The sequence below is a fragment of the Anoplophora glabripennis genome, unplaced genomic scaffold (assembly GCF_000390285.2).
Source record: "Anoplophora glabripennis isolate ALB-LARVAE unplaced genomic scaffold, Agla_2.0 scaffold200, whole genome shotgun sequence".
In the NCBI taxonomy this organism is placed as follows: Eukaryota; Metazoa; Arthropoda; class Insecta; order Coleoptera; family Cerambycidae; genus Anoplophora; species Anoplophora glabripennis.
This window is the reverse complement of record NW_019426072.1, coordinates 757,843-829,931: the sequence shown is the minus strand read 5'-3', so window position 1 is coordinate 829,931 and position 72,089 is coordinate 757,843. Positions and strand designations below refer to the sequence as shown.

Here is a 72,089-nt window from a genome sequence, read left to right as displayed (position 1 = left end):
CCTTCACCGTATCGCAGCGGCATTAGAACTGATGTAAGCCGATAGCGGTACCTGTATTTATAGAAAGTAGCTTGATGAACGGCTTCAAACCATGAAGGTAGTTCAACAAAAGCGGACGCTACCAATAGAAAACTTGGACGATTTAACCGAAAATCCTGCTATTGTATGCAGGCATGGTTCGTTGTTACCAAATTCATTTAGATATGTCGTATGCGGACCTTGCGGTTGCGGGAAGACCAACGTAATATTGTCACTTCTATTTCATCCGAATGGCGCCAATTTTGAAAACGTATACGTCTACTCAAAGTCTCTACATCAACCTAAATATCAGCTGTTGCGAGACGTGCTGAGTAAAGTGAAGGAAATTGGATACTTCCCATATGGGGCTAGTAATGAAATTATTAGTCCAACGGATGCTCGATATAATTCCATATTCATATTCGACGATGTGGCGTGCGATAAACAGGAAAAGATACGTGAATATTACTCCATGTGTAGACATAAGAATATCGATGCGGCGTACCTATGCCAGACATATTCCAAGATACCGAAGCAACTTATTCGGGATAATTGCAACTTAATAGTTCTTTTCAAACAAGATGAAATAAACCTTAAACATGTTTATGATGAACATGTGTCCCCCGACATTACTTTTGACATGACTTAAGAACTGGTGCTCAGAATGTTGGAGTGATAAATATGGAACCATGGTTATTGCAAAGGATTTTAACCTACAAGACGGTCGATATCGTAAAGGATTCGATAAATATATAAGGATGTAACTATATTCAACTTTATCATTAATCACAATGAATCCAACGGCTGAAGACGTCATCATCAAGACGACGCGAAAGAAAAAAATCAACGAGCTCGCAAAATAAATCAAGCGAAAGTACTTGGCTTTAAAGCTAGGTAAAACGGAGGAAGATGAGGCGTTACAAAAACTCTTTAAACCCATTGCGATGCCGTTACAATAAATAGCAAGCACATCACACAAGTTGAATGAAAAAATTACCAAGTTTCCTATCATTAAGAAAGAGGAGAAAAAGGAAAAGGTTGAAGAAGACGAAGAAAAGTCTACATTCAACCAAACGACCTTTTTATCGCTAGAAGACGTAGCATCGACATCTAGGGATGATGATGATGATGTGGATAGAACATTTGAACAGGAGCAAGAAACTCGATCGGATATAACTCAAGATTCTCTTGAAGAATATTTAGATCAATACCCGGTCATATCTCAAAAGTACGTTAGCGAACATTTGGAAAACAGCGATGTAATTGATAAGAATTATGGGCCAGTATACGATTCCTCAACGTCAACGTGGTTACTAGGCCGAAAACGCATCGATTTTGACATTCGTACCGGTAATATAGTAATCGATGGTAGGCAATTTAAGGGAGCACCGGGATTGTACCAATTAATTTTCTATCATGACCCGTCTTTCAATCAAGAGGATAAACAATCTTATAAAAGTATTCTTCAAATGACTGGAGCTCACAAAGACGTGGTAGGACGCTTAAAAGGCTCCAGTTCGTTAAAATATAGAGAAGTTATTAGACCGCTATTTATTAAGCCGACACAACGTAAAACCACTGGCAGAGGTTTATTATCTCGCACCAACAAGTTAACTTACAATACAAAGCCGATGGAGTATATTTACTGGGATGATCCCAACGAACTTGTCGATCGTCTAAGGTTACTGGTAGCATCTAAGCAATTATCGAGGAACTGAAGGAGGCTCGAATAATATCTCGTTTACGTCACGTTTACGTCACGTTTACGTCACGTTTTACGTCACGTTTACGTCAAGTTTTACGTCACGTTTACGTCACGTTTTACGTCACGCGTATCATCCTTAGATCAAATACTATAAAGTTGCTTACCAAACGATTTTTTCATCATTCTACACGATGAGTCTCGATAAATTCGGACGTAGCTCTCATCACCATCGTGGTTTCAATGAACCTCATCTACCTAGTGCAATTGGATTTTCATTTACTACCGATGGAAATATCGATGTTGGTAATGTGAGAATATGTAATGTGGGTTCGCCTCTTGAAGATAATGATGTCGTTAATAAAAGAACATTATAAAAAAACGTTAATGATGAGGTGCTGAATCTACGCATAGAAATAATTAAAATATTTGAAGATAGATTAAATGTGGCAAGTAATTATTTAAAAAATGAAGTCGACAACGTGGAGAAAAAATTTATAAGGAATCGAACACTGTCTAGCACTGTTGCTGTAAAATTACAAAAAGATGTTAAAAAATCGGAAAAAGACGTCCGAGCTGAACTTACCAAACATAGGGCCGGTACTTTCAGTCTAGATTAAATACACCGTTAACTAATCGATCTATAAATTAATCCCAGTAAACTAACTGAAGTTTAAAGGATATTGGGTACTTTATGGTTTTTTCAAACACTAGGTTAGGCAAACTGAGTTTGAATTAGAATAGTACGAAAGACGTACGTCGCGTCGTACACAAATTTTAAATTTTATGTTATGATGCATGTCATGTGTCATACATTCCTTGTCAAATCTACGATTTTTTAATTACTTTTGCGGTGTGTGTTGAGCTATAAAATGGATAACAAGAAAAAAAGGAGAGCTGAAAACAATTGAGAACAAAAAAACTGATGGTGCAACCCTTAAAGAAAAGAATAATGCATGGTTAAGAGTAAGTCCATTATCATGTTATTGCTATCAGATACTACCTGTACATTAACGGAGAAGTTCTTTCTGTTCCGAAAAAACTCTGCATTATCTCCCCCTGAAATAAAATAAAAGTACAATTAAAATATAACTTAGGATATGTATATATATATATATCGAAATTACCTGGAGATTGTATTCTTATATGGGTACAATCAATTGCACCTACTACTCGAGGAAAACGTGCCAATTGATAAAAACCTTGCTTCTTTATTCTCATTTCGTCCTCATTTCGTGGAAATTTTATATAATTAGGGCGTAAAGATACCAGTGCTTCTGTAACTCTTCTGATTATTCTACCTGCAGTTGTCTTGTAAACTCCTACAAAATCCCCTACAGTTATATAGAAGCTGCCAGTAGCATAGTATCTCAGAGTAAGTAAAAGCTGGTCCATAGCATCGATTTCATGATACCTACAATTGAAATAAAACATAAAAGGTGAAGATATAATATTGTAATAATACATACTGCAATATATTGCCACGGTTCAACATACGTTCTATTGCTGGAAGCAAGATTGTCCTAACAGTGTTTTTGGAAAACCGAAATCTATTAAAAAATTGTTCTTCTGTACACTTTTCAAAATGGTTTATGCGTGTTTTTACTTCATATGTACGCAAATTATTCACGTAGTTTATCATTTCTTCATCGTTATCATCGAATAGCTCCTCCAATTCATTCAAATCCATTATTTTTAAAAACGTCAGTTATGTCAAAAGTATCAAAACCACGTTAATCAGGCGGTAATCGCGGATAGATGCTCCGATTAAATTTAACTACGGACACGCCCACTTTAACTCCTGGTTAATGGTTGACAGTGTTTGAAAGTAACCGAAACGAACGGTTAAAGTTTAACCGAGGTTTATATTTATTTAATCTAGACTGAAAGTACCGGCCCATAAAGATCACATTATGAATGAATGAAAAAATAGCGAGAAGAGATATAAGGTTCTGGAAGAACGTATACATTTATGGAGAACCAGATGACCCTTTCACATGGGAAACTTATCGTCGCGTCACATCAAGGATCCTCCTTAAATAACCCATAAATGATGCAGACTCTTAGTGCTAATCGATTAGTAGAGACATGAAGAGGAAAAGGTTCAACTTGTTAACGAATTACATAAACCTATGACGAAAAACTATGCTCGCAGACGTACGATTATCAAGGGACTTGATGACTTGTGGCAAATGGACTTGGCAGATATGCGCCAGTATGCACACTATAACAAAAATTTTAAAATGATTATGGTTGTCATAGACTGCTTCTCAACGTTCATGTGGACTAGACCTTTAAAAACAACGACTGACGAAGAGATAACGACTTTAACGACATTTTAGCTTGCGGTAGAATCTGTGTAAATCTACAAACGGATCAAAGTACGGAATTCTTCAACCAGAAATTCCAGCACTTTCTCAAGAAGCATTAAATTAATCATTACAATAGGTACAGCGTGAAGAAATCGGCCATTGCCGAACGTGCGATAAGAAGAAATCAAAGCTGTACAAGTACTTTAGCCTAAACGGTATATAAATGGATAGACGTTTTACCGGAAATTACAAAATCCTTCAACGAAACCCGACATCGCACCACGGGATACAAACCGACTCAAGTAAATAAGACTAACGAAGAGAGAATTTTAAAGTCTGCTTACAATCATATTGAGATAAGCGGTTTGCAAAAATTTAAAGTGTGTGACGTGCACATCAAAATAAACACGTTTTCGGGGTATACACCTAATTGGACGACCGAACTATTTAAAATTACGTCGGTTAAAATAACGAATCCAACGATATACCTCTTGGAAGATATGCAGGGAAATCCTATAAGAGGCGCCTTCTACACCGTGGAGCTACAGAAAACCGCCAATCCCGACATCTATCTCGTAGAAAAGGTACTAAGGAGAATAGGAGGGAAAGTTTTCGTAAAGTGGTTGGGGCTTGATAAGAAACATAACAGCTGGATCGAGAACACCAACGTTAGTTTCAGCTAGTTCGTCGAGCGAGCAGGTTGTGTGCAAAAATGAGTGAAGTTTCCGCTAATTTAAGTGATGAGGAAAATTACGATTATAATAAGGCCCTAGATGATATTCTGGGTAAATATGAAGAAGTTGCACGGTGGGAATATATTTACTTGCTATGTAATATTTTTCCACTAATATCCAACGTCAACATTCAAGTACCGTGCGGATTGAGTCCAGCTAGATCCTTCAGATCCGCAATAATGATAAAAAATGGTAATGGTAATAAATTATCATTTTCTACCTATGAATGGCAAACTCTCTTGGAGCTACTGGAACGTCTGAAAAAAGATTTCTTCCAAACACCCCTGCAAGGTTGGCCTGATGAGTATGAACCTGTGACTCATCGCTGTGGAGATTACACGACAGTTACCCTAGTGATCTATGAAAATATGAAAATGCTACAGATCATCAAATACGACATGCACATCGATCTTTTCCATCAAGATGTGGAGGAGCTGTTAAAACTAGATACTTGTGTACTGTCGTATATAAGAATAAGAATAAGGATGCTATATTCGTTAGATTTTTGTATGTACTACTTTAATGTTTTAGATATCATAAGTGATTGGATAAAGTCGAAAAAAAATTCTCTAAATGTAAGTGAAATTATAAGTGCTTTTTGTGATGTATCTAATGCTAGTATGTTAAGTAATGCTCTTCGTGAATATCTTTACTTTTATCAAAATAATGTACTGTCTGATATATGTAATAAATTAAAATGCTAAATATATTCTATTATATTTTCCTTGTATCCCAGTTTCAATAATATAAAAAAAATTAACTTTCAAATGTCAAATGTAATGGAATTCTTAACGACATTACTTTTAACGCCTTTAGACTTTTTTATACAAGATTTACCATCTACTAAGATGTTGTACATTTTGGAACGGAGCCCTACAAAATGAGTCATTATAGAACCATTATTTTCATCTTTCATTAAACCAGGCACTTTTTTGTTAACTAAAGATATATTATATTTATTATTAGGATCATAATCTGAAGTATCAAATTTATCTAAATTTTACTTCAAAAGATCGTAAACGTTATCGAAAGTTATTTCATAAATTAAGCTATCAGTATCGGTATATAGTCCAACCAAATTACACTTAGAGAAAAAAAAATTGTTACCTGGACTTTTATAAGTGGAAATGGTAAAGGGGCTTATAATAAACGTAAAAAAAATAAATGCGTGAGCAGGGGCGGCGGAGGGTTGATTTGGGGGGTTGAAGAGGGGTGAAAAATGGTATCATTGAGATTTCTGGCGAAAGTTGATGTCAAACAAAAAAGTATCCAATACAAAAGTTATAGATCATGAAAAAATCTACAACTCTTGTAGAGGGCACTTTTGAAGATAACCTCAAAATTTCCGAGAAAAATGCGAAAAACAGGTTTTTTTCTTTTTTTTCGTTTTTTATTTCTCATTTCCGCAAAAATAATTTAATTTTGACGAAACTTGGTGAAAGTATACTTTCCTGTGTCTTAAATAACCACAATTTTTTTTAGATAAAAAAATCAAGAAGTTTCCGAGATATTCATATTTTCCGGTCTGAAACACTTTTTTTTCAAAGAAAAATTCTACTTAAAAAAATCATCGTACAGAGTTCTGCCGGTAATCATTTTTTTCGTTTTGACATATACTTTTTGGTGAAATAAAAAAAATTGGAATCGCAGTTCAAAAACATGCTCAAAAATGCAAAAAAGAAAAATGACTCTTGCAGAAATGAGTTTTTCAGTAATTATTGTTGATAGTTTGTTTAAATTTAAAGAAAATTCAAAAACTGATTACACCATTCGATTGTACGGAAAAAATACAAAAGAAACTGTGTCTCATTGTTTGACCCGAAATTTTATTTTTGTACAGTATTGCTATAAACATAATATTTTTTTTCGTAGGATCGATTAATGTACTTATTTTTTTTAACTTTGAATTGAATTCATAGATGTATAAGCGACTCTTTAATTAAATTATGTAAAATTCAGATTTTTGCTTTCAAAATTTAAAAAATATTTACAAAGGATATTTACAGTTAATAATACTAGGCGAATCTTGGTCTTTTTGGCAGCCTTTTAACTTGAACTTCATCGTCCGATCCTTCATTAGAACCCAGTCTTCCTGTTCTTCAAACGTTTCTTTGATATCACTTAATTCTTCGTTTAATTGATCTTCCGGGTTCAAGCAAAGACTGGGCTTCTCAATTTCATGTGAAATGTCTTCGGAATCACTGAAATTTTCCGAAATTTTGTCAACGTTCAAACAATTGTCCGAACCATGACATTTTGTACATAAATCTGTACATCGCACTCCATGTTTTCGACACCCGCATCTATTACCGTTGGTAAAACCTTTTTATGAGACTAATGCAGAATCAAAAGTCATTGTTCGAAATGGTTGTAAATTAATTTCGTCTATTTACAAATGCACAAATGATAAATTATCTCTGGATGATTTGAGATTTCAGCAATACAAAGTATTAACTGCAAAGTCTACTTTTAAATTAGAAAAATTACCACCAACTGTCGGAGCAGCTACACAACACTCCTATAGAGCATACTTTCAGCTTCAGACGTGGCTTGGAAACAAAATAACTGCAACCAAGTGGGGCTGGAAAGAAGTAATTGCGAATAATTCCAAAATACTCATGCCTCGCTTTACAGAAGTTTCAGTCGTTCCTGAAGATTTAATAAAAACAATCTCTTGCAGCTGCGAAACCAGTTGTGACGGTAATAGATGCGGGTGTCGAAAACATGGACTGCGATGTACAGATTTATGTACAAAATGTCATGGTTCGGACAATTGTTTGAACCTTGACAAAATTTCAGAAAATTTCAGTGATTCCGAAGACATTTCAAATGAAATCGAGCAGCCCAGTCTTTGCTTGAACCCGGAAGATCAATTAACCGAAGAATTAAGTGATATCGAAGAAACGTTTGAAGATCAGGAAGAAACCCAGTTTAATGAAGGATAGGACGATGAAGATCAATTTAAAAAGTTGCCAAAAAGACCAAGATTCGCCTAGTATTATTAACTGTAAATATCCTTTGTAAATATTTTTTAAATTTTGAAAGCAAAAATCTGAATTTTACATAATTTAATTAAAGAGTCGCTTATACATCTATGAATTCAATTCAAAGTTAAAAAAAATAAGTACATTAATCGATCCTACGAAAAAAAAATATTATGTTTATAGCAATACTGTACAAAAATAAAATTTCGGGTCAAACAATGAGACACAGTTTCTTTTGTATTTTTTCCGTACAATCGAATGGTGTAATCAGTTTTTGAATTTTCTTTAAATTTAAACAAACTATCAACAATAATTACTGAAAAATTCATTTCTGCAAGAGTCATTTTTCTTTTTTGCATTTTTGAGCATGTTTTTGAACTGCGATTCCAATTTTTTTTATTTCACCAAAAAGTATATGTCAAAACGAAAAAAATGATTACCGGCAGAACTCTGTACGATGATTTTTTTAAGTAGAATTTTTCTTCGAAAAAAAAGTGTTTCGGACCGGAAAATATGAATATCTCGGAAACTTCTTGATTTTTTTATCTAAAAAAAATTGTGGTTATTTAAGACACAGGAAAGTATACTTTCACCAAGTTTCGTCAAAATTAAATTATTTTTGCGGAAATGAGAAATAAAAAACGAAAAAATAGAAAAAAACCTGTTTTTCGCATTTTTCTCGGAAATTTTGAGGTTATCTTCAAAAGTGCCCTCTACAAGAGTTGTAGATTTTTTCATGATATATAACTTTTGTATTGGATACTTTTTTGTTTGATATCAACTTTCGCCAGAAATCTCAATCATACCAATTTTCACCCCTTTTCAACCCCCCAAATCAACCCTCCGCCGCCCCTGCTCACGCATTTATTTTTTTTACGTTTATTATAAGCCCCTTTACCATTTCCACTTATAAAAGTCCAGGTAACAATTTTTTTTTATTTCTCCTATAAATGAGTTATTTCGATCGGTCTAATATAGCAATTTACAGTCATCATGTAATTTTTCCAACATGAAATTGTAGTGGAAGTCGTACACACAAGTCTTTGAAATATCCAAAATTGCCATGCCAACATACAAGGACTTGTTGAAGCAAATTTCCGATTTATTTAATTCAATTGCTATTAGGTCTTCAGCAAAAATTTTACTGCTGTGGAAATTTGGACTCGCGATATAATGCTTCGCGCCCCAGTGACCGTTTCAATGAGTCTTTAACTTTATATTACGATGCTTGCGGATATTGGTTGTCATAAGTTTCGGTAATTTTGATCCGGGAGGCGTGAGGTGCTCAGGACATAGAGGTAAATCTTTATGCGCATCGTGAATATGTTCAGGATATTCCAAATCTACTTCTAGGACGTACCCTTCAGGTGAAGTATCAGATACGTTGGTGACGTCGATATTTGTGTCGGTCCACTCGAACCCACCATATGGAAGGTATTGAGACATAGCCCAACCGTAAAGGTTATTTACATCAAAGAACATTAATTACTTTGATGGCTTTGAGTAGTCATAAGAAGACATAAACATGTTGTTTGCTTCAGCATAGCGGTTGCAGCATTGGCTAACGCCTCCGCGAATACCCCTATCCATAAATAACATGTTTATGTCTTTTAAGTAATCTAGCTCAATTTTGGTATATTTTAGCATGCAATCCCAGATATAACCTGGGAGTGTGTAGTAATGACCTGGGTTCAGTTGATAAATATTCAAACATTTTTGTCTAAAATTTTCAGACATCAGCTAACAACATAATGTCAGTTTTTAAATATAAATCTGAATATTCGCCTAAAGTTGTTATATTAAATTTAGCCCATACCATTTTATCATGTTCATAATCATCACTGGATATGTTACTATCGTTTAATTTGTTATAAAACATCAATGCCTGGTAGTTCTGTTTCGTTTAATTTCTCCTCACAGTCTATATAGTCATATGGAAATACTCCTTTTCTCGTTAGTAAAGTAAATGTTTCCACATCTAGCCCACTGAATTCCTTATGTAAATTTTGAAGGTCGTTTGACTTTAAATATGAAGCAAGAGTATCTAGTGAGGACGCCATAAACCTAAAGGAGTCAATAAAGCGAAACTTTACTGGCGAATCCGATGTCGACTTTGTAAAAGAAATGTATGTTTCCTTATTGATTGAAAGTAATGTTTCCGGTTTTTGCTAAATCTCTAATCAAAAAATGTGAATCATATCCGGTTAGATTATGAAATACAAACGAATTTTTGTTATTTAAGTTGCAGCTTTCGTGTGCTGCTCCGCGATAGGTTCCAGTAAAATGACAGTGGTCTCTAACCTTTTTGGTACCTGTTTCAAAAGGTTTTTGCAAATGTGACAGTGTGTAGCAGAAAGAAATTGAAATGATTGTTCCTGCGAAATATTCATGGGTACTACGGTTTTCAGTTTATCCTCGATAACTTTCAATATGTTTTCCAGCTCCCAAGTAAACCATTCGATGCAACCGAGGCTCCTATTGCTCGCGTAAAACGATAGAGAGTCATCATAGGAACACTTAAAATAGAAACCTGCACTAATCGCGGTATGCTTTTGATATTTTTTGGTTGACGTATGTCGTTGTCGTTGTTGATCAGTAAAAGGTTCTAACATGGACTCAAAATCACAGTATAAAATGAAAGGTACCTTTTCTTTATACCTATAGTTTTTGAATGATAAAGATTTCTCCTCCGGGAAGGTAAATTTTACATTTATTAATTTTAGAGCAATCTTCAGTGTGACTATCTAATGCAGTTTTAGTACTAAAATAATTTAAGCAAATATCACAAATATATTTAGCATTCTTGTATTTACTTAATTGACTCGAAACTAGCCGCGATAAATTTTTAATCAAACAAAAATTATATTTAATTTCTACATCTTCGCTGCTACTTTCCTCCTTACGTTCATCGAAATAAATATCTTGAATAATTAATTGATTAACATGTCTCTCAAGTTTATTGTTGGTTAAACGAGCAGGTTCAACGTTATATTTATTCTTCCCGGTTAATTTTAATTGATAAACGTTAACCGAAATGTTTTTAAGTTTCTCAAATTTAGTAATCTGCGAAATTTGTATTGGAAAATCAATTCAGTCTAAATTCAAAACAGTTGAAGGATGAGGGTATGATGATGTTCTATCTACATGGTTATCAACTGGATAAAGTGCCGAAACAATAGACAAAGCGAAGCAAGCATCATCGTCATAATTTTTAACGTTAACACAAGCGTGCTTTTTAGCAATTACCTCGGGGAGCCTGATAAAGGAAGAGACCCCATGACCCATTACAAATTTGTTAATGTTAATTTCTAAACTAATAATTTTACGTAACGCCCAACCACTGTCCCTTTCCTGGAACTCTTTTACCTTGTTTAAAATTTTATCCGTAACATTTTCAAAAAACCAAACAGATCTGTACCCAAATCTATTACAGCATTTTTTGTGTTAAAATATTTAAAATCTGAAATTGTTTCGTTTGAATTAGGCCTGGCTTTAATAAATTCTCCACAAAAAGCAGCATTAACTTTTATGGTTGGATAAACCTTAAGAATTGTAGATATTCTATATATTCTATTTTTAAATAGGAAAAATGCGTCATCTAAGAAAGCTTTAATGTCAATATGTCGCTTATTTATTATTATCCCTGAACGAATACGTACAGCGAATATCGACTGAAGGTCTTGCCACATAACCCGACGACTGCGGTTATCTCTATGTCCCGCCCCTTCATGTTCCGAATTTTAATTTAGCATAATTTTGATTCGTTTTAAATGCCCGATATTTGTTTCTAATTTTCTTCTAGTCCCAATTGAACTAAAACTTTTAAGAGCCTGAATCAGCAGCCTTAATTGTCGATTTATTAATTCTATAAAATTTTGTACATTGTGTGTATGGCTTCCAGATTGTACAACTTCTAAAACCTGGGTTAGTTTAGCAATAACATTATCGGTTTCCTGAACAAGAGAGTCCATAATTAACAATTAAATATAAAAATTAAAAAAGTGCAACTAATGTAAAACGCTTTATATTAAAAACACAACACAAAAAATATTTGGGGGCACTCAGGTTGTTGATGATCTTGTGACAGCTCCACAATCTCAAAGTTTTTGATTGGGTTCGGCTGATTGCACTGCACTAGGCCCTTGAATACCAAGCCGTACTTCCTAGGTACAAAGTGTTCTAAAATTGCCGGAAAAGACCTCCTTGGTAAAAACACTGCGTTCTCGCCCAAGTCGACAAGAACCGTCTTCCCAAACCGGGTGTTAACTATTTTTATCCCCCAAATCGGTATGGGTTGGTCCACGGGTAGGTCATGTAGATTAATTACTGAATTCCTGCGGATGGAGGACACCTCATTAATTTGACTTAGATTCATGCTACAACAATAACTTGTTAAATGTAAAGAATAATAGGTTAACTATTATTACGTTAAGATCCAGATTATAACAATACAAAAGCTTGTAAAATGCAAAGAACTATTTAAAAAAATATATGACTTACTTGTTAGGAGCACTAGATACAATTACTTGAACGAGATGTAGACGTTGTTAAGGCACAGACGCACAGAAACTACTGAAGAACTAGCTGGAGATGAAAGTGTAGTTGCTTCAACGAGGTATCGATGAAGACTGGCAAATGATAACTTTATTTCAGTATATATATCGTCATTTCTTATCACATCCGGCCAACGTTCATTATTTGTTATCGCATGCTGGCAGACCTAATTATTTTTAACGGTTTCCTGTTAGCGCTCGCTTATCGTTATCTCCTTCCGGCCAGCACTCATTATTTTTTAACGGTTTCCTGTTTGTGTGTTTGCAGTTATCAGCAGCATCCTGTTACGCTCGTAGCCTTATCGTTATCACTTTCCAGCAGACCTAATTATTTTTAACGGTTTTGTCTACAATAAAAATTAAAAACTTATAATTCATGAAAACGCAAAGTGCCGCCATGCAAACCGCCGCCGCCGCCGCCGCCGCCATCTTATCGCTAACGACCAATCACCTTCCGCGCAGGCCGCGGCCATCTTGTTGTTGTTAGCGACCTGCCGCTACGCACGGTCCGTAAAGAGACGGTCGCCGCATAAGTCAATCAGACAATAAAAAACAAATACGTCACCAAATACATCAGTTTATCTTCGTTCAACCGTCATCTCTTTCTGACTCATTGCATATCCCATAAGAAAATAAGAAGCAAATTTAAAATTGTCATTTTTCTTGTACCACGCTCCTTTTAACATAAAATAATAAATTTCAACAGTTATGATTATGGTTAATTAACAGGTATTTTGAGTCTAAAATGTTACCTTTATATACAAACTGAACTTTTACATTGAAATTTGGAAATAAATGGGTGAAATGTGAAATTGTCTTGAATACACACACGATCAGTCACCATTTTTTGACGTTTGGTTACAAAGTTAACTTAAATTTGTGTTAATTTTATTATAGACATAGCCTAAATCTATTAATATCCATAAGCAAAGAGACATTCATACGCAATATGCCCTATATTCTAATAAAATGAAGGGAGCAAGTGAATATACAGGGTATCCCGTTCATGTTTAAAAAAACTTGTATGCAAGATTCTCATGGAAAAATAATAGGGGTAGTTCATGTAAAGTTTTTTTCTTAGACGCCCTGTTTTCGAGTGTGTTGAAGTTGTTACTTTCCAAATGGTTTTCCTTAATTATCTTTAAATCGGCTAAAGTTAAAAATGTCAAAATTTGTACACGAGTAAATATCAACTGTATTGTATTTGCTTCAAATGGGGAGACAATTTCAGCATCTACTGTAGTATTTCGAGTTTTGCTCATTCATTTAATTGCGTAGCTGTTTTATTCTGTTTGTCTCCGAGTCCGTTTCCTAATATTTTTCTGATCTTATCACTTTTTTAAACATTCATGTCCATCAACAATTCAATCCATTCAACAATTGTTTATTTTAGTAATGATAGTGTAGTTGTTCACAAAATCTAAAATAAGTTATTAATTAATTGCCATAATCATTTATTTTTATTTACTTTTTTGTTAGTTGTTAGCTTGTAACAAGCTGAACGTTATAAAAAATTTTATTTTTATTTAGTTAATGTTTTACAATTTAACTGTTTCATGTGATACATAAGAAATAAAAATTATAGTCTTAAATGCAAATACTGTTGGTAGCTAAATGTCTTCAACTAATTGAATGGTAAAGTCCTTTTAATTTAATATTTTATAAATGTACTTGTGACGTCTTATGAGCAAAAAAATGCAATTTCATTTTTCTTGAGATTGGTATATACTACCGAATTTCGATAAGTATACCTTTTTTTGTAGTCTGCTTTAGAGTTTACAGAACCGTTTAGAAATGTAACAAACTTTGACTTTTAACATATCTTTTTTTCAATTGTACCCCTTCAATTACCTGTATCGGCAACACTGCTTTTCAGAAAGAAACCGTTTGCACATTATTCTTAACGCACAGTTGATATTTACTCGTGTACAAATTTTTACATTTTTATCTTTAGTTGATTTAAAGATAATAATTAAGGAAAACCATTTGGAAAATAACATCTTCAACACACTGTATCTGGAACACAGGGCGTCTAAGAAAAAAACGATACATGAACTACCCCTATTATTTTCCCATGAGGAACTTGCACACAAGTTTTTTTGAAACATGAACGAGACACCCTGTATAAACAATTTTGAGCTATTATCTTGCCTCCAAAATAAAAATTGTGTACAATTTATATGATCTTATTTTATCTATTTTTGTCTAATTAAATTTCAAATAACATACCTAAGTAAAAATAATCTGTGTTTACAAGTAAACTATACCGTAGTTTCTAGCCTTCTCAGAATTTTTCAGTGTTTGGAGTTAAATGGAGGAATAAAAGGAATTGAAGTTATCTTCACAGAACTTTTAACAACATTTAATTTTAAGAAAAATTGTCAAGTTTTACAAAAATATTAAAATCACATTTTGATAGATACTTAAAATTTCCAATCGCTTTTCTAACAATCACATCAATTTGTTATACAACAACAACAATAAATTTAAAGTTTAATAATACACCTAGATCTTTTATAGAACTAACCCTTTTGAATTTAAATAGTGTAAAAACATAAATCATTTTGAAGTGAATACAATCAGTTAAATAGAAATTTAACATTTTTAGATCATCTTGTACACAGAGGAAATTTAGAGTACACAAAAACAATGATAATATTATAAATAATAAAAATAAAAAGTGAACTTTAGGTACATATCTTTTTCATTTTTTTAAATCTTTCTATCACAAGAAACTTTCCTTTTATTTGCACAACTTTTTTTCTGGGAATTCAAGTGTTTCAACCTTATATATGTCAGTTGAAGAATAAACGGTTTTATAATGTCCTCTGAGAAATTTGGATGTTTCATCTGTATTTTATTTGAAATCATCGTTACGATGTTTTTCTTTTTATAAATTGCATGCTTATTATATTTAATAAAAACATTCTCTAAAGTTCTTGCTTTCTCAAGCCACTCTTCACTTGGAACTGTTAAACCACCAAACGATAGATGTAACCAGGACGATTTTTTATATTTAAATTATCATATTTCACCTTCTCTAGTAACCTTTGGTGCTTTATCTCTAAAGAATCTTCTTCATCTTCAACTTCAGCTACATTTGAAATGGAATCAGTATTAGCATTGTGCAACAACTCCTCTACTAATTTCTTATTATCACGCACCTCTGCTCTCTGCAAACGATCAACATTATTCTTCGTGTCTTCTATAAGTTTCAAATTTTTGGAGGGTACAGCTGGAAATTAAATGAAAGTCATATTACATAACTTATTACATACATGTTAAGACCATATGACACGGTACAAAATTGTATATAGAATGTTACATAGAATTCTGTGTAAATTTTTGAATATATGAAAATAACCTATAAATTAAGTAAAGTACCAAAAAATATTGTGGTCTTGTGCAGTAACTCACTTCCTATAAATAAATATTCAGAATTTTATAAAAACAGAAGTTTTTTTCAGTTTTATATAGGTTCTGAGTTATTATACTGAATTATACGTATCATAAGGGACCAAATATATTAGTAGATTTAATATATTTGTACGGGACGAACCATTTTAATTATAATTTCATATAAAAAAAACTATGTAAAATATTACACCCTGTCATCTGGTTTTTAATATATTTAGTATGTACCTAGGATAGGTACAACTTTGTAAAGCAAAACATGGTAGGTTATCTGCTGATAGTGCTGATTTCATTATAGTTAAATATAATAACCAGTAATAATTTAATTAAATTATTGCTCTATTGTTTTAATAAACATACCTGTTTTCTTTAAAAGTCTTTTTCTTGGAGGTAAACTTAATAGCTCTGCTTGAAGATCGCGTTTAAAGTCTAAATCTTCAAAATGTGCACTATAAATATGTCAAGTTGAAGGATTAAACAAATCGCGTCTCTTGCACCGTTCCACCCAAGTTTTTTATCCTTAGAAAACACATGAAAGGAAATTTTTAAATTGTCTTGTTTAGCACTATAAAAATTATTGTTGCAAATTACAACACTACACATCACACCTGGCATTTTTACGTGGTAAATTAATAGTTTATATTAAACGCTACACCATTAACTTATTAAAAACTATTATTAATAACTAACTAGTTATTGCAAAATACCCAACCAACCACGAAGATTTACTTAAATATTTTAAAAAATATAAATTTACTGGTTAAGTCCCTTACAAACATGAATTCTAAAAGTTAGTAATCTTGTGACGTAGCATGAGTTAAGCCACGCCTATAATTTCTGGCTATTACTCGACGGTCTTTTTTACGGACCGTGGCCGCTACGTGCCACACACCGCCCGCCACACCCCGTACGCCGTACCCCGCACGCCGCCCGCCGCCATGCAGACCCGCCTCCTCATAACAGCGACTTCTATAAAATCCTGGCGGCAGAATTCCGAACTAATCCTCTGGTCATTGACCAACTCTTTAGCTACCCGCCCTCCTCTTCAGCCTTCCTCCACGCAGACCGCCGCCATCTTATCCCAAACGACCAATCACCTTCCACGCAGACCACCGCCATATTGTCTTGTTCCTAACGGCCTAACACCTGCCCTCAGCCTCCACAGGTAGCCACCCCCGTGCCGCCATGACACTTCTTGTACACCAACACCAACGCGTCTCTTGCACAACGACAATGCCCACAAGAAGCCGCTGAACCCGTGCGCCGAACTCGATGGACACTGGCCATCCGAGTCACTTCCGGTTCAGAACCCGCCTAACTAATCTACACACCTGATTTTTGTGATGACTTCATTTTCTTTAATTCCTTCCGGAAACAATTTCGCATATTATATATTTTTTTATAACCGTATCTTTTGTCGCATTTGGGTCAATTTCTTTTAATTTTTTCACTAGCTCTTCATATGTTTTGCTTTTTGTAATCCGGTCATGATATTCGGAAGATTTAATTTTCCACAAGCAGGGAAAACTTCTGTATATAGATATAAATTCAAGCCAAAACTCTTTAGTAGCCATTAGTGATTAATATAATATTTACATACGTTTCCCTTGACTTCGCCGCTAATGAAAAAGCCCGGACGATATTCGCCGTACATTTCTCAACTTATCGGCACAGGTCATATACGTACCGATAAAACCTAGCAGCGACAGATTTCACCCGCGCGGATAAAAATGGACGGAGTGATCACCATACACTCTCCATTTTGTCGGTACGGGTTCACCCGCACCGATAAATCGGTGTAAACTCCAAAAAGTTTGGGGCCCTTTAGAACCAACAGGAACCAAAATGAACATCAAGACGGGCCTATAGATTCTGATGGTCGGTCCCCTCCGCACAGAACAATAAGAGCAGGTCAAAGCTTCTTAGCTAAATCTAAGGAAGTGCGCCCAATACATAGGTCATGACATAACAACCCGTAACAAACCATAATTCTTTAAATCTGAAATATTGTTACTAGTTCAAGACATTTCCAAAAAAAAGTGCAAATCCAATATCCTTTTTAACCATAATAAATCAATAAGGCGTCCATATAATAAAGTAATTGATTCACAGGCTCATAAAAGTAGTTTTTTATCAGCCCCTATTATAGCCATGTTTTCCGACCGACTAAACACGAATCCGAAGTCAGTTTAGCGACAGCATTCATTTTTGGAAGAAAAGTTCCTAGATTATCAAAAAATGTTTTTATTGGGAATATGATTAAGGATTGTAACACCGTGGGAGAAGCTGATCTGTATTCTAGATTCCATAACCTTACCGCCATAGTTTCGGACCCGCTGAACACAAATCTTGAAGTCAATTTGACACCACCACCCACCATTTTAAAGAAATTGTACGCTCATTTCAATGAAAGGGTGTTTTACTAAAACTGTTCGTTATTTTTTTTTTATCAACGCTTTGCTTGCAACGAACTCTTATCTTCAAAAGATCTACGTAAAGGGCGCCTTTTTCTCTTTTTACTTCTAACCTTACATTATCTTTTCAACATCCAACAGTAGTAGTAGTAGTAGTAGTAGTANTTGTATATAGAAAATGTTATGTTGGTATCACTTGTCACTAGTATGATTATTGTTTTCTATGATCTATGATAGAATGGTATTACGAATTACGTTACGAGAGTACGTTGTATGTGTTTTTCTTACCAAAAATTAAAATTATCCAAATATGCAAGAACACCGCCCTAGCAGTAGTATGTCTGACGAACATGTGAGAAACTTCCATGTAATGCCTGACTTTAGTAAGACTATTGAAGATTTTACTGGAGAAAGTGGACCCCAAGATGCTAAATTGTGGCTCAAGCAATTAGAAACCACAGCAAATTTGCATTCATGGCCACAAGCGTTTGTATTTGAGACGGCACGAAGTCACTTATGTGGAGCAGCAAAATTTTGGTATAGAGGTCGTAATGATATAACAGATTGGACAAAATTCAAAACCGCATTTGCTAACACATTTTTAATGAGTAAATCTAAAACCGAGTTATGGAAAGAAATGCAGTCACGCATTCAAGGCATAAAAGAAAATGTCAGTGTATATTTCCATGAGAAAATAACTTTATGTCGAGAACTGAATTTAGACTTCGAGGAAACCAAAGAGCAGGTAGTCATAGGATTATGGTCAAAGGAACTAGCTAATTTCCTAATCACTAAAGTTCATAAAGATGAAAACGAACTCTTTAAAGATATTTTGCATTATGAAAGAATTAAATCAGCTCGAGTAGAACGAGTACATGAGAGGAATAGTAAAATTAATAATGAAAGTAGTGTACCGGATACAATGAAAGAATATGTTAACAAGAAAAATTTAAGGCCGCCTTTGAAGAATGAAAAAGGAGAAATGAAATGTTACAATTGTGATGAATACGGACACATAGCCAAGCAGTGCCAAAAGGAGAAACGGGTTTACACATGTTTACGTTGTAATGAGGAAGGTCATATAGTTCGTCATTGTACGAAACCAAAACCAATGGAGAGAGGAGAAGTTAAATTAATTAACAATGGACTGACAAATTCTATGGCCAAATACATTAAGACTGTGACATTAGATGGAGTAGATTATATAGCTATGATAGATCCTGGTAGTAGTGATTGCACCATTAAAGCAACACCTGCCATTTCGGGTAGCTTTCAAATAAACAAAGAAGAATGTGATTTCAAAGGATTTGGTAATGTTGCAAATTTAGTAAAATTATGTTGAACAATATGCGTAGAATTACGTGTTGACAATGTTTGAGCGAAAAACATAAAATTGAGAATGGTGCCTGATGATGTTCAATCAACAGACGTCATTATAGGTAGATCCTTCACAGAATTAAATCATATTGTTTATTACAAAGTGAATGATAAATTGTGTTTTGAAGAAAGAGACAAAATTAAACTTTCGATTCCTATCGCAGAGAACATCAGTAATGTAGAAGTAACAGAAAACTGTACAGTGAATCCAAATTCCATGTTATTTTTAAATGTGCAAGCCGACAATGTAGAACATTTTATCCCAAAGATAAATTTTTCTAATGAAGACAGAAATATACGAAGCGGTATCCAATTAAATGAGAAGATATTAACCCTAAATGAATTGTCGCAAGTTATTGAAACCAGAGAAGTAGAACCGGTAAACGAGGAAGAGTTAAATGTTGATAAAGATATAAATAGTGAAGGCCGAGGAAAATTAACAAGCTTACTAAATGAATACAGAGATTGTATAGCAAAAAACATTTATGAAATAGGAAAAACAAATTGTGTTGAGATGAAAATTGAAGAAGTTCCAGGAAGTGCACCTGTTATGTGCAAACCATACAAAACGAATCCAGACAATAGAAGAAAAATTAAAGAAATTGTAACCGAATGGAAAGATGCTGGCATAATACAAGAAACCACTTCACCATATGCTAGTCCCGTGTTGCTAGTTGCCAAAAAGACTGGAGAAGCAAGATTAGTTGTTGACTATAGAAAGTTGAATATGCAAACAAAGCGGATTAACTATCCATTGCCAAATTTGGATGATCATTTATCCTTAATAAAAGATAGTAATATATTTACAATATTAGATTTAGCCCATGGTTACTTACAAATGCCTTTATCTGAAGAGAGCCGAGAGAAAACAGCCTTTATTACACCCGATGAAACAGGAGAATTTACCCGAACAATGTTTGGATTAATGAACGCACCCTTTTACTTCTCAAGATTAATGCAAACTGTATTAGAACCTTTTCGTGAACATTTTGTTATATTTTTCCTTGATGATATACTGATATTTGCTCAAGATTTCAATGAAATGTTATGCAGATTAAGAGAAGTACTAGAATTATTGCGAAACGCCAAGTTAACCATTAAGTTAGCTAAATGTGAATTTGCTAAACGTAAAATGGAATATCTAGGTTATGTACTTTCAGGAGATGGAATTGAACCAGGTACAAGAAAATTAGAAGCTATCAGACAATTTCCTCGACCAGTAAACATACATAATGTAAGAAGATGTTTAGGTATGGCAAGCTTTTCCCGTAGATTCATTGAACGATTCGCTTCAATAACAGAACCCCTAACACGACTAACTAAGAAAGGACAACCTTTTATATGGAAAGCAGAACAGGAGGCCACATTCAACAAAATCAAAAACATTTTAACGTCACGACCTGTACTGCACGTTTACAGTCCAAAGGTTAATATAACAGAGTTGCATACAGACGCAAGTGCAATTGGGTTAGCAGCAATGTTGTTGCAAGGCGACGATTATAAAAATTTACATCCTGTGTATTTTATAAGTAGATGAACCTCCGAAACAGAAAAATCTTATCATTCAAGAAAATTAGAAATGGCTGCAATAGTATGGGCTGTGGAGAGGTTACGTGTATTCTTAATAGGAATTAAGTTCGCGGTAGTAACAGATTGTCAAGCACTTGTCTTTCTCAACAAGAATAAAACCAAAAACGCACAAGTAATTCGATGGTTCAATACACTTAGCGAATATGACTTTAACATAAAATATCGACCAGGAACATCCATGAAACATGTTGACGCTTTGTCAAGAGCACCTGTAGAAGAGCCAGAAAAGGACATTGATGAGGTAATTGTTGATAAATTGTGTATGTATTCGATTACGACACGTGAAGAAGAAATAGTGTTATTTCAATACTCGGACAATAACATAAAAAGAAAAATAGACATACTTAAAAAGGATAGCAAAGAGTGGAGTGATAGAGATAAAAATGACGTGCGGAACTATAAACTTGAAAATGGAATCTTATATAATACATTAAAGTTAAACAACAAAGACAGTAATTTATATGTGGTACCTAAAAATATGAGAAAGTCATTGGTTATAAAATATCACGATTTGATGGGTCATTGCGGGACTGAGAGAACTTTTGCAAAAATGATAAACTATTACTATTTTCCTGGTATGAGGAAATATATAGATCGTCATATAAGGATGTGTCTCGAATGTATTCTGTCGAAAAATAGTACTGGTATACAGCCAGGGTATCTTCATCTAATACCACCTGGAAAGCGACCTTTTGCGACTATTCATGTAGACCACTTAGGCCCCTTTGTAACTACTCCCCGAGGAAATAAGTATCTATTAGTAATGATAGACAACTTCATTATAAGTCCGTACAATTAGAAGCAGTAAAGTCCACAAAAGCTGAAATTACAGTAAAACGAATGGAAAAATTTATTGAAAAGTTCGGTTCACCGATGCGTATAATTACTGAAACGGCTAAAACGGCTACGGCTAAAATATTTAAAAAGTTTTGTCAGAAATATGGTATCAAGCATACATTAAACTCTAGCAGACATCCCCAGGCGAATGGATTAGTTGAAAGGTTAAACCGCACATTATTACCAATGATGCAAGCAAGTATTCATGGAGAAGAAGAGGAATGGGATAAAAGCATTAAGAAAATCGAAAGAGACGTAAACACTTCCGTTAATAAAACGACTAACAAAACACCTTTTGAATTATTATACGGATATATTCCACGGTTCGAAGATGGGCAAACACGATTCCTAACAATAGCAAACGAAACGTATCAGATTCCGAATGAATTGAGGGAAGAAATCCGAGAAAATATAGAAGTCGAACAAAAGAAATATAAAAACAGGTATGACATGAAGAGATATAAAGGATTGACTTATAATATAGGAGATATAGTATATATCAAGACCAATCCACAAGCTACAGGAGATTCGACAAAATTGCAACCCCGATTCAAAGGACCGATGAAAATAACTAGAGTCTTACCCAGCGACACCTATGAAGTCTCACAGTTATTAGAAAATGAAGGCAAAAGTTACAAGACTACTGTTCATGTAAGTCAAGTAAAAATATGGAGAAATAAAGATGACGAAACCGATGAAGAAAGTTACAACGAGCCAGAGTACGATGTAGAAGAGAAAGAAAAGAGAAATACTGAAGAGAAGGATTCTAAGAAGGAAGATACTTGCGTAAGATCTCGTAGGAAGCCATTATATTTAGATGATTATGATTTAAATTAGTAATACTTATTGTTTTGTTAATTATATTTAAGTTATTATCTTGGAGACCAAGATAAGGTCAGGATAGGCCGAGTGTTAGAAAAATGTTATGTTGGTATCACTTGTCACTAGTATGATTATTGTTTTCTATGATCTATGATAGAATGGTATTACGAATTACGTTACGAGAGTACGTTGTATGTGTTTTTCTTGACANCCTATGCACTAAACTGTTTCTAATGCATCGTATCTCATCGACCTGTATCGGACACGAGAATCAGTTGAGAGTGTTGAGACCGATTCATTCCCAATTCGCATTGATGCGGTGATGCGAACATACGAAATTATTTTTATACCGGTATACGTATGAACTGATTCCCAGTATGCGTGCGCCTCCCATTTACTCATTCCTGTATCGCATACGAGAATCAGTTGATACCGATTCACTTCACTTCAGTCTCAACTTACATTGATGCGGTGATGCGAAACATACGAAATTATTATTGCATCGGGATCCGCATGAATCGATTCCCACTAGAGATCCGTATGATTTATACGTATGATGCGGATCTTGCCCACCACTAATGGTATTACGAATTACGTTACGAGAGTACGTTGTATGTGTTTTTCTTGATGAAAATAAAAGTTAAAAGTGGTGTATGTTTATTAAACGAGGATATTATTATAACAACACACACTGTATGTATGTTGGATGAAATACACAAAAAGTATATATCACTGGAATAGCAAAAATGTGTAGCTTTCTAATATAAAATGATATATAGGGTTTCATCACTTAATCTGCCACGGCTTTAATGTTAACCCTATATATTTTTGTATTATAGTTAGAATATTCATATCATCTTGTACCTATAACTTTTGCTTTTAATTTTTTTTCTAAACTCGAAAAGAAGGATATTTTAAGGGGGCCGGGGGGTAAATTATGATCAATCAGCTTTTACCTACCTAATTGTGTAATAATTTGTTATACATACAAAGGAAAAATATATAAAATACAGCAATATAGAGAATATCCGCAAATATGTATGATAATGATTTCGTGTTTATGTAGAAATAGACTATTTCTCCCAATAATGGAAAATTTTGGTGCAACAATGCAGTGAGTTCAGACTGTCACATCACATCACAGAACATACTGATCAGTGATCACTGATCACATTCGACACGCCTAGTTCATAAAAAGCATAGCCCGAATACGCCCTCCAAAGATTACCGAAGAGGTTCATCTTTATCGTTTTTTTACACTGGTTAATTTTAAATTGGTAGTTATACTCTTCTTTATCTCTGATTTGAGTTTATTGTTGATTGCGTATTGTAGGTTTAAAGGTTAAGTAATTAAGTATTCCCTAATCCCTACACTGTGGCTGTAGGTATAGAATAGACATAAAATACATTTTTTATTTTAGGTAGGTACCTACTCATTTCTCTCTGCAAATGTTCAATGAACCTTACCACAAATATATTATAATAGTACATACTCAATATCATAAAGCACATATTTAATTCAGGTGGTTATCCTTCTCATTAATATAAATATCTAGTAGCATGTATACTCAAAGCAAAATGTAAATATTTTCTCATTTAATATTTCATATTCATACAAATGTTGTTACAATTAGAGTCTATGAATTTGTAAAAGTATTTAAATAAGTGGACAACAGTACCATATAATAAATGAATTGTCGAATATAATAATTATGAAATATGTATAAAATGTAGTCAAAATCCCAAACATATTTATATATGTCGTGTGATACCTATCAATATTAAAAATATTCATGCACGCTTTATTAGTACAACCACAGAGAAAAGTATATAGGTACTCTGTGGCACAACCAATGAAAAGGCGGTATATTACAATAAAATATTGGATATTACGATTCAATTAAATGCATGTCATTCAATACATTGTTTTGGAATGGAATCGGCGATACCAACATAATAATTGACAAGTTGTTCTTTTTAATTATTATCTACCTATATTTTTTAGGAATTTGATTCGAGCGACATGTCCCTTGAGGAATTTTTAAAGTCCAGAAGTATTCCCGAATAAACTATTTTAAAAATTGTGGACAAAAAGGTAAGAATACTTATAGGTACTACTAATATAGTAATACATATACAGTATGTCCGTAAAGTAACCTCCCCCTCCCACATTAAGTTTTGAACGAGTAAATTAAAGATTCAAAATAGTATGAGAAACAGTATTTCTATCCAAAAAATGATCTTTTCAAAATTCATAAAGGCGCCAAGGTTGTTTGAAGGCATATAAGTATTAAATCACATAGTAAGGCTATGTCACACATCGTTTGAAAGGTATTTCAATTCTCTCCGCACCAGTTGTTATTAAACAATTAAAATCGAGTCATCCGTTCTCGAGTTACAAACGTTATTTCTATTTCCCATTTGGCGACTGAAAAATACCTAAGGGATATGTGTGTTCAAAAAATAAAATCGATGTGTTAAATCCGGAAAATTAGTTGGCCGAATCAAGTTATCAATCATTTTAGTGACTAATTTAAGAATAAATCATGGTTATACCCAACATTTTAATAACCACCAACTCATTTCCCCGATTTAACACCTATAAATAAAAATTTTTGAGAACACAAGCCTCTTAATATTATCCTGGCATTTTCGGGCTAAAACATTAAAATATTTGGAGGGAACAGTGCTTTTTTCACTCGCCAAATGAGCCACAGAATCGCTTGTAACTCGAGAATGGATAGCTCGATTTTAATTTTTCAACAACTGGCATGAAAAGAATTGAAATATCTTTCAAACCATGTACGGCACGGTTTACTATGCCATTTAAAAAATATACGTCGACGGCGACCTTTTCGCGATCTATGAAAATTAAAAACTCGATTTATAGCTAAAAAGTAATTGGTATTTTTCATTTCATTCATTCTTTTTTTTTGAGGGATCTTTACTCTTTCGAAAATTAAGGAGGAGGGATGGATTACTACGGATAGACAGAAGTGTATACTTACTGTAACTTTTCATTTTAGATTACCATCGCAACAATTTTAATCATGCCCGAAGAAGACCTGAAGCACTACTTTCCTAAATATGGAGATAGAGCTGCAATTACAAATTTCTGTAGGCGTAACAGTAATAGTCAAAAACAAAGTCTAATTGAAAGAACAAAACTAAAAATTGGTAATAAACCGTATCAAAAAGTAGAAAATAAATTTGGGAAGAAAAACTAAACTAAATTAATCGAAATAGGCTGGCTGTGTTTTAGTAAAGAAGAAAATAGATACCGGCAAGTGAGAATTAAATATGAAGGTGGTAGAAGAAAAATTTCCATCGAAGACAGCAAGTGTTCTGAAATTTTAGAATTAGGAAAGTCTTTGTTTTTCCCCGACGGAACATCCACCAAAGGAAGACTAAGTTCTTACAACTGCGAGCTACTAGATTTTAAAAGTCACTAAGTGAGTTTAGACTTAACTGTGCATGATATGGACAACATTTCTTCCTTATCAACCTTGCGTTTAGCTACCTAGCTACAACCTTAAAAAATGATGAACTCGAAGGGAGCACAAGTGAAACTGACACATTTATTCCTGCGACAACTACTCGGCCAAGTACGTCCTCTATAAATGATAACGTCTCGGATAGAGTATTAAGATCTTCAACCGTCGATTTAAGGAATCCTACTATTACAGACTATATAGAGTCATTTAACAGTTACGAGGTAATTTTTTATTTGCTTTTTAAATAACTTTGCTATACATTTCAGAGTTGAATGTACTAGCCACATCGTCAAAGCTAGAAAAAATTTTTGGTACGCCACTGATTTCTAGCACCGAAACAAACTGAACGTCCTTCCAACGTCTGGACAGATATTTCAATGTCCTTCCCAGTGTGTTGGCCAGCATGTTGGCCAACGCATTGACCAACGTGTAGAGGAGCCATAATAAACAAGTAAGTACGTCCATCCATCTTTATCGCATGTCCATTTATATATCCTCTTTGTTCAAAAGCAGACTTTCTCAAAAGCAGTAATACTTACCTATTTATTGTTACATTTTTAATATGTTATTCGTAAAAACTAGCAGTAGATATCTAAACCGTTTTTTAGCACTCAGCGCTCTCATTTGTTTATATTACATTGAAACTAATATTTTTCAATAATCATACATAACATAAATATAAACCTGAAATTGAAAATCAATTAAAATAATTACGAAATCGTAGAAGGGTGAGGTTTAAGACATTTTTAAGTAGTGTAACACCTGATGATCCAAAAATTAGTCAGATTAAAACACGTTTAGAAAAATTACACAGCTCCACAAAAAAAATGTTTGGGAATAGTAGTAAGGTGAAGTGGGGTAAATGTGATAATGGGGTGTTAGTATCCCTCTAAAATTTAAAAAGTATCAACCAAGCAACGCCATCTGGGTTAACTGTTACGCACCACAGCTGTTTACCTTCCCACCACTTCCACTTGTCGACGCGGCTGCTTTATCGCCAATTGTTACAGAGCTTTCAAGTGATAAGTTAGGTTTTATTACTAGGAGTGAGGTAATTAACTGTAGTTAACAATACAGTGTGTTTATTTTATGGAAATTTTAAGTTTTTCCTGGCATTTAAGGCTGTATCACATTTACCCCAGCAATTACCATGAAGGAGGCAATTATTGTGTTATAAGTAGCTGGGAAATTGTGTTATATCACATTTACCCCTTTATTATTTCAGTATTGCTATGGTGCGTAACTACAAGAAAAAAATCTCGGATGATAAAAAATACATAAAGGCAGATCTAGAACTAGGTATTAATTACAATTCCAATCGAGAATGAAACAAGGCTAGCAAACTGTTTACAAGTACCAGAAAAATGGGGTTATGGATTCTCCCGAAAAGAAGTAATTGGTCATTGGTAACCAGAATATATTGGACTATTAAAGATAACTCAGGTACTGGGTAATGACAGATACAGAGTGGCATCATTTACAAAAGACAGGACACGATTTAAAGGCATAGTAGCAAGCGATCGTTTAAAGTTGTTCAAGCCACAGGAAATCGAATTATAAAATAAAATAAAAGTAAGGTTGATCCAGTGAGTCAACAGAACATTTTGTTTTGTATTTTAGTTGTAATTTAGTAATATTAAGCTTGTTCAAGTAAAATAGCTCAATTTTAGTACATTAAAGTTTGGTGCTAGTGAGCCACAGGTAGTTGAGCTCAAATTAACCAGAAAAGGTCCAGTGAACATTGACAGATAGAAACGGTCTGGCCAACCGAGAGTTTGGAGTGTTCAACGTGCCTCCAAACTACGTAGTCTAGTGTACCACAGTGACGTGCAAATCTAGCTGGTCTAGTGTGCCCGAAACGTTCGTGACTCAATGAGTCACGAGAATGGGTAGTACACCTCTATAAGGAGAAAGGTACTCCACTGCAGTACTAACATTTTTGACCCAGTGTATCAGAAGGTATCCCATTCCAGGAAGCGAGGAGTCAACGGGCTCCCGGAGGTTTGCCAGAGGCTCTACTCAAGGAAGCTAGAACGCTCCCTTGTCAGGAGTGGCCGAATGTGAAAACAGGAAGAGAGGAATTACTAAATAACTGATATAGTTTATTTAATTTGCATCCGAGGTTCCTTGCTACTCGATCAGTGATTGTAAATCACAAATGTTTATAAAACAAAGTATGAGTTCATCAATGGGTGACATAGGATCCGGCATTGACTAATAAGCAATGGTTGGATTCAGGTCGTAAATGTGAAATTAAAGTTATTATTAATCAGTTTTACTTAAATCTTTGATTTTAAAAGTAAGTAAAATATTAGTTAACACTACTTATACAAAATATTATTTCTTCTTGGTTTCTATAATAATAATTACTTGGTAATATTACTTTTTAATTGCAGATACAAGTCCGGTGCCATCTATATCTTCGCTAAAAGATGCTGAAATAAATTCACTTGCTACAGTTATTGCTGAAGCTTGTGAAATGAAATACAATAGAAATAATTTCAGTTTAATGGCATATGATCAAGAAATAACGTTTGAAAGGAATTTCGAATTATTAGAGAGAAATGAATTATTAAAAAATGAAACGTTTTGAAATTAATGGGGAATTATTATTACAGGAAAATGCAGGATTGGAGAAAGGAAAAAACCCTTAAAATGAACTAGTGAACTATCAGATAAATGGAGCAATGGAATTGGGCATAAATCAAGGCGAACCAGTGGATGATAGTGACGTAGATCCGAACTATACAGGGTGTGACGAGTATAATATATGTATAATAATTAAACTACAGCTTCCTGACGATATTTGTAATAGAAAAGTCTTATACGAAAAAGTTCTATCTTTGCGTTTTTTTTTGAAAATTCATTTTGTAAGTTCATTTATTCAACGAAAATGAAGGCCGACCCTGTGTTATTTATTGAATACTTTGAAAATATTTTTCCCGTCACTATAATCTAATAATAGTAATACTAAAGGAAGGTTAGGTTATATTGTCAAAAAATTTGTGCAGTCAACTGATTTTGTATTTGTATTGAATTAATTATTAAGTTAATCAGTATTCACTTAAGTATATTTCGGCATCCATTCCAGAGATTAAACAATTTATCATACCACGTAGTCCATGTATTTCGGGCTACCGCGCACAAGTTTTAAAGACAAAGAGAACAATACTCGTATGTCTGTTCTCCGTTGGCCATTCGTGATTTTGTGCTACACCGCGCCGCATCGCTCCTTTTACTTTTTTAAGTCGTCCAAGCACATCTGCTCCATCCCAGCAATTTAGAAAAGTCCAACAAAATAAAAGGGGAGGGGCAGGGACCTCCAGAACCCTATTGCCGGAAAACAGATATCGCCCGTTTCGCCAACAACTCCAAGGAATCACACTACAGAAGGCGCCGTAAACTGCGGTAAGTAAATATATTTTAGCTGGCAGGCTTAAATATTTTTTCGAATCTATTACTAGTAACCCTGTATTATTGACTTGGATTAAGGGATATAGGCTCCCGTTCTCTAAAAAACCGCTACAGACAGCGGTCCATTAAAGAGGAAGATATCTGTTGGCGAATTAAAACTTATGTCCGAGTCAATATATATGACCTTTTGCGTCAGGGTGCTATTGTATACTGTACACCACTTCATGATCAGTTTATTTCTGGAACATTCCTGGCGGATAAGTCAAACGGCAAGAAACGGTTTATTTTAAATTTGGAAAGGTTGAACACATTTTGAACAGTACCCCATTTAAAAATGGAGGACATAAGAACAGTTTGTAGGCTCCTGCAACAAAATATGTTCCTTGCGTTTATTGATTTGAAATATGCATATTTTTTAGTGCCAGTGACTTAGGAGCATCGCAAATACCTGCGTTTTGTGTTCCAGGACATGTTATTTGAATTTACCGCCTTACCGTTTGGTTTGGCCTCAGCACCATATGCCTTTACAAAAATTTTAAAACCTGTTGTCCAGTACCTTAGATCAAACGGTGTTATATGTGTTAATTATATCGACGATTTTCTAAGACTAGAGTTTACTGAACAGGAATGTTTTAGAAATATAACGTTTGCAATAAAAACCTTGCCCTCCTTAGGATTTATTATAAATTAAGAAAAAAGTGTTCTTAACCCATCCAAGGAATGTGAATTTCTTGGCTTCATTTTCAATACTAACACTTTAACTTTAAAATTACCANGTTTAGTTTTTAGTAATTTCAAATTTGTTAAGTTATGCCACTAGTTGGCAACCCTGAATAGTGGGGATATGCCCCGTCTCGTTCTCTCTACTCCTGCGATGAAACAGTGCGATTGTGCGAGCCAAGCTATGTAGATGTATCTGTTCAGTTCCAATAAAGTTTTATTCAAACAAGCAAATTATTTGTGTACATCAGGAACAACGTAAGAAAAGAACGTAAAATACAGTCCACTACAAACTAATAAAACATTGGCCCTTCTCGCGGATGCCCAGCGAACCCATACATCGAAAAAAAATTAAAACCGCCAAACCGGTACACGAATAGTGAGTCAGTGCAGTCGCTCAACTCGAGAAGCCATAGCAAAGCCAATAACGCAGCGGCCCACTGGACAAGCATTGTGAGCAACAGGTGTACATCGCAGACAACACAGTCATCTATCTCCGTCGCACTCAAACAAAACAAAGTGAGTCCTTTCTTTCCTAGCATTCCTAGTTTTTTGTATGTTTACATTTACTCTCGATTTGTACTAGCAGCAGACAAATTTCAGACTTTATTAGCGTTGTATTTTTGTAATCACAATCAATTAGTCAAATAAAATAGCTGAAAAATGTCTCAAATGGAAAAACTAATCAAAAAACGCGGATCAATCAAATCGCGGCTTACAATTTTCGAAAAATACGTGACAAATCTAGTAACTACGTATCAAACAAAACCATTACCGAGTCGCAAGTTTTAATCGAATTGGAGCAGAGACTAGAACGCAATAAAAATTTAATTAACGACTTTGAGGAAATACAAGCGCAAATAGACGAACTTGCAGATGAACCGGATGAGCAATTTGTCGCAAGGGAAACATTTGAGTCTGCCTTTTTCGCCTGCTTTGCAAAAGCAAAAAATCTTTTAAATTATACATCAGATAACGTCTCGAATACTAGTGATGATTTGACAAACAATAACGGTATGCAAAACATAAAGTTACCGGTCATTCAGTTACCAAAATTCGACGGCAATTACGATAGTTGGCTGGAGTATAGAGATACTTTTGACTCTCTGATACACCAAAATGTTTCAATTACAAACATACAGAAATTTCACTACCTTCGCGCATCATTGTCAGGAAATGCCTTGCAAATAGTGGCGAGTTTGGAGTTTTCTGGCTCGAATTACGTAGTCGCTTGGGACTTAATCTGTGATCGTTTTAATAATACAAGAGTTCTGAAGCAAAATCATGTTAAGGCGCTCTTCAATCTTGAGAAACACTACGAGGAGTCGTCAATAGCGCTTAGAAAAATGATCGATAACGTAACAAAACATCTAAGAGCCCTAAAATTATTAAAAGAACCCACTGAGACTTGGGATACGTTAGTTATACATCTAATTACAATAAAACTCGACAGTACAACCGCCCGCGAATGGGAACAAAAAAGGAGTACATACGATAATCCGACATTAGACAATCTAAAACAATTTTTAAAGGACCGTGCAGACCTTTTAGAAGCTTTAGAGCAAAATAAAGCAGTCAAAAAATATATAAAACCAAAACAAGAAATAAAAACGAAGTCTTTCTTAACAACAAAAACGTGTTGCGCGTTTTGTAAAAAAGAACATTATATTCAAGATTGCCCGGATTTCACGAAATTAGCCGTGTCTGAGAGAATCGAACAAGTAAAAAGAGTACGATTGTGTTTAAACTGCTTGCGACCTGGACATATGTTAATGCAGTGTCTTTCTCGTTCGTGCAAAAAATGTAAAGCTCGTCACAATACGTTGTTGCATATAGAGAAAAATGATACGTCAACACNAACTAGAGGAACAAGAAAGGTTACAACATATAAATTATTTCGAGCCAAGGCCATTTATTTAGCGCTTAGATGCTTTGATTCAAATCTCAAAAATACTAATATTTTAATTAGAGCTGATAACACTACTGCCGTAGCTTACATCAATCGAATGGGCAGCGTTCAGCACCCATTAGGGGGCTTAAGTAAACAAATATGGCAGTGGTGTGAGCGTAGAAATTTGTGGCTCTGCGTCTTATATTAAGTCGAAAGACAATTGGGTAGCCGACCAGGAGTCTTGCCCCATCGGCTTTCCAAACTATAACTAAAATTTTTGGAATACCTTCAGTGGATTTATTTGCATCGAAAGACAACAAAAAATGCTGTAAATATTATGCATGGTTTAAGGACCCGGGAGCATCGGCAGTGGGTGCCTTTCCAGTGTTCTGGGGCAATGATTTTTTTGACGCGTTCCCTCCTTTTACTTTAATTTTGAGAACTTTACAAAAAATAAGAAAGACCAAGCTACGGGTATCTTAGTAGTTCCATACTGGAAAACTCAAGTATGGTATCCACTTTTCGAAGAAATGATAGCAAGGAGGCCTTACATTTTTTATCCTCGCCCTGATCTGTTGCTTTCTCCTTACAGCCAGGAGAGCCACCTTCTTTCTCAGAAGCTTATCCTGGTGGCAGCAGTTTTATCAGGCAAACTTTTTTAGGCAAGGTTTGTCGGAACAGGTGGTGAATATTTTAATTAAATCGATAGCTGAAGGGACGTTGAAACAGTACAATACCACATATGGTGGGACTTTTGCCAATCGAAAAATTGCTGTCCCTGGGAAGGTTCCACACAGCAGGTATTGGAGTTTCTCCAGCACCTATTACACAATGGACATAATCTTTATGGATCATTTAATTTCACCTTTTTTATTAATAGATCACCTGCCAAAATTAATCAAATCTGTATGTACAGATTCAGATATAGCAAGAGATCTGAAGTGTGGTAGAACAAAACCCACAAACCTAAGAAAGAACTTGCAGCTGAAAGTGTGAGAGATTTGACTCAACATTTATCAATTTCCAAATTTTACTCATTAATAATTGCTGACGAAAGTACTAACGTTAGCACACAAAAATGTTTAGACGTCGTATGGTTTGAAAGTATGTGACAGGTAACAATTTATACTATTTGTTTTCTATATTTGTGAGAATATCAATCTTACAGGTTTCTTGGACTTGAAAAAGTAGAAAATAGCACAGCACAGGGTTTATCTGAAGTTATTCAAAATCTGTGAACAATCAAAAAAATTTATTCACACCACATGGTTGGTTTTGGGGTAGATAATGCCAGCGTGATGATGGGTAGGAAAAGTGGCTTACAAGTTTACCTAAAAGAGAATTTCAACAAGAACTTGATGACATTTTTAAACACGAATAAGATTGACATAATTCCGATCAGTAAAAAGTCTTTGTCTCTTTTTGCGATTTTCACTGATAATTCTGTTCATTTAAAAAGTAAAATAACACTACACTCAGAGAACTACTTTTATGTATTGTTACAATAAAGGAAATATAATAGACCTCTGAAATTAAACTTTCTTCACTGTGGCTACCCGAGTACTTACTCTAAACGAGGGTAAGGTTCACGTGGAGTTTCCCCCCACATAAATGATCGGGAAACTGGCGCCCGGGACTAACCGAATTAAAAGAATAGAATCCGGAGTACGTTCCTGTAACGTCACTCACCGCCATGCCATCGGCTGTCGAACACCGCCGCGCCACCGACATCTTTCTAGTAGTCAAGGGACGTCACAAAGTTAGGCGCCCTATCACGGACGTCAGTGACGCCTATAAATATTGTCAATTAAAATTCAAATTGCAAATTAACATTCTGTTTACAGTTGGTAGTGTACCACCGGGGTCGTCCGTCCGACGAATAACGTTACAAAAATTGGCGCCCGAGCAGGGACCGTTGTTTTCTTTTATGTAAATACTATTTAGGGACTGTTATTTTTTATTTAAATACTGTTTAGAGACAGTTGTTTACTTCTGTGTAAATATAAATTCCTTTAATTATTCATTTTCATTTTCGAGAATTTTTACCTGATGAATCGACTGAAAAAAAAACATTGTTAACAATGCTAACACAGAGGTAAAAGATACTGTATAACCTACCTTGTAATTTGTGTAGCAATGTCTCTACTTTATCTTTAAAAATATCTGCAGAATTCCCATCACCTACTTCTATTGAAACCGAATGTGATAGTTCTTGTTTACGATTGCTAAAAATAAAAGTATCCTAAGTAGGTATTAAATAATTTCGATTCTTTTTATAAAAAAAATTACAATATACTTACGGACCAATAATATACTTCAGCAAACGTCTCTTTTTCATTCTCTTATTTCGTTTAGTATTTGATGATTTAATTATGTTGAGAGAAGGCACAGCATCAGATTTCAATTTCCATTTATCGAAAGGCAAATTTAACATTTTTTCTTGCATACTGTAATCAGTGTCCAAAAAATGTTCAGAACATATTCTCACCATTTTAACATTGAAATTATACTGCTGATGGCACGCACCTATGAAACATGTTTCACATATTTGGTTGTCTTTTGAAAATGTAGAGAAAATACATTTTGAAACATGTTTGCCCTTTTTTGTTATTATTATAGCCCGGGGGCAGCGACACTATTGATGTAATTATTCCTACAAAGCTTAGTTTTTCTCATTTTGTTGTTTTGATATCGCAAGTAAACGGAATGGCAGTCTACCGCGCCAATGTGGAGGCAAACATTAGTAACAATGTTTGAAACATTTGAATAAATAATACAAAAATGTCTTGTACCTACAAGTGTGAAACTTTTTAGAGTGATCAATTATACCTAAAAATACAGTATAATGATAGTCTTGTAATGAACCTGTTTCAATTTTGATTTTTATTAGGTCTGAATTTAAAAGTATTTATTTTATTTCGGATTATTTTACCCCAGCGGCGAGAATTATTGATTTTTCTACATATATATCAAATATCCACTCGCGGGTCCGACCGGCCGATACCCCACTCTGACAAGCCGTTGGTCACGTGGAGGTCCCACCACGACTGGNAAAATACAGTCCACTACAAACTAATAAAACATTGGCCCTTCTCGCGGATGCCCAGCGTACCCACACATCGAAAAAATTAAAAACAACGCCAAACCGGTACACGAATAGTGAGTCAGTGCAGTCGCTCAACTCGAGAAGCCATAGCAAAGCCAACAACGCCGCGGCCCACTGGACAAGCATTGTGAGCAACAGGTGTACACAGGAGACTTTTGAGCCCTTGTACAACCCCGGCAAAAATCATTCTGCAGCAGTTATGGTCAGAAAAATTGTCTTGGGACGAATCGCTTCCAAGTCATTTGCACACGAAATGGTTACAATTTCGCGATGAATTAAAATGTCTAGAAAACATAAAAATTCCTCGACAAGTTACCTGTACAAATCCCGCAAGAATTGACATGCATGGATTTTCGGACGCATCCATGCACGCGATTGGTGTATGTATTTACGTAAGGGTAGAAACACAAAACGGTGAAGCTTCATTACGAATATTAAACGCAAAATCAAGGGTTGCTGCACTAAAAACACAAACAATTCCTCGCTTAGAATTAATGGCAGCGTTACTTTTGGCCAAATTAGGAAATAAAGTAATATCGGCTCTCGATATATATAAATTTTTGTCACAAACAGAATAACATTAATACAAGAATTGGCTAAAGACGTTCAATGGCGATATGTGCCCACGTCGGATAATCCTGCAGATTATATTTCTCGCGGTGTTAAACCTAGTAATTTACAATCACTCGATATATATTGCTACGGCCCTGAATGGCTAAAGGAAAATGCCTTTCCTTTCCCAAATTCACAAATTTGCGAAAGTGATTTACCTGAAGTAAAAAAGGACACACATTCGTATAGTGTATCAACAGAATTACCCATTGTAACATTTGAACAATTTTCTAACTTAACGAGATTGGAAAGAACGTTAGCTTATTGCCAATGATTTTGTTCAAATTGCCGTAAGCCAAAAAATAGCAGAAATTTTGGTCCATTAACAACACAAGAAATCAAAACTGCGACTTCATATCTTGTAAAACTTTCACAACACGAAATTTTGCAAGGGAGCTCGAATCGTTACGTACTAACGGACACGTCAATCTAAAGTGTCAAAGCGCTAAATTAAATCCTTTCCTAGACAATAACGACGTAATACGTGTTGGCGGAAGATTGTCAAATTCGAATTTCAATTTTAGTAAAAAACACCCTATTTTATTGTCCTCGGAAAGCCATTTTACAAGGTTATTATTCACAAGAGAACACAAAAATTTACTACATATTACTTTCGTCAATTAGAGATCAATTTTGGCCCTTGGCGGAGCGTAATTTGCCTTGAAAGGTCGTACACGACTGTATTATTTGTTTTAGGGCAAAACCACGTGAAATTGCTCCATCATGGGAAATTTACCAGCTGAAAGACTGAATCCTGCACCTCCTTTCTATACTACCGGGGTAGATTACGCGGGACCCTTTTTAATAAAAGATAAGGATGGTAGAGGTTATAAATTAAAGAAATGCTATATTAGTTTATTCGTTTGTTTTTCAACACGTGCGGTACATCTGGAGTTGGTTTCAGACCTCACAACTGAAGCGTTTCTAGCATCGTTTAGGAGATTTATCGGGCGCAGAGGCAATCCGGCTCAAACGTTTTCTAACAATGGAAAAAATTACGTCGGCGCAAGCGCCAAGCTAAAACTTTTCTTAGAAGAAAACGCTCATAAACTAACAAGGTCAATTGAGAATGAGTATATCTCTTGGTCGTTTATACCTGCTTGTTCCCCTCAGTTTGGAGGACTCTGGGTGGCCGGAGTGCAGTCAACCAAATACCACTTACAGCGCGTGGCTGGTAATGCGAGATTAAGTTTCGAAGAATTTTATACGCTGCTTGTGCAGATCGAGGCTGTATTAAACTCCCGTCCTATGTCCCCCCTTTCCAATGACCCTTCCGATTTTTCGGCTCTTACCCCCTCTCACTTCTTAATTGGAAGGTCTATAGTACAACTAGCACAACTAGACTTGACAGACGTTCCCATGAACAGACTATCACATTTCCAGCGAATCCAGCAGTTGCAGTAACACTTTTGGACAAGATGGGCGCGTGAATATGTTTCAGAGTTACAGATTCGCTGCAAATGGCGTACACAGCATGGAGCTCTCAGGCTGAATGACCTCGTGCTCATCAAAGACGACAACCAGCCACCACTAAAATGGATGCTAGGTCGCGTCATCAAACTACATCCAGGAACCGACGGCGTGGCTAGGGTAGCCACAATCCAGACCTCATCCGGATCCATCAAGCGTTCCTTTGCAAAAATCTGTCCGCTGCCTGTGTGTTGAGTGATGACAGTGATAAAGGTGATTAGTGAGGTATTCATATCTTTACCTAAGTGCTTATGTGTCACGATTGAGCATTGACAATTTTTCTCTGAGCTCGTAAATTTTACAGTAGATTTTACATGTATTTCGAAAGTCCCAAGACCTTTCAAGGCCGGGAGGATGTTTAGTTTTTAGTAATTTCAAATTTGTTAGGTTATGCCACTAGTTGGCAACCCTGAATAGTGGGGATATGCCCCGTCCCGTTCTCTCTACTCCTGCGATGAAGCAGTGCGATTGTGCGAGCCAAGCTATGTAGTTGTATCTGTTCAGTTCCAATAAAGTTTTATTCAAACAAGCAAATTATTTGTGTACATCAAGAACAACGTAAGAAAATAATGTAAAATACAGTCCACTACAAACTAATAAAACAATGACTGTACATAAACCTCCAAAGGTTTTGGCACCTGGAAAAAACAAGTAGGACAGGTGACTAGCGCAGAGAGATTAGTAACTCTAGTGGGTATTGTGTGCGCTACTGGAAAGGCTTTACCGCCGTTTTTAATATTCCCAAGAAAACACTTCAAAGATCACTTTTTGAAAGGTGCACCACCTGGTTCTGCAGGGGCGGCAAGTGATTTTGGATGGACCAACGGAGACATTTTCCTTTTAATCTTACAACATTTTGTTACCCATGAAAGACCCACTCCAGAAAACCCAAAACTAATAATACTTGATAATCATGAAAGTCACTGCAGTATTAAAGCTCTAAATTTTGCCAAAGAAAAAGGAATAGTTCTCTTAACTTTCTCGCCTCATTGCAGCCATAAAATGCAGCCGCTGGACCTGACTGTATTTGGGCCACTGAAAGCATATTATAATAAGGCATGCAATGAGTTTATAAGCAGTTTTTCAGGAAGACCAGATAATATTCCAAGGGTAACGATTTACGATGTATCAGAAAATGTGGGTAAAGCATTTCCTCTAGCATTCACCCCATCTAACATAATGAAAGGTTTTCAAAAAAGTGGAATAGAGCCACTTAACTCAAATATTTTCACAGAGCAAGATTATCTTGCATCTTCTGTTAGCGACAGACCGCAATATAATGTATCTCTTAATTCTGAATCCGGAACATCGGGATTATGCAATGCTGAGACTCATAGCATAGAAGCTCANATAATCTCGGTGATTTTATTATTAATTTTAAACAATTTGGAAGTAAACTGAATGACGAAAAGTACAGTAAGTTACTGTTATTCGGGCTCGGCGAATATTGGTTGGCTATTCAAAAGGCGTGCCAATATCCTTGGCTGGATATGTGACCTCAGATGGAGCGGGGTCGAGCGGGATTATAGATCGTTATCCACTTCTTCGCTGTAGGCCCGGACACCTCGTAGATATAGGCCCTTCCCTCGTCATCTCGGACCGCCGATTAATTCGTGGAGACTTTTCCTGTCCTGGCTTGGTCCAGCCGGAAAGGGCCCTTTCTTTTTAGCTTATGAAGCACTGTGTTAAGGTGGCCATTAAGCTAACGCGGGAGGGGAGAGAGGTAGGGAAAGTAGGAGGGAGATGTGTGTGTGTATGTCGTCGTTTTCGGTTCTTGATCCTGGCGGTCCTGAAACAGACAGAAAAATTTCGACTTACCCTGCGTCCAGAAGTTGATGTCTAAGCCGTTTGCAACTGCCGGCAGCCTCTGTGGATCAACGGGTTGCTGTGTCTGATCACTTTCAGGGTATTCAAAAGATTTTATACCTACTCCCAAAAATATGTTTGTCTCGGCTTCGGTCATTCCGGGGTTTCATCTCTTCTTGATCTTTTGAATTTAGTGTATAGTATTTAGTATTTTCAATTTTAAACTAGTATATGTTCTAGTATTTCCTTGTTATCTTCGAAAATCATGAAAATTCTGCCACAATCCTGATCGTGAAAAATTAGCAAAACAAAAGTTAACTTGGCAGTAATTTGCTCTCTTTTTAAAGTTCCTTGGCGTTCCGTTCTTCTATCTATGATTGTTCTACTCGTATATTCCTTTCCGTTGTGTCACCAGATTATTTCCTTATTTTTATATCGGTTTTAAGGTTAGTCGTTTTATCAGTTAAATCTAAATCCTTAAAATAAACGCAAACCAAACTACCATTAGTGAATTGTACTAAATNTAAAAAACTTGACCAGCCAAGCGTCAAACCAGGGGACATGGTACTTATAAGAAACGAAGATACTCCTCCACTAGCATGGCCTCTAGGAAGGGTAGTGCAAACACATCCAGGTAGTGACGGTGTGATTAGAGTGGCAACAATAAAAACCGTTAACAGTGAAATAAAGCGTCCAGTTAATAAATTATGTGTCTTACCTTTAGAAACTGAAAGCAGTAAAACTTTTGAATAGCTTTATAGATTTACAAACATTGTTTTGTTGCATTTGTTTACATACCATCATGTTTTCTTTATATATTGTACTTTATATCTTTGAAAGGCAGAGTCTTTCATGGTCGGGGGCATGTTAGTTAGTTTATTGCCAAAAGGTTTGCCTCTTTGTAACGGTTGGTATCCCGACAGAGCCGTGCCCTGCGCGGTGTAGATAAGCGATAAACAGAGAGACAATAACGTTCATAGCATATGTATGTAATTTGTTCCTTCTTTGTAAATTCAAAAATAAAATCGTAAAGTGAAAGTGTTTGAGCAACACTATTTGTTTCAACAATATGTTCTAGTATTTCCTTGTTACCTTATTATCGAAAATCATGAAAATTCTGCCACAATCCTGATCGTGAAAAATTAGCAAAACAAAAGTTAACTTGGCAGTAATTTGCTTTCTTTTTAAAGTTCCTTGGCGTACCGTTCTATCTATGATTGTATTATATTCCTTTCCGTTGTGTCACCAGATTATTTCCTTACTTTTATATCGGTTTTAAGGTTAGTCGTTTTATCAGTTAAATCTAAATCCTTAAAATAAACGCAAACCAAACTACCATTAGTGAATTGTACTAAATTGGCAAACAAAAAGGCAAAATGTTATCTATTTGTTTTTTCATAGTTATTGATAATTTTTTTCTTAGTACTTTGTAGTATCTTCAGAACACTTCAAGTTACATAACTCCAGTTTCAAGTTTTTTTCAATTTTATTGTAAATTATCAGGTTTCAGCATATTATGTTTTTTTTTTGTACCAATTAGTATTTACTGCTAATCCAAAGTCGACAACCCTCGTGCTAGTTGTTCACCAGTGTGGCTTTGGTAAGCGTCATGGATATAAATTATAAGTAAAAGAGAAATAAATTTAATTATCCAACGTTAAAAAAGAAAAAGGTCAGTCATTTGAAAAAAAATGTATTTTCAATTTTTACTAATTTTATAATAGCAAAAATCTCGCTTGCTAACGGTCGCTTGTTATTATTAAAATCGTACGTTTTAATAATGGTGCAGCTAAAAAAATTATAATTATTTAAGTTAGCAATTTTAAACAACCTCGCGCGCAAAAATTTTAGCCATGTCTACCGAAACTTTAGCAATTTGTATCGAAGGTAGAAAACGTTTATTTGACGATAATTATTATCGTAAACTACTTATAGACAAAAAAACAGCTTTGTAGATTTTAATTTAATCCCGACATGACTAATTAATAATTATTCAGAGCGATTTACAGCGGATTGGCGCAGCGACTGCCCTCTGGAGATCGTGCATTCCACTGCATCTATCAAGGCTTTACACCCTTAGATGATCGGTAGGCTGTTTTCTTTGGTTCTATTATAATCTAAAGTATTTGAGAAAAAAAATTCAGCCTTGTAGAAATAATTAACAAAAGTTAACTTTATTTTTAGGTATAATTGATCACTCTAAAAAGTTTCACACTTGTAGGTATAAGACATTTACGTATTATTTATTTACATGTTTCAAACATTGTTACTAATGTTAAAACAACAAAATGAGAAAAAATCAGTTTTGTAGAAATTGGTGCAAAATTTCTGTCGCTTGCTCCCGGACTATTACTAGAACATCCTACCGCTACACAGTACCTACACCATAATATTAATATTATAAAATGTCAATTAAAAGTTAAACACCAAAATATAAGTATCATAGACTTTATAAACAGTTTATAAAGTCTATGATATGAGTATATGTACCTTATAGTAATAAGGTCTATGTACATATACTATACATTATAAAGTTTACAACGAAATACGAATACAAGATCATCCGCCACATAAATGCAAACATCTGCAGTTGAATTTGTCACGCAATGACGTCAGAAAGCGAGAGGTCGGTAAAATAATCGACGCGTGGGCTCATCTTCTCTAGTAATAGTATCATAGATGCTTCCAATATTGGCTTAGGGGTGGTCTTGACTCAAAACGATGAGGGAACCGAACATTTCTTGGCATATGCTAGCTGTACCCTCAACTCTGCCGAAAAAAATTATCACTCCGTTAGCTTCGCTCCGTTTAAAGTCCGGATGGCCGTTTACCAAGATGGAGCATATTTTTACAATAACAATATGACTTCGACATCCAGTACCGCAGAGGAACTTTAAATCGGGTTGCTGATGCATTATCACGACAACCCCTATCCGATCCCTCAACCGGGGATGCCGCCGAACTATGTACTCTAGAGGGAGTATCAGAGTGTTTTTGGCATAAGAAGTGGAAAATAATCCCAAGGCATTTCCATATTACTGTATTCGTAATGACCGACTATACCGACACATATTATGGGATTCTAGAGATCTGACCGAACCTGAACTCAGCGACCCGTGGAAGTTATGTGTGCCGAAGACAATGAGACCGAATGTGATGAAGGAAAACAAAAAGATTTGGGAGTAACTTTTGATCAAAAATTATCTTTCATGAACACATACGCAATGTCTCTTCATCATCTTATAGAAGCCTTGAGTTTGTGATCAGAAATTGTAGAGATTTTGCTGATCCTTCAGTATGCAGTCTATAAAAATAACTTAGAAAACATTCAAAGAAAATTCTTAAAATATATGCACTTCAGAACTCAAGGAATATATTCCAACATTTTATTTTCCCACAATATTCTTTTGGACATGTTTGTCTTTTGTATAAAATCATTAATTATGTGTATGATTGTCCTCAAATTTTGGATCGTTTTAACTTCCACGTGCCTCGCGCCAATCTACGCTACTCAAATATTATGTACCTCGCAATGTCTAATACTAATTTATTATTGTCATCACCAATTTATGTCATGTGTGAAAATTGCAACAGCCTCCAACATAATATTGACATTTTTTCTTGAAACATAAAATCAATAACGAACCTATTTTAATCGGCTTTTGTTTGTTTTGTTATTCATTTTACGTTGTGTCTTTATGGGTATTTTTCATTTTCGCTTGTGTATATGTATAATGTTTATTGTATTTTACTAAAGCATATGACTGTTTTACACTACTGTTATTTTATTTAATATAAAATAGTTTTATTACTTTTAAATTTATTTACAGTTTTTTTTGTCTTCGAATTGTTTTACCAATTGTTACTGACATTTTTATTTTTTTATAATACATATTGTGTTCCCACCCATTCAGTAATTGGATATTTTCTGTTGAATGGTGTATCAAATAAATAAATAAATAAATGATGTTCCAACCGCCGAACACATGAGAATTGCTAAAACTATTGCTCGAATGTCCCTGCGATATTATTGGCCTGGCATGTTCCGAGAAGTCTTGAGTCAGTAAGGGCAACCGATTTTTAATTGTATTCCAGGACCATTTTACCAAATGGGTTGAGTTCCGACCACTCCGAAGTGCCACTGCCCGCAGCGTTACGCAAGCCCTCTACGAGGATGTCATTTGTCGTTATGGATGCTCAAAGGAGATTATCATATTATAATGCAACTCAGTATGATAACCGCTGATTCCGTTCATTATTACAAGACCTACACCGTTTCACTCCGCCCTATACTCCGCAAGCAAATCCTGTTGAGAGGACAAACCGTACTATCAAGATAATAGCGCAATTCTGTGAACAGGAACTCCGTCACTGGGACCAACATNGATTATTTCCTTACTTTTATATCGGTTTTAAGGTTAGTCGTTTTATCAGTTAAATCTAAATCCTTAAAATAAACGCAAACCAAACTACCATTAGTGAATTGTACTAAATTGGCAAACAAAAAGGCAGAATGTTATCTATTTGTTTTTTCATAGATATTGATAATTTTTTCTTAGTACTTTGTAGTATCTTCAGAACACTTCAAGCTACATAACTCCAGTTTCAAGTTTTTTCCAATTTTATTGTAAATTATCAGGTTTCAGCATATTCTGTTTTTTTTTGTACCAATTAGTATTTACTGCTAATCCAAAGTCGACAACCCTGGTGCTAGCTGTTCACTAGTGTGGCTTTGGTAAGCGTCATGGATATAAATTATAAGTAAAAGAGAAATAAATTTAATTATCCAACGTTAAAAAAGAAAAAGGTCAGTCATTGAAAAAAATGTATTTTCAATTTTTACTAATTTTATAATAGCAAAAATCTCGCTTGCTAACGCTCGCTCATTATTACTAAAATCGTACGTTTTAATAATGGTGCAGCTAAAAAAATTATAATTATTTAAATTAGCAGTTTTAAACAACCTCGCGCGCAAATTTTAGCCATGTCTACCGAAACTTTAGCAAATTTGTATCGAAGGTAGAAAACGTTTATTTGACGATAATTATTATCGTAAAGTACTTATAGACAAAAAAGCAGCTTTGTAGATTTTAATTTAATTCCAACATGACTAGCCTTGTAGAAATAATTAACGAAAGTTAACTTTATTTTTAGGTATAATTGATCACTCTAAAAAGTTTCACACTTGTAGGTATAAGACATTTACGTATTATTTATTTACATGTTTCAAACATTGTTACTAATGTTAAAACAACAAAATGAGAAAAAATCAGTTTTNATAACAAAATAATCTCGGTGATTTTATTATTAATTTTAAACAATTTGGAAGTAAACTGAATGACGAAAAGTACAGTAAGTTACTGTTATTCGGGCTCGGCGAATATTGGTTGACTATTCAAAAGGCGTGCCAATATCCTTGGCTGCATATGTGACCTCAGATGGAGCGGGGTCGAGCGGGATTATAGCTCTTTACTCACTTCTTCACTGTAGGCCCGGACACCTCGTAGATATAGGCCCTTTCCTTGTCATCTCGGACCGCCGATTAATTCGTGGAGACTTTTCCTGTTCTGGCTGGGTCCAGCCGGAAAGAGCCCTTTCTTCTTAGCTTAGGAAGCACTGCGTTAAGGTGGCCATTAAGCTAACGCGGGAGGGGAGAGAGGTAGGGAAAGTAGGGGGGAGATGTGTGTGTGAATGTCGTCGTTTTCGGTTGATCCTGACGGTCCTGAAACCGACAGACTCACCCTGCGTCCAGAAGTTGATGTCTAAGCCGTCTGCATCTGCCGGCAGCCTCTGTGGATCAACGGGTTGCTGTGTCTGATCACTTTCAGGGTATTCAAAATATTTTATACCTGCTTCCAAAAATATGTTTGTCTCGGATTCCGTCATTCCGGGGTTTCGTCCCTTCTTGATCTTTTGAATTTAGTGTATAGTATTTAGTATTTTCAATTTTAAACTAGTATATGTGTTAGTTAGTTTATTGCCAAAAGGTTTGCCTCCTTGTAACGGTTAGTATCCCGACAGAGCCGTGCCCTGCGCGATGTCGATAAGCGATAGACAGAGAGACAATAACGTTCATAGCATGTGTATGTATATTGTTCCATCTTTGTAAATTCAAAAATAAAATCGTAAAGTGAAAGTGTTTAAGCAACATTATTTGTATCAACATTGGTCCAATCGAGCTGGATATCAGGGTAGACAACGACCTTTGGATTTCCAAGAGCATCGCAGAAAACTTCATAAATTAACCTATACTCCATACCGGCGCGGCGTGACAACATTCCTGCAGCCACGACATCGTAGCATCGCAAAACACCATAAAATAAGGTCTCCATTTTTCCTTATTCCTTTACATATTCATACAGTTGCTCAGTGCATAAATATTGTTAAATAAACATTAGACATCAATTATTACTTACATAAGTACCACGTTACTTACACGTTTCAAATACGTTTTAGACCAGACATTTCGCATTTGTAAAAATTATACGTACTCAGGTACAATATTAATTACAGACATTAATCATGACTACAACAGTTGTTTCCACAGATCTTAAAGCCTTAATGAGTCGTCGAGGACAATTGAAATCCAAATTAACGCGTTTTACAAATTTTTTAGAAAATTTCGATGAAAGTCGAAACATTTTAGATATAATAACGCGTTTCGAAAAGTTAGAACCAATTTGGAATGAGTTCGATGAAATACAATCTAAAATCGAAAACTTAGATATTGACAATTTCAACGATCAATATCAAGAACGTGTTTCGTTTGAGAATCAATATTTTGATTCCATATCTCAAGCGAAACAAAAAATAAACAACAAACAGGTTGAAAGACAGGAATCAATGGTATCACCGGTGTATACAAATATCCAGGACAATTAAAAAAATGTACATTTACCGAAGTTAACATTGCCGTAATTTAAAGGTCAATATGATGAATGGCAAACATTTTTCGATGCATTTGAGGCACTGGTAAATCGCGATCAACATTTATCAAATATGCAAAAATTTATGTACCTACTTGAATTGAAGGCGAAGCGGCGAACATAACAGATTCCCTTGCAGTCACGGATGCGAATTATCAAATAGCATGGGATTTGTTAAAGAAGCGTTACGGAAACAAGCGTGCCATCGTTAATACGCACATAAATTTCTTTTTAGACTTCCCTGTCATAAACAAAGAATCTTTAACGGACTTAAGAAAATTAGTTGACGGTTTCTACAAACACATACGTGCTTTAAAAAATTTAGGTGAGCCAACAGATTATTGGGATCATTTATTAATAAATATTATTCATCGAAAGTTAGATAACACAACCAAGCGCGAGTGGGAAAAACCAGTCGATAGCAAAACACTACCTACAATAAATGAATTCATAAAGTTTCTAGCGACACGATGTGATATGTTAGAAACTCTAGAATTACAAAGTAACCGTTCGGATCAAAATGTTTCAAATTTTAATAAACAAATACGTAGACATACTAACGCTCAAAATAGTTTATCTCATTTAACACAAACAATTACGCTCAGGTGCAATTTGTGTAAAGGCAGTCACTTAATCTATACTTGCGCAGATTTCTTAAATTTGCTCGTAGAATCTCGTTTTTTGGAAATAAAAAAATGCATCTTTTTACAAATTGTTTGAAATTCGGATATGTCCAGAGCGATTGTAAATCTATTGGTTGCAAAACATGCAGTAAAAGGCACCACACTCTCTTACATTTTAACCAAGGTCATGCAGTGCAACAACAATCGACATCTCAATCTCAATCAAACTTACAGTCCAATAAGGAACCAAACCTTCAATCATCTAATCACAACAATTGTCAAACTAATAGCACAAATGCTAATAACGCAACTATCACTACGCATTGTTCTTTTCAAAGTGAACCGCATATTCTTTTATCAACGGCAGTTATTATTTTGCAAAACGAAAAGGGCGACTCAGTGGCGTGTAGAGCATTGCTTGACTCGGGGTCTCAAACAAATTTTATTACTTACAGTCTTATAAAAAAATTGGGTTTGAATATCACAAAGATTAATCTACCAATTTCCGGTATCAATCAATTATCCACATCAATTTCAAACAAAACCGAAGCTCGTGTAAAATCTCAACACAATGCATATTCAAAAATAATTAAATTTCTCGTTTTAGACAAAATCACAAAACCAATTCCAGCTATAAACTTCGATGATTCGACACTTAATATTCCACAAAATTTAACCCTAGCGAATCCAAACTTCAATAAATCGGGACCCATCGATGTTTTGTTAGGCGCGGACATCTTCTTTGACATATTGTGTGTCTGACAAAAGAGATTAGGACCCAACAAACCTATTCTGCAAAAAACTCATGTCGGATGGATCATAATCTGGACCGATTTTTACAAAGTCAAACGAACCATCAATAACCTGTAATTTAGCTATTAGTGATCAAATTAGCGAACAAATAGAAAGGTTTTGGAACATAGAAGAAATCAATTCAAAACAAACTTATACCAAGGAAGAGAAAATAACTACGAAATGTAAAAAGAACAAAAGGCGGTAGATTCGTAGTTTCGTTACCGATGAAAGACAAAGTAATAAATTAGGCGATTCCTTAACAAACGCGACGAATAGATTCTTAGCTTTAGAAAAAAGACTAAATGCAGACAGCGCATTGAAACAAGCCTACACTGATTTTATAAATGAGTACATTGCTCTCGGTCATATGTCAAAACTAGACAACATTCAAAGTGATACAAATGAATTAGACATTTATTATTTACCTCACCATGGAGTTGTTCGATCATCGAGTATAACAACTAAACTTCGCGTGGTCTTTGTCGGCTCAGCGAAAACATCATCTGGAGTTTCATTAAATGACAATCTTATGGTCGGGCCAACGATTCAAGAAGATTTATTTTCAATCATTATTCGATTTCGTAAACATAACTTCGTGCTAATCGCTGACATTGAAAAAATGTATCGGCAAGTCCAAATAGTAGACAAGCATCGCGACATGCAACGCATTGTGTTGTGAAATAATCCCGACGAACCATTACAATATTATCGTATTAATAGAGTTACATACCGCTTAGCACCCTCATCATTTCTCGCGATTCGCTGCTTGCATCAACTGGCGATCGAAAACGAACTTGAATTTCCGGAAGTTGCTGAAATAATAAAACGCGATTTCTACGTCGATAATCTTCTTACTGGTTCGGATACCTTAGAAAGTGCAAAACAATTAAAACACAATATAAGTAACATTCTTAATTCGGGTGGCTTTCCACTTCGCAAATGGGTTTCAAATCATCCTGAAATACTTAACGACAATGAAACTTCAAATCAACCTCAATTTTATATAATGAACGATATTTTTACAAGAACACTTGTCTTATTATGGAACGCTCAACACGATTATTTTCAATTCACGATAGACATTAATGTAAAGGAAAAATTACAAAAAGAACAATTTTGTCCACTATATCTCAAATATTCGACCCCCTGGGAATTATAGGTCCTATAGTTATAAAAGCGAAAATTATGATGCAACAATTGTGGCAACTTCGTTTTGATTGGGACGAGTCTGTCCCACAGAACATATTTTCCACTTTTGTTCAATTTCGGGATAGCATTAACTCATTAGCCGACTTGAAAATAATGCGACAAGTAGTCTTACCAAATTTTAGACAAATTGAACTCCACGGATTTTGCGATTCCTCCGAAACGGCATACGGAGCATGTATCTATCTCAAAAGCATAACCGCGAATGGTGAAGTTCTGATTAGACTCCTTTGTGCCAAATCTCGGGTAGCTCCACTGAAAAAACTTACTTTACCTAGACTTGAGCAGTTTTATTATCACAATTGTCAAATAAAGTAATTCAATCACTAAATATAGATTTCTCTAAAATTTGTCATTGGTCAGATTCGACAATCGTTCTAGCTTGGATTGCTTCTCCATCAACGGCATGGAAAACTTTTATTGCGAACCGTGTTTCACAGATACAACATCTTACGCAAAATGTGGAATGGCGTCACGTACGAACGAAAGACAACCCCGCTGATATTATTTCACGTGGTTTACAACCGCAAGACCTACCCAACTGCACACTATGGTGGTCAAGCCCATCATTCTGGACTCAACCATGATAGGTACGAATAGGCGGGAGATTATCAAAATGTCAAATTGTTTATGACAAAAAATATCCGATAGTATTACCTCACGATCATGATTTTACCATATTGTTAATCGCGTATGAACACAACCGAATATTACATGCGGGTCCACAGGCGACACTTGCTTCATTAAGACATAAATACTGGATTTTGATAGGGCGTAGCGTCGTTAAAAGAGTCCTACACAAATGCGTAAAATGCTTTAAGGCGTCTCCTTCGAGTGTACAACCTTATATGGCTGATTTACCCAATATCAGACTTTAACCAATTAGACCATTCACCAATTAGGCCTCGATTATGCCGGTCCTCTTCAAATAAAAGATGGAAAATGCCGTAATCGAAAAATTATAAAGTGTTACATTTGTATTTTTATATGTTTATCAACGAAGGTGATACACATTGAATTGTCCGGAGATTTAAGCACACAATGTTTTTAAAACGCGCTAAAAAGATTCACTACAAGAAGAGGTCTTTGCAAAAACATTTTTTCAGATAATGGTACGAATTTTTGTGGTGCAAATAACGAAATTAAAAGAACTCTGGCAAAAATCAATGAAAATGATCAAATTTTAAATTTTTTAAATAAAAATGAAATCAAATGGCACTTTATTCCCTCGCGAGCGCCTCATTTTGGCGGAATCTGGGAGGCGGCTGTTAAGTCAGCCAAATATTTTTTGAAAAGAATTATAGGAAATTCTTTCTCTTTAACTTTTGAGGAATTCAACACAGTACTTGTGCAGATAGAATCTGTCCTAAATTCAAGACCTTTAACCCCTTTATCCCAAGATCCCAACGACTTTTTAACTTTAACGCTGAGTCATTTCCTGATTGGGGACGTTTTAACTGCTATTCCACAAGAAGACGTACGAGCTACCCCAATCAACAGGCTATCAACATACAAAGTTCTCCAACAAATATTACAGCATTTCTGGCGACGTTGGAAAAATGAATATATATCCACCTTACAGCAACGAAATAAGTGGCGTAAAAAACTTGACCAGCCAAGCGTCAAACCAGGGGACATGGTACTCATAAAAAACGAAGATACTCCTCCACTAGCATGGCCTCTAGGAAGGGTAGTGCAAACACATCCAGGTAGTGACGGTGTGATTAGAGTGGCAACAATAAAAACCGTTAACAGTGAAATAAAGCGTCCAGTTAATAAATTATGTGTCTTACCTTTAGAAACTGAAAGCAGTAAAACTTTTGAATAGCTTTATAGATTTACAAACATTGTTTTGTTGCATTTGTTTACATACCATCATGTTTTCTTTATATATTGTACTTTATATCTTTGAAAGGCAGAGTCTTTCATGGTCGGGGGCATGTTAGTTAGTTTATTGCCAAAAGGTTTGCCTCTTTGTAACGGTTGGTATCCCGACAGAGCCGTGCCCTGCGCGGTGTAGATAAGCGATAAACAGAGAGACAATAACGTTCATAGCATATGTATGTAATTTGTTCCTTCTTTGTAAATTCAAAAATAAAATCGTAAAGTGAAAGTGTTTGAGCAACACTATTTGTTTCAACAATATGTTCTAGTATTTCCTTGTTACCTTATTATCGAAAATCATGAAAATTCTGCCACAATCCTGATCGTGAAAAATTAGCAAAACAAAAGTTAACTTGGCAGTAATTTGCTTTCTTTTTAAAGTTCCTTGGCGTACCGTTCTATCTATGATTGTATTATATTCCTTTCCGTTGTGTCACCAGATTATTTCCTTACTTTTATATCGGTTTTAAGGTTAGTCGTTTTATCAGTTAAATCTAAATCCTTAAAATAAACGCAAACCAAACTACCATTAGTGAATTGTACTAAATTGNACGCAATGTCTCTTCATCATCTTATAGAAGCCTTGAGTTTGTGATCAGAAATTGTAGAGATTTTGCTGATCCTTCAGTATGCAGTCTATAAAAATAACTTAGAAAACATTCAAAGAAAATTCTTAAAATATATGCACTTCAGAACTCAAGGAATATATCCCAACATTTTATTTTCCCACAATATTCTTTTGGACATGTTTAACTGTAAGTCCTTAGAGACACGTCGAGATATGCATTCTGTTGTTTTTTGTATAAAATCATTAATTATGTGTATGATTGTCCTCAAATTTTGGATCGTTTTAACTTCCACGTGCCTCGCGCCAATCTACGCTACTCAAATATGATGTACCTCGCAATGCCTAATACTAATTTATTATTGTCATCACCAATTTATGTCATGTGTGAAAATTGCAACAGCCAACATAATATTGACATTTTTTCTTGTAACATAAAGTCAATAACGAACCTATTTTAATCGGCTTTTGTTTGTTTTGTTATTCATTTTATGTTGTGTCTTTATGGGTATTTTTCAGATTCGCTTGTGTATATGTATAATGTTTATTGTATTTTACTAAAGCATATGACTGTTTTACACTACTGTTATTTTATTTAATATAAAATAGTTTTATTACTTTTAAATTTATTTACAGTTTTTTTTGTCTTCGAATTGTTTTACCAATTGTTACTGACATTTTTATTTTTTTATAATACATATTGTGTTCCCACCCATTCAGTAATTGGATATTTTCTGTTGAATGGTGTATCAAATAAATAAATAAATAAATGATGTTCCAACCGCCGAACACATGAGAATTGCTAAAACTATTGCTCGAATGTCCCTGCGATATTATTGGCCTGGCATGTTCCGAGAAGTCTTGAGTCAGTAAGGGCAACCGATTTTTAATTGTATTCCAGGACCATTTTACCAAATGGGTTGAGTTCCGACCACTCCGAAGTGCCACTGCCCGCAGCGTTACGCAAGCCCTCTACGAGGATGTCATTTGTCGTTATGGATGCTCAAAGGAGATTATCATATTATAATGCAACTCAGTATGATAACCGCTGATTCCGTTCATTATTACAAGACCTACACCGTTTCACTCCGCCCTATACTCCGCAAGCAAATCCTGTTGAGAGGACAAACCGTACTATCAAGATAATAGCGCAATTCTGTGAACAGGAACTCCGTCACTGGGACCAACATCTAGCCGATTTCAAGTTTGCAATCAACAGTACCCACCATGAATCCACTGGAATCACAACCTCTTTCCTGAACATTGGCCGAGAGTCGGAAGTGCCGAAAGCATTGTACCGCAACAAGGAATCTATCCTACAAGAAGGGCTGTTCGATACCGACCGTGAGTATCATGTAAACCGTGTATCGAAACTGCAGGAAGTTTTCGATCTAGTAAAAGTAAATTTGTCACATGCCTTTAATACGCAAGTCATTATTAGAAGCTCCGCCGAGGCGACTGGCTATGTCGCGTAGGAGACCAGATAATGAAGCGGGAGAATCCGTTGTCGTCCGCTGTTAAAGGTTTCGCGACAAAACTGGCTCGAAATATTCCGGATCGTACACCATAGTAAAGGTAATTTCACCCGTTGTTTACAACGTGAGATCCGAAACGAGAAAGAAATGAAAAAGAGTCCNTTTCTATTGAATGGTGTACCAAATAAATAAATAAATAAATAAATAAGTAAATAAATGAATAAATGATGTTCCAACCGCCGAACACATGGAAATTGCTAAAACTATTGCTCGAATGTCCCTGCGATATTATTGGCTTGGCATGTTCCGAGAAGTCTTGAGTTATGTGAGAACCTTGGGAAACCGTTAGCACCAACTTAATGGGCCACCCCCTTACTGGGCCACTACCGAGGCCCAGTAAGGGCAACCGATTTTTAATTGTATTCCAGGACCATTTTACCAAATGGGTTGAGTTCCGACCACTCCGAAATGCCACTGCCCGCAACGTTACGCAAGCCCTCTACGAGGATGTCATGTGCCGTTATGGATGCTCAAAGGAGATTATCAGATTATAATGGAACTCAGTATGATAACCGTTGATTCCGTTCATTATTACAAGACCTAGACCGTTTTACTCCGCCCTATACTCCGCAAGCAAATCCTGTTGAGAGGACAAACCGTACTATCAAGATAATAATAGCGCAATTCTGTGAACAGGAACACCGTCACAGGGACCAACATCTAACCGATTTCAAGTTTGCAATCAACAGTACCCACCATGAATCCACTGGAATCACAACCTCTTTCCTGAACTTTGGCTGAGAGTGCCGAAGGCATTGTACCGCAACAAGGAATCTATCCTACAAGAAGGGCTGTTCGATACCGACCGTGAGTATTATGTAAACCGTGTATCGAAACTGCAGGAAGTTTTAGATCTAGAAAAAGTAAATTTGTCCCATACCTTTAATACGCAAGTCATTATTAGAAGCTCCGCCGAGGTGACTGGCTATGTCGCGTAGGAGACCAGGTAATAAAGTGGGAGAATCCGTTGTCGTCCGCTGTTAAAGGTTTCGCGGCAAAACTGGCTCGAAATATTCCAGATCGTACACTATAATAAAGGTAATTTCACCCGTTGTTTACAACGTGAGATCCGAAACGGGAAAGAAATGAAAAAGAGTCCATACTAAAGATTTAAAACCCGTATGTGAATCGAATGCTTAATGCACACATACGAGTGTTAACACCCAGCTATATGACAAGGCCGCAAACATACCGTTGAGAAAAAAGAAACAAGTATTCTTCCGTTTTCTTTTGTTTTACACAACATGAACACCAAGCCTCCTCGATTAGTGCAAGGACGCCTGCCTGACGAACCACCCCGTGGAGTCGCCGCACCCGCATTGCAAGTCCCCCGTTTAGACGCCAAATAATTGGTAAAACAGGCCAGTCTCGCTGAAGCCAAGAGACTGGCCCGCTTAAGTCAAGCCGTAAAGAACGCCGTGGCAACAGTAAAACCATCACCTGCACCAGCTCCTACAGGGAGTGATACGGGGAATTTAACCACTCGAAAACCGTGCCAGCCGTTGCGGCCCCGACCGTAGCTCGTTCCGAAGCTAACGTGGATCCCGTAGTAGGGACAACCCGCCTGATTCCCAAACCTTGCGAAAACACGATTCTTGGGGACCTAGACTTCACTAATAAAAAGTCTCAGCTATGGAATAACGAATTAAAGAAAAATTGCAACCCAATTACCACCGGATAATCACTCGAAGCGGATCCGCTACCACCTAACAACGTCCGCCGGGCGAATCTATCGGTTTTGGCGATACGGGAGTATGCCAAGACCGTTCCTTGTGATTTTATACAATAAGAGATTCCGAATTTATGTTTTCTTTACTGATTTTTTTTTCTCTTCCCATATTTTCCTTGTTCATAATACAATAACAATATGTATATATCTAAAAATAAAACCGTTTAGTTAAACCAGCATCATTGTAATGAAATTATAATTTTTTTCCTTTCCAAGGAAATGGATAGTCCCGTACTGGAAGTGCACCTGACCGAATCTGATGAGGCAGAAATACTGCCGTATCCGACCCCGACCCGAATCAATACCCGAACACAAGACACAGAGCAGCCCACCAAAACCAGAGCCAATATAGGGTCGCAGCACCCTCGGCACCAATTAGAATCCAGCCAAAGGAGTCCAACCCATTTATCTACCGGTAGACATCAACGTTATCTGTTAGAGATGTGGCTATCCGAGACATGTGCGAGCGCATTACATTGGGACACCCCGACTATTCTCCTCCCAGTGAGGACAAATGGGCATTATGAGCAGAGATTGTACATGCCAGAAAATTCCTGAACGTCGCCGAGAGATCCGAAAACCGCCCCAATACAATGTTTTCGCATTTGGCTGACAAGAATTGCAAGAAATTGCGTCGGAGGCCCGAGATATTTGTAATTTGCCGAATGATCTTAAAGATAAATTTAAGGATGATCATTTTCAGGATTTTTGGTTTCATCTAATGGATTTGAAAAATTCTGAAATTGAGAGCCGTTTTAAAAATATTTGTATGTTTGTTTTTAGTATTTTCTCATTGCCTCACTCATCTGCGGCTGCAGAAAGAACACTTCCTGCTCTTAATTTAATAACGTCGAAACAAAGAAATTGATTGCTTCCAGAAACATGTGATGCGCTAAGGAGTTTCTTGACGATGGACCTTGCTATTCATGCGAACCATCCAATCACTTAATATGGGAGAAATTGCAATATTGTAATTTTATATAAGTATATGCATATACCAGATCTATTTAAACCAATAAATGTGTTATTTGTTCCCATTATTATTTATTTACTAAAGTTTATTTAAGAATTGTTCCTTTTGCTTGCCTTAAAAAAATAAACTACAATTTGACTTGACTTTGTTTCATTGTACTTAAAAATTTGACACTATTGCATTGCAAATGAATGCATGATGCAACACTACATGCTACCGGGTGTTTATCTAGTTGCATAATAAGCGCTAACGTGCGCAATGCTCTTTCTATTATTTTAGTACTTTTTTCCTTTGTGTATTGTACTCTTTTCTAAAGTCAGCTGGCAACACTGGTTCAGTGCATCTCCAACCGTCGCCAAGACCAGTTCAGTCCGAAGGCAACCGAAGTAAGTAAGGTTCCGCGCATATCCAATGCGCAAGTCTCCTGAGGTTACAAGAGATCTGAAGAGATAATTGCACTGCAGAGATAGTTCTAGCGTTCCGACCATGGCCGGCAATCTTAACCAGTGTGAAGGTGATTTAGCTAATTAGTTCTTTCCTCCACCTCCACCGGCGCTGTAATCGCAAAATATAGGGAGTTTACTTTATACCGTTGGCGTTTCTGAGACCTTGGATTGAAGTCGATAATCAGTGTTGCGTAGAATAGTGCAAAAACACAAGTAAAGACTATCCAATGCATCGACTTCCTTATTTAGATGTAGAAGAGGTATGTAATTTTTTTAATTTTTATTTATATTCGTAAGATTTAAAGTATTTAGTATAATGCATAAATTATTAAATGTTTTAATTTTGAATTAAATGAACATATTCCGATTTCTAAACATTTTTTGTAGGTTTATGAAATTGGGTTTCTAGAATTAATAACCCAAGGATAACATTTCTTCATCCCCTTAAAGTGAATGCTCAGTAGAAAATCATTTTAGTCATTACTGCTTATTGCCACAAGAACATCGCACTAACAGACGGTTATTGAAAGCACGAAGTTTACCTACTTTAAATTTACCTGGTAAGTTGTTTTTAATATTTGCATATTGACATTTTGAGATTAGGTTGATTATAGGTAATATGTGGACATTAAAACGTTTTTATCAAAAGTAGTTATAAGACAGTTATACTTGTTGTTACATTTTTTAATTTTCAGGTTACAATGAAGAGAACACATTAGAGAACTCTGTTTAGCTTGGTCGGTATTAGGAGTAGTTCAAACACAAACCACAAAAATGCCAGAGACAACCTTTGACAAACGTTAGTATTATTGTTATTATTTTGTGATGGTAAATAATGTTACAGTTAAGTATAGGCCAAAATGTATAATGGAAAAAGTTTTTGTATAACATAATACTATTCTTTTTGTTTATATTGTATTAATGTTATATGTCTAACATATTCAAAATAATATCAAAGGACATTCATTGTATTTTCACCAGTGTAAATATAGAAGAAAGTGAAAGAACTGCGGTTATAGGAGTTCCAGATGAGACCATTAATGTTATATGTACAGCATCGCCGATTACAACACTCAAATCTTGCAAAGGTAGCCAGATCATCAAATCCTTGAACTAATTTTTTCATAATATTGTATATTTTTTAGATTTGAGAAAGAAAATAAATTTATTAAAATGTATTGATATCCGAAAGCGTGTTCATCTGACCCCAAAAGCAAAGAAGTTATATGGCATTGCAAAGAATTTTAACATAATTGCGGTACACCTAGATAAAAGGAACATTTCTAACCGAAGAAAAAAAGAAGAAGCACATAAGTTAATAAATACCTACATAAGATTTTGTAAGAGCTACTGTTAATTCTGTAAGCTCTTCATATATTTTGCCCCAATTAAGGTTGCAAAAATTAAAACCAAAAGCTAGGAGATACTCCATGAAGGAAAAAAATTTTTCATTAACATTATACAAAAATGCTCCTCGAAATTATCGTTTGCTGCAGAAGATTTTTGCTCTTCTTAGCAAATATACTTTATCAAGATTATTATCAAGTGTTCCGTTCCAATGTTGAATAAATGAAGAAGTATTGCAGAGTTTTTAAAAAATCTGTAATGACATCGGATACAGAAATGTTGATACATCAATATTGTACGCAAACAGGAAGCATTACACTGGGCCTTGACTATTATGTTGTGACTTTAGAACCAGTTCCCAGAAATCTAGGTACCTGATTATCCTGAATACACATTGTAACCTTACTTAAGTTTAAGATAATCATAACTGTTAATAAAGGGTTCGACAATGCACGACAGCTCAATACAGCCGAGAGTGGCGTGAGTTCGATCGTTGATTTGAGAATAACAAATACTTTGTTGCAATAAACTCCAACAAATAATACTTTGTGAGTAGACAACCTTGGGCGCCAGCCGTTCCGAAGGAAACGACAAAATACACAATAAATAAAAATAATGAAAATTGTTTTAAAATATTTAATTTTACTAGTTAATGTGTCTTAAATTCACATGAAACAATAGATAACATAAAATGTAAAAGTGCTAGGGTATGTTTGTTGTTCTCTAAATAATAATATAGAAAAATTCCATACAACAAATTGTATTAAATATACTGTACGTATTAAATTAAATTGACTATAATATTATGTTGCTGGTTAATACGAGTATTAAAGTTAATAAAACGATCATATAGGATGTATTGAAAACACAGAGCATTAGTATATTCGGCACTGAATCTTTCAAAATTATATAAACAATTATCCCCTCCGCAAACAGCTGTTATGGAGTTCACAGTTTTATATTAAATAAGTATGTAATCTTAAAAGGCATAAGCATAAAAAGGAGTATATAACAAATAAAGGATTTAGTTGTTGTCGTTGGATAAACTGACTTTCCCCTGCAGTACTTAAGACTCGGTGATGCATGTGATAAAAAAATTGGAAAGAACTTACAATATTATTGAAAGTTGGTACAATCTGCTCCTAAATGGTTCTGGTCATAATGCAGCATTAGATTTAGAGAAAGTGATTACATCAGTCTCTGGGGCTCCTCCAAAGATATTATGTCAGCCTCCTGGACTCGCCAACAAACTTTGTCGTAATCACAGACTTGTCGTAATGGACATACTTCAAAACGTCAGCAGTATATGAGTGATTCAATGATGTTACCAATGATTATTATCAAGCAACTTTAGGAAGTACTTCGGCCTGGATAGTACGTGATACGTGACATTCAATAAAACAGGATTACATAAAGCAGCATACCTTAACGTAGCAGTAAACTTTAACGTAGAGTAAAAAGCCTAAAATATGATTACGTCTAAGTATTACACATTTAACATTATTTAACAAAACAAAAATTATTTAAACATTAATATCTACCTCAGAATATTATAAGGCCACTATATTTCGCACAGAGCGTGATTTTAACAGGCAAGTTCCTCGACTCTCGCGTTCGCTTCCTCATTTCTAGCGGTCGACAAAAAGAACCTACATTTCTTGTCTATAAAAAAAACGACTCGCTGGCCGGTGCAAATGAAAATTGAAATTCGAATTGTTATTAAACATTTAATGAAATCTATTTATTATTGGAACATCATTTCACCACTAATCATATCACTGCATAATATTGTAAATATTTTGTTGATACATTTTAACTTATAAGCAGAGTGTAGCACTTTCATGAAACAATTTTCAAGTCTTTAAACAAATATTAACGATCTTTACCTCTAAAAGTTAAACTAATCTACCGCTGACTTATATTATTGTATAGATTGTCCAATTTGTATTATTGAAGTAATTCTAAATACTAAAAATGTATAATTATAACACAAATCTTTAATAAATACATGGTTGGTTGCCTACTAAATGTAACTTTTAGTTTTGCCGTCTCTCTGGAATACCGCGTGTTCTACTAAATTAACCGTTACAACATATTTAAAATTGTATAAATTATTACAAAAAATATTTTTACCTAATCTGGACAAATTTCTCATTAATCCACTGACTTGTTGGCTAAAAACTTGTGCAGCTAAATTAACCTTCATTTTGTTAATTTTCTCTTCATACACATGTTTGTTAATTTAGCACACATTTTAAAATCCGGAATCGGGTCATCATTTTTATATAAATTATCTTGTCTTGCCAATTGGCTATCTGGTCTGTTTCTTACGAAATTTTATATTATAATATATAATAAATTAAAAACCCGTCAGTAGGTGAGGAGGATAAAACAATGGAATAATTTCATACTCTTCTAAGACAAATCCAAAATATTCGTTCTATATTATTTTTGATGCATTTTTCATTTCTCTTCAGTTCCTTATATGCTGCCAAATTTGTATGATGTTAATCACACACGGTTGCTACTGGCTTTAAACCAATTTCTATCAAATGACCAATTATTTCCTTTAGTTTTGACAGCAGCTCATCTTTTTTCATATTGCTTTCTACAAAATAAAAACATAATGGCTGCTTCCACTGTTTTCTTATTCCTTTGACCATAAATACAGTAGCATGGTCAGCAAACTCCCCCCCTGCCCGCTAACCTTTTCTGTTTAAGAGACAGCCAGGATCAAGAAACGAAGACAACGAGACAACGACACGCACGCACGCACGCACGCACGCACGCACGCACGCACGCACGCACTCACTCACTCACACACACACACACACACACACACACACACACACACACACACACACACACACACACACACACACACACACGCACGCACGCACGCACGCACGCACGCACGCACGCACACACACACACACACACACACACACACACACACACACACACACACACACACACACACACACACACACACACACACACACACACACACACACACACACACACACACACACACACACACACACACACACACACACACACACACACACACACACACACACACACACACACACACACACACACACACACACACACACACACACACACACACACACACACACACACACACACACACACACACACACACACACACACACACACACACACACACACACACACACACACACACACACACACACACACACACACACACACACACACACACACACACACACACACACACACACACACACACACACACACACACACACACACACACACACACACACACACACACACACACACACACACACACACACACACACACACACACACACACACACACACACACACACACACACACACACACACACACACACACACACACACACACACACACACACACACACACACACACACACACACACACACACACACACACACACACACACACACACACACACACACACACACACACACACACACACACACACACACACACACACACACACACACACACACACACACACACACACACACACACACACACACACACACACACACACACACACACACACACACACACACACACACACACACACACACACACACACACACACACACACACACACACACACACACACACACACACACACACACACACACACACACACACACACACACACACACACACACACACACACACACACACACACACACACACACACACACACACACACACACACACACACACACACACACACACACACACACACACACACACACACACACACACACACACACACACACACACACACACACACACACACACACACACACACACACACACACACACACACACACACACACACACACACACACACACACACACACACACACACACACACACACACACACACACACACACACACACACACACACACACACACACACACACACACACACACACACACACACACACACACACACACACACACACACACACACACACACACACACACACACACACACACACACACACACACACACACACACACACACACACACACACACACACACACACACACACACACACACACACACACACACACACACACACACACACACACACACACACACACACACACACACACACACACACACACACACACACACACACACACACACACACACACACACACACACACACANCCCTCCCCTCCCGCGCTAGCCTAAGGGCCACCTTAGCAAAGCGCATCCCAGGCTGCATAGCCGCACTACCCTACCCAACCATACCACACATAAACATGACACTACCCCCGGGGTTTACACAGACGAGCCGGCGAAGCAAGAAGAGCGCCAGAAGAAAGGGCCCTAGCCGGCGGGGCTCATCGAGGACAAAAGGAGGTCCCACAAAGCGCCTACACCGGCCGCATTTGCGGTCGGGGTAGACGACGGATGGGGCCCACCTACGAAGGCAGTCCAGGCCTACACGAGATGAGGCAAACTTTGGTCTTCTTTCATTTCCCACATCTTCAAAACCTTCAAATTCTTCAAATTGTGGTATGTAAGTTAAATTTAGCTTATCCATTCAAAGCCGTACTCTTTAGCAAATTGTTGAAATTCAAAGCTCGTAAATTGTCGTCCATTATCGGTCCTTAAAACATCCGGGATTCCATGCGAGAAAATATACATTTTAGAGATTTAATTACAACTTTACTCGTGATATTTTTCAACTTTTTTATTTCAGAAAATTTAGAATAATAATGTTGATAAATATCTCCGAAAATACAGCATTGATATACACTTCATCGTCTTGATGTATGACGTCGTTGTCATTGGAGCCTTCACTTATAGGAGCTCTTGATAATGCATCAGGTACAAAAAATGTTTTGCCTGGTACATACGTGATATCATAATTACATAAATCTTAAAAGTCTTATTCTAAGGCGTTGCAATCGATTTGACAGCTTATTAATTTCTTTGGATTTAAGAATAACAGTGAGCGGTTTATGATCTGTACATATTTCAAATATTGATCCAAGTAAAAATTGCTCTAGGCATTCACAAGTCCACGTAATTCCTAATGCACTGAATGTTTTCGAACGTAGTACACTGGTCTTCAACAACCATCATCTTGGAGTTGTTCTAACACACCTCCTAATCCATACTCGCTTGAATCAGCAGACACTCGTGTTTTTCTTGATGTTGAACATTTTGCCAAGATTGGGTAAGAGACTATTTTTGATTTTAAAAGATCAAAATCTTTTTGATGTTTATCTGTCCGTAAGAAATTTACATTATTTCTTAATAGTTGACGCATTGATTGGGTTTTTGTTGACAAATCTTTTAAAAATTTCGACAAATAATTAATAAGTCCTAGGAATTTATATATCCGTTTTATTTCGGGGTATTGAATAATGAATTATCGCCTCAGTGTTTTTTGGATCTACCTTAATTTTGTCAGCAGACACGATATACCCCAGATACTTCAGATACTTAGTTTCGGTTTTCTGAAACTCACATTTGTTTTTATTCAGTGTAAGTCCTAATTCACTTAGTAGTTTTAATGTTTTATGTATAATAATAATATATATTTTCTAATAGACAGTTTTACACTGTATAAGAATTTGTCACACATAACTTATAATCTAAATTAAATAAATTAACAACACATTAGATCACATATAGTTCACATAAAAAAACAAAATCGCAGTCCATTAAAATCCAAAGTACTCATCCAAAAAATACGGACACATATCAATTAGGTACGATTTTAGTTTCTTTTTAAAAAGTTCAACAGTACAACAGGTCTTTACATCATTAGCTAATTTATTAAATACTTTAAGGCCCAGACAGTTTGGTGATTTCATGGTGAGCTGCAGTCTCATAAATGGTATATGGTATTCATTTTTTGTTGTGTATTGATTTCATGAATTTCCATGTTGGTATAAAACTTAGATCTATTGTTAAAAACATAATTACACAAAGCAAATATGAAAAGACCAGGTAGAGTTAGAATGGAACAGTTTTTAAAAAAGTCTCTACATGAATGTGAACTGGAAACATTAAAAATACATCTTAGTACCTTTTTTTGACATGCAAACACATCAGAAGACATAACAGACCCACCCCAGAAACAGACCCCATAATTTATTCTACTGCCAACCTGTGCATGATACAGATTTATAAGTTTCTTAGTTACAAGCACAGTACGAAAATTTCGGAATAAATAACAAATTGAATTCAGTTTTGAACAAAGATTTGAACAGTGAGGCTTCCAGGACAAATTACTGTCAAATTCGATTCCCAGAAATTTAACCTGTATTTAGGTTTAATTTAGTAGTTGCACGTTGACGATTACGAAATGAGACCGCATGAGTCTTTGTCACATTAAAGTAAATATTATTTTGACAGTAGTCAGTATTTACTTGATTGAACAAAATTGATTTTGCTGCTAACGATTACTTAAGAAACCGCAATTTTGGTTAATTTAGAATTCAATGATGTATACCAGACCTTTTTTTGTAAAAAATCGGTCACAAGTTTAATGGTTGGGTTTTTACACAGTTCCTAAATGACTTTCTTCCATACATTTGAAAAATTTAAGATCTAAAGTTCGAGTTAATCTCAATTTGCTACCACTACCGTCAATTCCATGGTCCACCACTGTACTTTATAATATTTTTTCTTGGTTGCAGCTATGCCAGATGACAAGAAGAAGACGCTGGAAGAGGAGGAGGACATCATCTCCAAGGCCATCGGGGAGTTCGGCAAATGGCAACTACTCGTGACCTTCCTGCTGTCCCTCTTCAACATACCGTGTACGTGGCACATCTTTGCCCCCACGTTCCATTCCGCCGAGAAGGAGACCTGGTGCTCGCGACCTGACGCCTTCAGGGACGTCGCGCCGTCCCTATGGAAAAACTGCACGGGGCAGACATTGGACTTTTGCTCCATGCTTGACGTCGTCGCGGCGAACGTAACGGAAAGTGATTTGTGCGCGAGTTCGAGTAACTTAGGGAGGATACAGTGCCACGGTTGGGAGTTCGGTGGGCAGGGTAAGTCGAAATTTGAAATCGTTATTATTGGAGCAACTGGTTGAGACAAAGTTTGTTTAGCCTGGTAAAATAAATGGTGGCAAAATAAAAGTAAAAACTGTAGAAGAAAGAAAAAGTATAGGAGAAACAGTTGTATACGTAGTCTAAGTTCATTGGTTTGCATCATATCGGGTTTTAAGAGTTTTTACGGATGGTGCATTGATCGCAGAAGTGTGTAATGAATTCAGCCACTGAAGTAGAACTTCTAACCCTCATATCTTTAGATGGAGATGATGGAGGAGCTAGAGGTCTACCAACTACAACCATCGCATATGAGAGTCGAGAGCCATATCGCTCTTTTCTTCAGAAGAAACTCTGACACTAGAGATTAAGTCCTCTGGTTGGTATTTATATTTACTTATACTGGTCGGTTCGATTGAAATAGAATTGAATTGTAATCGAGAAAAGGGGTCAGATGGAAACTAATGTATTGTCTGTAATTATTTGTCTGTGGCATATTCATTTACTGTTTGTTAATTAACTGGGTATTTCTGACAATTAAATAAAAAAAGGGTTAGAACTACACAGGAAATATAAATATCAACCACGAAACAGTTTCCATTCTTCGAATGAAGGTGGAAGCGATATGGCTCGCGAAACAAGAAATCTAAACCGACGACGTGGCACTGTTCAGAGATCGTTCATCTTTTGTTTTCTTAATTTTCTTTGCGTTTTGAAGCCAGTTTCATATGTCTTGCAAATTTGTGAGGACTAAGTTGTCTTATTCCTCCATTTCATTCATATTTTCTTTTGGGTCATAATATTTTAACCCTATACTGTTACAAATTCGGTTCTTTCTACAGGGATCTCGGGAACGGTAAGAGATACGAAGTAGCTCAAATGAGGGCAAAGTTACATAATCAGGGGACCAACATTATGCCTCTAAAAAATTAATTCTAACTTGATTAATTTTCAAAATATTTGAAAAAAAACGAAATTTTGGAAATCCGTTTTTTATTCATTTCAGCCTTGTTTGAGATGATATTGAAAAAAGAAGAACACTTTCTCATGGCAACTTTTTGCTCTCTATCGAATGGCATAATCAATTGTTATATGTAACGTTTCGTCTCTGCAGGACCATCACCAACTTCATTTTTTAAATACGACCCTGGAAATTTTATTAAATTTTTTGCAAGTCTTCGTGACAAAACGTCTGAATATGGTTCGGGCTGAGGCAGTACAGTATTGGGGGTCATGAAGGCTTGAAAAAAATGTAATGTGTCATATTTAAAAAATTAGTTGATTATGGCCCTGAAGAGACGAAACGTTACATACAAAAATTGATTATGCCATTCGATAGAGGGCAAAAAGTTGCCATGAGAAAGTGTTTTTCTTTCTTCAGTATCACCTCAAATCAAATTTCATTTTTTTCAGATATTTTGAAAACTAATCATGTTAGCCTTGATTTTTTAGAGGCATTATGTTGGTCCCCTGATTGTACAACTTTGCCACTGTTTAATCTAGTTCGTATATCTTACCTTTCCGAGATGTAGTGAGAAACGAATATGTAAGAGGCTGTATTTTCTAACATTATGAATTTAATAAAAATTGCGAGATATATTCAAATTTTTAGATATTTTACAATAGATGAGAGTAATTATGATAGTTGCATATAATGCAAAAGCAAAATTTGGAGCGTACTAACGTACTGACCAGATATCCGTCTCTAGTTAAATAAGCTGCAAGGACTTGGGTTGACGTTCGTACACACCTCAGGTTGAATTCGCAAGGGTGCTACAGTAACGTTCGTGTTGAATTATGAAATTTCGCCTCCTCGGAAACCGCCCATCTTGGAATGATGGCTGTCTCCAAAGAGTTATCGAACTGTAATTAATTTCGGTAATGTTTTGATTTTCAAACATTCAGAATCGAGTCGAAAATTTTCAGGCCTAGTGCGTTATTTCTGCGGTTGATGGTGTTTGGTGGCAATCGTAGGGGAACTTTGGAAATTTTTCAAAACATTCTTGAAATTCTCATTCTGTGCCTTTCGACGTGCGTAGGTTTGCCATGTGCAGGTTCTTGCGATCAAGGTATCCAAGTTTAGCGGTTTATAGTCTCTTTATAATCACCAACAATGATAGCCCAATATCCTCTCTTGACCTTGCACTTTCTTTATTGTCATTTTTTGACCATACGCAACTAAGTTTTAGGTTCAGGGTTTCTAGATTCAATATTAGTCAATAAATGTGGAGTACCAGTGTGTTTTTGACTATTTCTAGATGAATAAGAACTTTATATTCCTGAATATGTTGATACTCCGAAAGACAGAAGGAGGTAAATGTGACGTAGAACGTCTCATATATTTACAAAAACGGATTTTACATGTAACGGTTTTTGTTTCAATAAATTGTTTAACAAATTTGTGAAGAAATTGTTACAATTCCTCATTCTTGCACAACCTTTTCCGTTTCGCAAAAACTAAACAATTAATTGGTAATTTTAATGCATATCGTTTAGTATAAAACTGTGTCATGTTAAAAACAAACTGTAATAGACTTATGTCGGATTAATGTAACCGCAAATTACAATAAGAAACAAATACGTGTAACCCATTTCTTAAACTATTTAAAATAAGAACAAATGTCAAAATCAGGATACTCATTTTTTTCTGTGGAAGCTAGCGCAAAATATCCGTGACAATTTTACCAACAGGCTAGCAAAATTAGATTAAATTAAAGAAATTTTCGAATTTTCACCCATGTTTTCAAAGTAATTCGACAAACCTTCCAAAAGGGGCACAAATCTCGCCAAAATTACGAGACCACGAACAAGAAACTGCAAACGATCTACTACGCAGGAAGCGGGAAAAAAATATTTCACCTATGTTTCCGAAATTTCCCTACGAAGCCTCGATTGCCGCCAAACACCATCGGTCGTAGCAGATGATGTTGACGGAACATGTATCCGATCGTTGAGCCACCGCCAACAGCGCATAAAGTCGAGAAAAATTTCACCACAGTTCCGGATTTTTGGAATATAAACTAATCACAAATTTTACGAAACTGGGACTGGAACAAAGCCTTAGGGTCCTCATTAACCAAAATCATTTTCTCTTCAATAACTCCTCGGGGATAACAACCATTCCAAGATTGGCATTTTTTCAAGGAGGCCAATTTCTCAAATTCAATGCGGACACCACTGCAGGACTCTTGCGGATCCAGTCTGAGGTATGTGTGAACCCTGCCAGGTCATTAATACGCTCCAAATTGGAGACTTGAGTTTTGTTTCACAAACAAGCAGTTATGGTTCCCAAAAGACCACTTTTCAATACTAATATTTTATGTATCTTACAAAACTACAGGGGTCAAGTTAACCACCCTATACATGTCTAAACTATTTACGCAAAACTATTAGTTTCGTTTAGTATTTAGCGTGGCTTACAAACCGCGGTAGTATGTAATATAAAAGATGACTGTTCTGTGACAATTTTACTTGCTTGTAGCCATAGTTTATTTGCGTCACCTGTTTACCTATTTTGCTCCCCATGTTGATAGATCGTATCTCGTTGCTTTGTTGTAAAAATTTGCACTTTACCAAAATTACGAGCTAATTAAGGAAGTGCTAATTCCCACGTAAACGAAAGATCGTGCGACACTTCCATGTTAATTAATAATGACGACTAAATACCTACGACGAAAAGTTTGACGTTTCTATAGCGTTTTGATTATAAATTATACTCGTACGTCCATAATTAAGCAGTTAAATAGACATTGGTATTCCTATGCGTTGGTATAATTACACGTTTGTTTTTTATTTACAGAAATCAGGCATATTTTAAAATTTACTGTCTAAGAATAGTAATGTGTGCGTAAAGCAGTTTTAAATAGCTTATCTCTTTTCACAGAAATATCTAAAAATAGTTTAATTCTATAAAGTAGACTTTTAATATATAATTCTGTATTCCTATACAGTCCGTGGTCGTACCTAGTAAGGTAGAGGAAGTCGAATAGTGGTCAGGACATTACTACTGCAATGATTTGTGGTTTTACTCTGCATTTTCCAACAACGGAAACGCGGGGGATATTATTAATTTAACCACAAACATTTTTAAACAGGCTTTTGTGGATTTTCTTCAGATAAGCACTGGGTTTAACACATTTTCAGATTCTGAAAACTGAATTGTGGTATACAAAGTGTGGTATACTCGCATTGTCGCCAGATGTACCTGTCGAGAGTCCGCATGAGTAACAATAGGCCAGGAAATATAGAGTTAGAAGCGACTTTTTGTTTCGGCAAGCTGAATTTATCACTATACATGCTAAATATTATGTACAATAACATATTAGTTTCCAGTTTCCACAGTAATAAAAATGTGGGGAAGATTGTTTACAGGCTGGTTAATTGTATAATTTTTACGTAAATTCACGTTTTTCGCTTATAACTTTTTTCCGTTCATTTCCACGAGAAAACAATAAAGTACTTTTTTTTCGTCTTCAAAAGACCTACAACACTAGCTCCCGAGCGTAAAAAAATATTGATTAGATCAAAAGTCATAAACAGAAGAAGTTTATTTATGACTTTTGAATTAAACATTTATAAGCTGCGTTATTATTAGGACCAGAACGTTTTGGCATCGCATCCTCTCATTCCTTATCAATTCACACGAAATCTGGAATCGGTAAGTTGAATAGTTTACAAGTGATGGCCTTATAAGGAAATTAACTAATTATTAGTCTGGACGATCCCCAGCATCTTCCACAACCGCACTGATTTTTTTCATTGTAGATTTCATAATAATACATTGAAATCTTTTTTTTAATTTCAAATTTGCAACCTGGATTTTTTTTTTATTTTTTAGCTTTAGTTGCAGAATGAAATATACGACGCACGCGCGTGATATAGTTATATACTATTATATATTCGGAAAGCTTATGAAAAGAGCTTTAAGTTAAAAAAAAATTGTCAAGATTCGTTGAAAAACAACGGAGTTACAGACTGTCAAATATATTATTTTCAATCGAATTTCGCCTTTCTAACGGCAGGACTATTAATATTATCATTTTCTTCGGACTCGCTGTCATTCGCTTACCCCACCCTTCGGCCGCGCCACGGCTCGCCGAAAAATCAAGCGACCCACTGATTTTTGACAATATTTCTTATGCACTTAACATAGTTCCACAAATAAAATATTTTTATCTGGGAAAGTACTCGGGTTGCCGGTTATGACCGTATTTTTTTTGTCGCTACCAACCTAATTTGTTTAACAATAGGCCGTCAACTTTGACAGTCTGTAACTCCGTTGTTCTTCAACGAATCTTGGCGATTTTTTTTTTAACTTAAAGCTCTTTTCATAAGCTCCGAACATGTAATAATATATAACTATATCACGCGCGTGCGTCGTATATTTCATTTCGCAGCTAAGGCTAAAAAATAAAAAACTTTCCAGATTGCAAATTTGAAATGTAAAAAAAGATGAATGGATTTCAATGTATTATTATGAAATATACCATGAAAAAAATCAGTGCGATTGTAAAAGATGCTCGGGACTGTCCAGACTAATAATTAATTAATTTGTTTATAAGGCCAAAGGCCATAAGGAATGAGAGGATGCTTTAGTTTTCGAGATATCCTAACCTAAAAGTGTCAAAGTTAATAAATATCATAGTATTATTTCGGTCATCATATTTCAATGGAATTCTCAAAATACTCGTAGTGGAAAAGACAGAGCTATGACATTTTCTATGAATTCAGATTAACGAATTTCCATTACATTTAGAAGGACTTGTCATTTAAGCGTATTCAAATCTACAATATAGTAAACTAAATTTTAACCTGTGATAAATATTTCAAATCAAGCGGAAACCTTTTGTTGCATTCTATATTTAGATACAAAAATACAAATGCATTGTGCATATTTTTTTTAAGATCAAACTACTGAATTTGTTGTGTTACATGCAGTGTCGTAGTAGTGTGTATTATTTAGCCTTCTACAAATTATGCACTATATACTTAAGTATGCCCTTCACTTCTGAGATCAAGGAAGAAATTCGGAAAATGATGAAAAGTTAACAAAGAGAATCGTTATCCAAGCATATACTTTAACTATTTCGAGACTCCCTATGTCAAATTTACTGTGGTGTTATCAAATAATAATATCCTCGGTTGACGTACATCTTACCACTTTCGGAAAATTATTATCCATATAACTCCCATGATACCTAATTACTAGAAAAGTCTTGAATAACGACCCAATGGATTAGTAACCAATCTAATCTTTACATTTACATTATTTAAAAATGCAAAGAAATTTCAAATTTTTTAAACCTGTCTTCCACCTTTATTACATTTGTAAACAGCCGAAATCGAAAAGAATGGAATTGTATATGAGGACTTTTAGAAAAAATATACCTAACCATGTTCGAAACAACTGTGCGTGTCTAGTAATATTCAATGGTGACGATAAATCACTACTTGTGTGTCAAAGATTTCAATTCGATTTCATTCATTCACAGGCCGACGAAATTTTGCCAAAACTTTAACCCAGAAACCAGAATATACTTTTCCGAAGGATTTTGGTGCGCTGAACTCAAATCCGAGGTCGAAATTTCTCAATTGGCTCTGGTTTTCGAGATATCCTAACCTAGAAGTGTCAAAATCACGATTGTTTTTACATATTTGAGGTTATGTTACATGGATAGGTATATTTCTTACTATACTTACTCTTTAAAACGCACTTGGATTTTTTCCGATATCACTTTTCATCTTTGAGATATCGCATGTTGAAATTTAGTAATTTGACATATTTCTCGATTTTTAAATATACACAGCACCACAAACCTTATGGGTTTATGGGCTTGGAGGTTTTTGGGCTTAGGGTTTATGAGTTCGGGATTGAGCGTATTCGCCTTTATTGCTAAGTGTATTGGATGGAAAAGTATATTGGTGCTGTTGAATTAAAATCACGTCGGCTTGCGTAAAAGTTCTATCAAGATAGTTCTGGAGGAGTCCTGAATACGTTAAAGACAATAATGGCTTTCAAGGATCGTCATTTGAAAAAGTCTACTATTGCTAGACTAGACGCAGGGCAATCTAAATATTTTACTACAAAAACCATCAAAATTAATAAACAATATTCAGCGATATGTACTATCAGGGCATTTCCTGTGTAAACGAATTAATAGACAATATTTTGGAGGCCGGAGAGAACAGAAACGATAACGCCAGAAACTGCGTAATTTGCGGTGAGGCCATAACAGGACGAATCTCTGTAGATCATAAATTTATGCCCTTTAATTAGTATGAGAGAGATATCCACATCAATTAACCCTTATACTAAACTACCTTCACCACAAATGGGCTCGACCGCGTTCAAATTGAATTCGCAAATAGTTGGTTTGAATTCGCAACTATGTAACTAGTTTAGGGATGAAAATTGGATTGTCGTATTAGAAATTCTGTCGTGGTTTGGGATATTATCGATGATCTAATTTAGGAGAAAAAGAAGTCTATATTCTTTGATTTGCTGCAAATATCGCGAAACCATTTAGAAAAGCCTTGTTTATATTTTTAGTTTAATCAAATCAATTTTTCACTCAATGAAAAAGACGTTATCTTTTACAAAATTCACAACTTTTAAACATGCAGTTTTGGAATTTAAACAATTTTGTCACGATTCCTCCTCGATGTTCCTCATTTGTTTTGTTTTCTAATTTTCAGGACAAACCATTATATC

At 35.5% G+C, this 72,089-nt stretch overlaps 3 protein-coding genes across 3 annotated transcripts in view; all 3 read left to right on the top strand.

The window, feature by feature from the left end:
* The first annotated feature begins 18,468 nt into the window (after nt 1–18,468).
* On the top strand, nt 18,469–19,473 carry LOC108907688. Its single transcript, XM_018711470.2, has one exon. It carries the CDS (start codon nt 18,469–18,471, stop codon nt 19,471–19,473), a length of 1,005 nt encoding a protein of 334 aa, XP_018566986.2.
* A 17,244-nt stretch (nt 19,474–36,717) lies between these two features.
* On the top strand, nt 36,718–37,398 carry LOC108907687. Its single transcript, XM_018711469.1, has one exon. It carries the CDS (start codon nt 36,718–36,720, stop codon nt 37,396–37,398), a length of 681 nt encoding a protein of 226 aa, XP_018566985.1.
* A 26,620-nt stretch (nt 37,399–64,018) lies between these two features.
* Nucleotides 64,019–72,089, top strand: part of LOC108907690 (organic cation transporter protein) — a 24,568-nt gene continuing 16,497 nt past the window's right edge. Inside the window, exons 1-2 of the mRNA XM_018711471.1 lie at nt 64,019–64,378; nt 72,074–72,089. The exon at nt 72,074–72,089 is cut by the window's right edge and continues 161 nt beyond it. Of these exons, the coding sequence (XP_018566987.1) occupies nt 64,021–64,378; nt 72,074–72,089 (374 nt within the window). The 5' untranslated portion in view covers nt 64,019–64,020. The remainder of the gene's footprint in view (nt 64,379–72,073) is intronic.

Coding starts and splice junctions, on each gene's coding strand:
- LOC108907688 (XM_018711470.2), top strand. CDS start 18,469: ATGTCTGACGAACATGTGAGAAACTTCCATGTAATGCCTGACTTTAGT.
- LOC108907687 (XM_018711469.1), top strand. CDS start 36,718: ATGGGAAATTTACCAGCTGAAAGACTGAATCCTGCACCTCCTTTCTAT.